At 43.6% G+C, this 72089-nt stretch overlaps 1 protein-coding gene and 1 long non-coding RNA gene across 2 annotated transcripts; one reads left to right on the top strand and one right to left on the bottom strand.

Annotated features, from left to right (window-relative positions):
- The first annotated feature begins 21676 nt into the window (after nt 1-21676).
- On the top strand, nt 21677-57057 carry rtn4r (reticulon 4 receptor). The gene is made up of 2 exons (XM_061279668.1): nt 21677-22192; nt 54975-57057. Exons 1-2 carry the CDS (start codon nt 22171-22173, stop codon nt 56354-56356), a joined length of 1404 nt encoding a protein of 467 aa, XP_061135652.1. The 5' UTR covers nt 21677-22170; the 3' UTR covers nt 56357-57057.
- LOC133154232 (uncharacterized) lies at nt 29206-34089 on the bottom strand. Its single transcript, XR_009714445.1, has 3 exons — nt 33703-34089; nt 32238-32336; nt 29206-31053 (listed from the first exon to the last, which is right to left on the bottom strand). It is a non-coding gene; the product is annotated as an uncharacterized LOC133154232 (long non-coding RNA).
- Nucleotides 57058-72089: the final 15032 nt, after the last annotated feature.

Genomic DNA, 72089 nt, shown 5'->3' with positions numbered 1-72089 from the left:
TGTTCCCAAGTCAGCACGGGGCGAGGGGGGAAGCAGACGAGAATTACGTTTCATCAAAATGATTGCTATGTACCGGTGGTATGGAGTCGGCCATGTTGATCATTGTGAAAATCACTGATGTATGAGATGATACGTTTTGCATTTAAGCAAGCTCTTTCAGTGTGATATAAATGTAAAGTACATTTCAACTCATTCAGTGCCGACCGACCCAGCTAAAATGGATCTTGAACGTCTATATCCGTCAATGGCAGTGAATGAGTTAAAAATGCATTTGTAGAAATCAAATCCCACCCAGCTTAAAAAGCGCCTTGTCTTCAGCTGAGTAAATATAAAACCGGATTTCCTCCACCGAGTGACTGAGTTGCATTCTTCGCCAGCGCTGTTTGTGTCAAAACTTGTGTCACGCACGACTCAACGCCGATGACAACAACAGGGTGGATGACTCTCCGTTGTTCATTGTCAAAAGTTGTCCAACTGACACTTTCAGTCTTCTCACTTTGCTCGGTTGCTCTGCTATCAATCTGAATCATACCATTCACTTTAAAAAGTGATTCAGACGTCAATTTATCGTGAACCAAATGACCAAACCTGGTTGAACGCTTTGCCCATTTACGAGGCGCAGGTCACAAAAGTGTGCGCTTGCTGGAGCGAGCCATCGTCTGGTTTCAAACCGCATCGCAAACGAGATCATTTTAAGCACATTAAAATTGGATAACACACAGATTGAATTGCGCAACGGTGAAATGAATGCCATTAATAGCGGTTGTATCGGATCCAATGCAAAAAAGCCATTGATGGGAGCAATGTGACTCCAGGGAGCTGGCAGGGCGCCAAGTTCCATTGAATGACATTTTTCAAGATGGCTTACAACGAGGTTAGGACCCGCACTAGAAATGACCACCGTTAGAACGATCAGTCCGTGTCGACTTAGCGAGTCGAAGACTTGTCTTTAATGAAGACAAAGCTGCGCATTGAAATCGTTGATAACTGCAGCGTGGGGAAGCTTCACTCTTGTACAATGGAACTGAAGGCAATGCTTGAGTCAAAAAAACAAAAAAACTTTTAAAATATCATAATAATATAATAACATATTGCATATATATATTATATATATATTTATATATTTATTTATATTTATATTAATAATTATAATAATAATTATAAATATATAATAAATATAATAATATAATAATTGTATGTATATATCAATAAAAACATTCATAATAAAACTAAGATTAATGAAGTATAAAGTTCTTAAAAAATACATTCATATTTTTTTCCCGTATACGTCTTAACGGTTCAATTGTGAGCCAATTCCGGTCTGGAACGTTGGCCTTGGCCCAATTCGGCGCTCTTTCACTTCTGTAACAGTGTAAAAATTGGTCGCTGCGTTGCGCTTTTGCCAACCTGCGATGATTCCGTGCTTCCTGCGGGCCATACGAGCGATGAATCGCAAATGAGCGAAGGCAGTCGGAGCTCAGTGTCGCCGTGTCACCTCGGCTAGACGCTTGCTTCCAAGGAGCTTAGATAGATGGCAGACATTGTGTGAAAGAGCTCACATGAACCTGTTGCAAGAATATCTGGAACGATATTCCTCAGTACTGCCAATGAACACGTGAGATGAATCTTGTCACATCCTCTCTTCCATTCCCGCCCGCTCTTCTTCGTGAGGCCCGTTTAAATGGTGATTTGCAACGCTTAGGCCGAGCGACGGTGCGCCAAAGACACCGACGGCCGCGTTGGCGCCCTCTAAACGGCACGGCGGCGTCTTAATTCCCTCGATTTTGCCGAGCGTATTGAATGTCTCGCCGTATTTAAGCACAACAGAAAGTGATTCGCAACGTCCACCCCCCCCGCCCCCAGGAGAGCATTAAACACTGACAACCACGGCGAATACCTGATGTACTTAGCCAAAGTAGCAAACAACCTACAGCCCTCCCCGTGTCAGCGTTTGAAAAAGCCATTTTGCTTAATCCGTGCTTCATTGAACTTGGGAGGGATATGCAAAATGAATTCAACCACTAATCGTTATTTTGAAACATTTACGTATATATACACGTTGGGTCAATATCTCCGTTTCCAACCTCCAATTCGGCAAATGCACGCCACGCCGTGTGGTCGGATGGCAAAAAGGGAGATGTTTTCTTTTTCACGCCAAGTGACGCCGTCACATTCCCCGCATGGCATGGCATTGCTGCCGTAGCTGGATAGCTGTCTTTTAATCTGGGATTTTGATGCTCTAATCTGTCTGGCATATGGTTCTCGGGATAAATCAGACAAGCTCCACTCAGTGGAGATATCAACGTGCCTTTGCCTCAGCGGTTGAAAACTAGGAGTTGCAATCCATTCATTGGTGAATGCACAGTTTGTTTTTCTTTCGATGTCATCTTGCCAGAGATCTTTTCTGTATTAATCTTATAGATGTTGTCATAGACCTCTGGAGCACAACATTAATTTGTGAGGCGCAATTCGAAAATTCCATCTCTTGTGAGATACGAGGATATTTTGCCAGAATCCCCAGTGATATAACTGAGGATGCAAAATGGAGCAGATTATTGTACAAATCTACATTTGGAGGTATGGCTTTGGAATAGCTGTCGTCTCATGCCATGCTTGACTCCATATAGCCATTCGTTTAAATATCCTCACCGCGAAGAAGTCTTAATTTCCCAAGATACTACCGAGGTAAAAAAACAAAAAAAAAAACACCACATCATCAATCACAGCAATCCAGCTGCAGCACCTCTGCTTTGACTTACTTTATTGTCTGCTCGCTTGAGACCCCCAGCCCCGCCCCCTCTTAAGAGACGACGATTATGTAACACGGTCTCTGCCGGTTTCCGCTACAATTTGTAAACGTGGCGATGGCATTTCTTAACATGCCTAAATGCCATCCTAATTATCTTGGAAAGAGACTCTAATAGTATTAATGGAGTATTCCAAGTGTCAGTGTTTTCAGATTCTTGAAAAGTCCGTGTGTGGACTGTCATTTATCAGGAAGAAACATTTTGCACCAGTGTTTATCTTTTGGTTAGTGCAGTGCTTCTCAATTATTTTCAGTTACGCCCCCCCCTAGCAAGAAGAAAACTATTCGCGCCCCCCCTCCCCACCGTGACTATCCTAACTTGTCTTGTAAGTCGTAAAATGTTGCACTGTCGCAAACGTGACAGAAGTAACAATGAGAGCGCCACTGCCCCTGCTGTAGTAAACGCGCAATTACACTTTATTCTAGTACTGCCAAAAAAAAGCCTGTTCCCCAGGGTCACACGCGCCCCCCCAGGAATAGCGCCGCGCCCCCCAAGGGGGGCGCGCCCCACTATTTGAGAAACACTGGGTTAGTGTCTCTGTCTGTCCGTCCCTCCTTCCGTCCCTACGTCCGTCCCTCCCTCCCTTCCTTCGTTCGTTCGTTCCTTCCTTCCTTCCTTCCTTCCTTCCGTTTAATTTCATTTTCATTATTTCTAATGAGTTTAATATCCGGTGTAGCTTCATGGCACTGCGCATTCCTTTTTTCTTTTTCTTTTGACGTGAAACAATATGCAAATGGAACAAGTCAGATCACGCATCAAACTTTTTATTTCCTTTTCTAATTGCGCTTTGATGAGTTAATGAATTCTATTATGTATTAAAAGAAGGGATCATCTTAATGACATTATGCATCGGACATGTGCAGCAGTGATGTCATTTCCACCATTTGATTACCGTAATTTCTCAAATAGCGGCACGGGGTGTTTATTGACTCAAGTGCCAGTGAACACTCGGCATCAGTTTATTTGTTTTAGTGGAGACGAAAATATTCCTTGGAGTAGAAGTCATTAATATAAGAAAACAAATTCTAAAAATAATACAAATGCTCTGTCAGGGATAAAAATTGACTATGTAGAAAATCCTGATGTGTGAACCAGGCCTGACTAAGCACCATCTTCTACAATTAAGCTAGCGTTTCAATTAATCGCTAAGATGGTCCCAGAGAAGACAACATACCAAACAACATCCAAATCCACTGGAGACAAAAATCCCAACATGGAGGATTATCCCTTTTAGCAAATTAGAATTTGAATGTGCTTGGAGAAAGCGAGAGAAATCTTTATGGCTGTAACAAGATCCAAACAAGCTGATAATCCTCTTTTAACGAGATGAGTGATCACGGCATTTGTCAGCGACTTGAAGCTCCACAATCAATGATGCTGATTGAGACCGCCGTGAGCTCTTTAGTAAAAAACAAAACACAAAAAAAACCCTCATTTGTCTGCCACGTGAGGCATGGGGACGGTGGGGGCCGGTGGGGGCCGGGTGATGCGTGGTCAGCTCAGTCAGGTGGAACTCAAAGGAGAAGAAATTGGCCTTCTGTCTGGTAAATGTTACCTCGCTGTTTTACACATGGGTCCTGTTGACATCTGTAATGCACCTCTGACAATTTATCCTTCCCGGGGAAAAGACAATTTAATCGGGGAAAATGCTGCTAAGTGGAAAATAATAAGAAAGACATCATTGAGTAGAATGTAAATAGATTTTTTCACTACAATCAGAGATGCTACTAAATTTTTTTAAATTATATTTTGAAATAAAAATAATATAATAATTCCTAAATGATAATTTTTCCCTATTTTCTGATGCTGGTTTTGAATGAACTCAATTTTCTATCATTTGTAATTATATTTCTAAATTACATTCATAAATTATAAATATTTACAGAGTTATCAATTATAGATATTTAGATCATTTCTATTTGAATGAACTCCATTTTCTATCATTTGTAATTATATTTCTAAATTACATTCATAAATTATAAATATTTACAGAGTTATCAACTATAGATATTTAGATCATTTCTACCGTTTTTTTCCGTGTATAGTGCGCAATATTTTACTAATTTATTGTCCTAAAATCTGGGGTGCGTATTATACATGGGTACAAAGAAAAAAAAAAAAAATTTTTTTTTTAATTTATTTATTTTTTTTTTTATTTATTTTTTTTTTTTTAAATAAAGTCATGGTACAACAAAACCAACAACAGGACTGACCGACAAAGTCGTGGAACAAAAAGACAGGGTGACATTACCAAAGACAGGAACAGAATGACAGTAACACATGCAATGATCCAACGGTGAGCGAGGGGCAGACAGGACTTAAATACAAAACACGTTACATCGATTGAGGTGACACAGGAAGAGCGGGGTGACACGAACAGAAACTATGGCAACCTAGACACATAGCAAAACTGGGGACGAGACATGACAAATCTCCCTCGAAATAAAACTCACCTTTCTTCTTGTTTGTTGTCAATCGCGCATCGCATTCAGCCATCCTGCCCAACACACTTAGTAAAATTCATAATTGACGACACATCGTTTGATGCGATGGTGCAATCCTCGATGGTGTGTTATTGTCAAATATTGTTTGTTTTTTAATCTCCATCGCGGACCGGACGTCATACGGAGGCCGCCATTACAGATGCGCAGAACGGTTGCGCAAGACACGTCAGCTATATAAAGAGCGAGAGTTCAGTTCTCCACCTATTAGTTTCAATTCACAGTTTAATTAGCAGTTTCAATCAGCAAATAACAAAATGCGTATTACAGGTAATATTTTATTTCACAACACTTTGCCTTGTTCCTTTCGTCTCTGCTGTTCATTTCAAACACGCTCCATACGACCGCAATGCTCTTGTATCAGACGCTCGCTCGATCACCTGCTAGTTTGCCGTCTGTCACAATGTACCCTACACAAATCCGAAACATTTGTTGCGGCTCCGAGTCACGACGAGGGGCAAGTTTTGGTTTCCAAGGGTGTTTTTATTCCTCTTCAACGTCTCTCCCATACAGAGCCGCCGTGTGCGCACGGAGCGCGGTGGTGCGTTTAGGGGCAGTCGGAGAAATCAACGCCAACAAAAAAAATGACATCCAGCCTAGTTAAGACCATACCAAAGACTTTAAAAATGGGACCCATTGCCTCCCTGCGTGTGTGACGATCTTTGGGACTTAAAAAAAAAAAAAAAAAAAATAAAAAATTAAAAAAAAAATTCATAAAAATTGGGTGCGTATTATACATGGGTACAAGCTTTTTTCCAGCATCAGCATGCCATTGTTAGGGGTGCGTACTATACATGGGGGCGCACTATACATGGAAAAAAACGGTAAATGATAATTTTGCTATCATTTTTTGGGCAATTAACTTCTTTTATATACCCTGCCTCCAAACCAGCCTGCACTTAAAATGATGTGAAATAAATAAAGATGTATGTACTATTGAGACAAGCCTGACAAAAATCCTTTTCTGCCTGTGGTAACATGAGTGATTGTCCTGGGAGATTTAGAGTAACTGTGAGCACAGTCTGGACGTCCCCATAAAATTGCCCGGCTTGCTCATAATTCCACAATATTCTCTCTATAGTGTTATTGTCTGATCTGGAGAATGTAGGTCACAGGAAGGCTGCTGACGTTGTTATGAAAGGTAGATTTACACTGCCCTCGGCTTGTCGCAGCTTCTGACTCACTGAGAAGACTCGGAGTTCACACTTACCCCTTGACAATAGACTCGAAAAAGCTTTTAGATAATTTAGCTGGTGCTGGTAGGTGAACACGGGCACAGCAACACACTTGTCACAGAGGTAATACATTGAATTCAGTCTCGTTCAGAAAAGCAGAAATGTTTCCTCTTTGTCATCTCAAACTGCTGGCGGGAGGTTGGAGATACTGTTTTTTTTTTAATTCAAAACAGTTCCCAATAGAGGTGTGATGAAACCGGATTTGATTTGGACGAGTGGTTTTGATTCCAAATTGTGTGAGGGCACCGATACAGATGATATAGTATCAGATATTAATAGATTGTGGTTACATGTATTGTAAACGAATAGAATATCAGTATCGAATCTTAAGCCTTGAGAAGAATGGTTGAAATGTCTCATATTTATATAGAAATGTCACTTTTTATCCAGCCCAAATGTCATTCCTTTGTTGAGAGCCGTATGCAACGTAATTTCGTTGTGTCTACAAAAGGACAATAAAGTCTGTCTAAGCCTAAGTCTAAGTCATGACGTCCGGGAACTCACTTGCGATCGAAAATGATTTCAAGTCCACGTCCCGGAACAAAAATGATATAAAAGTACTGATTGCAATGCATTCAGGCATCTCCAAACCTGCTTCCTACAACCACGAATCACTGACCACGTCCCGCATTATCTGGAGGGCTCGAATGAAATGGCCCTTTGGTGTGAAATCCAAGCTGCACCATCCAATAGCTATGGGCGCCCAAATGTCAATGGCTAATTACTGATGGCTACCTTAGCGTGGTTCCCAAGGTCCCGGCTAATTGGCTATTTAGACCCTAGGAAATGGCAGTGCCCTGAGGCCAGTCACCCCTGGAAACCCGGCAATGAGAGAGCGCTGTTACTTCCAGAGTAGGAGGCTAAGGCGGATGAATCAGTCAAGTGCGAGACAACGAAGGTAATGGCTTTGAAGATTACAACATAAGCACGGTATATCTCTCAAGGTTAGAGCACGCACCTAATGAGCCATTAAAATAGCAAACAAATGGTCAGCGGAGATCCGTGTGGTAAAAGTTGACTTCAATCAGCGTGGTGTTCGCGTCTTTAATTTGAAGGGAGATCTCAAGCCATAAGAGGATTTGCCAAGACGCTATCTCAGGCAAACAGAGTGAGGGGAGTTGACGTAGCTCGGGGCTAGAGGTTAGCATGGAAGATGTTTTCTCTTAATACGCCACCTCGTTCTAAACTAGGATAATGAAAACCTAATCACATTGCACCGTGCTGAAAAAGAAATAGGCGGCCATCAGTCACTGCTCGCGGGAGCTTATTTTGCTATATCGTGAAGACTGCCGCAGACATGATATAATATTAGATGCGATAGCAAGCCGTATGTGATGTAATCAGTCCTTGCTTAGTGGTGAGGATTATGGATTACCGGTTGTCAAGGAGAGGAACACATTCTACATTCAGCTCTGGAGAAATGAGCAAATCTTAGTTCGACCCCAAGCTGTGGTTTTCTTATTTTGCTTTAGATTAAAAAGCGTGCCGCCGATCATTATGGTTGTTGTGGTTCGTCACCCCACCTTCGGTAGATTTTCGGAAAACACTCAACGTCCATCTAGCCGTATTCTAGCTAGCATAGGGTTGCGGGATACGAAGACTAAAAGATGAGGGATACGTTCTTTGAAACCGCAACCCGTTGACCTGTCGGTAAAATACAGCTATAACATGTAAAACGTCGATGCTAATCGGTTTAGCGTCTTTATCCCTACACAAAGTATTTGAGCTGCAACATTATTGTTGTACCTCTTCAATCAATTCACTGTATTGTTGAAATGTTGTGATGGAGTTTTGTATCCGGCAATTCAGAATTTGACCCAAAATGTGATGAATGGTGGAAAGCCACAAGCTGAGAAACTGTCCACAGCCATCTAGCAAAGAGGCCACACAGAATGAGGCTATACAGTAGAACAGCAAGTGACTACATCAAATATAGGTCAGCGTTGATAAGAACTTCCTGGATTTATACTGGAGCGGATTATAAATGATCTAATAGCCTGGAACCGCATACGACAAAGAATGTTAAGGATCACAAGACCGTAGACTGCATGTACTTTTCACTCTCTTGCAAGGACGTTGTGTACGTCAGAAGCTTTCACATGTAGGGCTACTGTATGCACATGTACAAATTCCTTTGCATCCAGTCGGTTTGAACCGCTGACCCTCCCTCACCTAACGCTCCCTCGACGCTAAATTACGCACTAATGAACGGTTAAGTGGACCCTTGAATACAATTCATGCATGAGTGTGTATCAGACGCAAAGTAGCAAAAGCAAACCGGACCGAAATAGAGAGATCAGACGGACATCTAATCAAAGTATGTCTTCATGTCCAGAGACGTGACGTGATGTTCTTATAGGCGACGTTTGTACTGCCAGAAACACGGAATTAGGGTCACAATTGACAAAGTGACTTTCAATTTCAAGGTGCGCTAAGATAAAATAAATGGGCAAAGTCACGGAATTGAACTGTGTTATTAGTAGTTATGTTGGTTGAAAAGCGAGACTCGCAGAAGTCCATTACGCTTGCCAGACAAGGACTTACGAGGTTACCACAAAAGGCAGCTAGCCGTCAATAGAGTGTCAACAATGGATCATTTCATGCGACATCAATGGGATGTCAGTATGGAAATGTACATTAACTCTCCACTACGATCTGATTCTCAGCAGTCTTATTGGTTGCGCATATGGATTTGCCATCTCAGGCTACAAAGTGACACCGATGAGGCGGAGAGAGACGAGACCTCAGCACAAGTGGATCCCTGCGATTCAGTGTGTTGCGCAAGAGTGGCGACCGATCCATCTCTCTGATTAATTAACTTCTAAAGAGTTCAGCTGAGCCTTCACAGACTGTGAAAGTTGGGAGCGTAGCGTCCGTCGTGTCTTGATCTGACCTCTCCCGTCGATTGATCCGTTCTGGAGACAGTTGAAAATCAGATTGAGTTTTTCACTCTACTGGGATGTTTTATAATAAAGCTGATGTTTGACGTTCCCGGCAAGTTGACATAAGAGCAGCCGCTATTGAGCCGCCGCTGACTCCATTCGGTGAGTCAGAGCGATACGAATCGCGACCAAGCCAGTGATGGCGGGCTCACGCGTTCCCCCGTGCCATTACCTGACCGTCATTACGGCCTTTTGGAGAGTGGTGGCCAAGCCAAAGCAACGGTGATTAATGCTCATGCAACTCGAGAAGAGGCCAAGGCTCCGTGTCGCTCAACTCAGCCAGTTACTATATCTGCCTTGCGGGAAAATTAGCAACCGCGCCACCATCCATTATTATCTGACCCGCTAATGATAGCCAGGGCATATTCTCTTTTCAACTAAATGATACGACAAAAATACTAACCAACGCATACGTGGGTCGATATCACGACAAAGTGCCTTTGGTGTCTTCGTCGGAAACATTGCATCATCGTGAAATTCAAAATAGCAGCGTAATGAAACTCTTACTGGTAGCACATATATATATACCGTAAATTCCGGACTATAAGCCGCGACTTTTTTCCAAAATTTTGAACCCTGCGGCTTATAGTCAGGTGCGGCTTATATAAGGATTTTTTTCGTGATTTTTGGGATGACTTGATCACTTTTATACACTGCGGTATCTTGAAGAAAAAAACAACAACAAAAATACTACTTTGAAACACTACTATGGCTGCTGCTTATTCTGGCTGTGTTGCTTGTGACTATTATGAGCTTTAGTAGGAATGCACGCTAGGTGACCTGCGTCAAAGGGCTCTAAACCCTTCGTCACAGGCAGTGTTTAGAAAGACATGTTAAAGTATGTTATTAAAACTTTAAAAAGGCTCTTTGTGAACGGTCTTCCTTTGTAAAAAAACGCGTGTGCACGTGCGGCTTATAGTCCGGTGCGGCTTATATAAGAAAAAAACTAAAATATCCCCCAATTTTAGCTGGTGCGGTTTATAGTCCGGTGCGGCTTATAGTCCGGAATTTACGGTATATATTAGGGTATTGATATCTAAACTGCAAAGTCGATTTGTAAACGATAACTCCAATTTAATGCCTCAAGCAGAGATTTCAGTTTCTGTTTGGAAGGTGTCAAGTGCGGAGCAGATTGACACCCACCCGGTGGATTTCATCTGGCACAACTTGTTCTACTGCCGTGACACCACTGTGAGAAATGTTGCAAGCTGCTTTCTTGTCCTAAATAATATACAGAGAGGAGGAACATGCTGATCCAAGCATCTGCTTGAGAATGTTTCGGGGACTAAGGAATAGGAACTCACTCGCAGACCAAAAAAAAAAAAAAAGCGATGCTAAATTGAAACTTTCTTTCAGTCTCAACAGAACAAAAAGGCTTTTCAAAGCTCCAAGGCGCTTGTCCCTTTGACTGTTTCGTGGCTTCGCGTTCATCTTGCCATTTACAAATCCATCATCTCAATCTCCGAAATGGGGAATAATAAATAATAATTCATTCAATTTGTAGAGCGCTTTTCAAAAACCATCCATCATCTACTTTCATCACAAGCCTGGACATTACCGCACATACACCGTACGGCTATTTCCCACTTTGAACGTCAAGTGCAACACAAAGACGAGGTCCATCTGTCTTTGGATTCTTATTCATCCTGATCATAAAGCCTCACTTCCATTACTGACGTGCCTTCCCTGTGGATTGCACTTTTACGCACAGCGTCACTCATCCTCGGCTCTGGCGGTGCGCCCCGGGCACCCGACGGGGGACCTGCGAGGGCCTTCGGCTTGGCCTCCCATCTATCATAACTCGCCCGCAGCCATGATAATACACACTTCTTCTATCCAGCGATATGTTTTGAACTCCCTGCAATGATCCCATCATGGAGTCACTTTCCAAAGCTTACTGTATGTGTGTGGGGGAGGCAAACTTTGTTTTACTCGGGCTGCTGGCAAGTTATGCAACAGAGTTGTGAAAAAGATTTACTTTGAAAAGAAAGTGCTGGACAAAATCTCAGTCTGCAGTTGTAATTCCACTGTGGACCACTAGATGGCGGGCACTCTATTTAGTTGCACATGGATTACATTTGAAAGAGGGACAAGTGGAAGGAAATCCTCTTTATTCCTGCGTTTTACACCGACAGGAAGTGAAGTACGTAGGTTCATTTTGTAACGTACACCTTTGGGCATGATTATCATATTTGTTAGTTTCTCATCATTCACAATGATAATACTCCGTAGAACCAAGCAGCAATCCATATCAACGATAAAGGAATGTAAAGTCAGCCAGAGAATATTCGTCCAACATGAAAACATTGAGAAGGTGTCAGGATGCTGGCCAAATTCACCAACACATGATGATGTGGGCGAGTGCACATTTACCTTTTCAAGGCATCCTCCAAGTCGACGCTGGCAAATTACAAGGATGGGGAAAGACAGCGACTGAAGGCTGCAACCATTAATTTCCCTGGAGTGAAGCATGGATTCGGCCTGGGGAAGGCTGACCTTTTGCTGACGAGACACGAGCGACTCCAGCGGGCGCGCCGGACAAATGGCAAATTAGAACACAAGCAGTGGATATGTACTCCGATCTCCGTGCGCCGGTGACTCATCTGCGTTCAGCGAGCTCCTTAATGATCATGTTACGTTTCATTTGATTGGAATGTCTTATTTACACCTTTTATCTGGTTTGACGTGAAGCGCCGAGGTCTGAATAAACGCAAGCGTCAATTGTAAATTGAAGTGTGGGATTCTTCCTATAGCCTCACTCCAATTTCATCAAAATATTATTTTTGCGAGCTTGCGTCTTTCTGCATCAGGGCAATCGCTGAGCTTCGACTCGCATTGTTTATGGGGCTTTCAAGTCGCGGCAGACACATGCGTCTATTTGCGCTGTGGACTTGACTTTTTGCTTCTTCAGGCAGCTTGCGTCAGTTTTGTGTAACTTGCCATGATTAAGCTCATTAATATGAATTCAGATACATTTGGATGCCCAGCAGCTCATCTGCATCAAAGACCTGATTGGTAAGGTTTAAATTAGACCATTTTAAAGGTCACAATTAGATTAGCAAATTAGGGCTTGTGGGCCTAATTATATATATATATATATATATATATAATTAGGCCCACAAGCCCTAATATATATATATGTATATATATGTATATATAAAATAAATACATCCATTATATAAATTAAATAATAATACATCTATATTAAATAATAACCCACGGACTGCATTAAGAAGCCACGATACAGTACGTACATGAATTAAAAACAAACTCTCTGAAGACAAAGAACAAGTGAACTGAGGCCCCTTGTTCATGAGAAGCACAATAAGGAGTTTGCGAGGGCCAATGGTGATGTTTTCGCTAAGCTGAGGTCCTGCTGCATTATCTGCAAGTGTGACGATGAGAGCAACAATCCCATAATATACATCAGCTACCCACACGCAAGCACACAAATAAACAGCAACCCACAGCAGTGACTAATGGCTAACACCCACTTATTTGGTCTAAAGCACACAAGCGGCTACTTCACTTCGGTGGCTGAGGCCGACTAATGCCCTGCGCGAGAAAATATTGCAACTTTATGGCTGCTGGGATACAATGTTTACTTGAAGATTCCTTTTGTGCAGAATTATGGTGATTGTGCAAGGCAACAAAGCAAGTGTGTGTGTCTTCATTAATGTACAGATGGACTTCATGGAATAGTGTGTTGTCGCAAGACATATAGAATTTTGACTGGATGCAAAAAAGCTGAGGCCTCAATTTTAAATTTCAAAGTCAAAATATCTGCGAAATAGGACAGAAGCCTGTGGAATAGGATCAAATGTCATGCAAGCATTTTTGACCCTGTCACTGATCGACAATTCGTCTCACCAAAGTATGAATTCATAAAAGTACACAAATACATTTACTTTATGAAATATATCTCAGCTAGCGATTGAATTTCACCTGGGATTGGGCTGAGCTTGAATTGGTATTGACCGCTGTCTGTGGCGTGCGGTCGATTCTCCCACCCAGCCCGTTTTCAGTTTCATGTTTCCCCGCTCAGTTCATGGGTGAGTCTTTTTGTCACGAGCCATCCGTCCACAAAGCAGTGCATATAGAAATAAAATTCTGCACATTAGCTGATTATATCAAATCATTTCCTGTCTGTAAAACATTGCCGCTAGACAAGCAGTGTGATGTTAAACTTGTCATGTCAATTATGATTTTTCTTTCGGTCAAACGAGAGCTCCACCTGCCTCATTTGTAGTCAACAACATCACTTGATAAAAGTGTTTTTACGTCGCCTCGTTCTCATCCGGAGGAGCGCATCCTATCGTGACATCACAGGCGCATCACAACAAATTAGACCGACCGCTTTTCCATCTAATGATGTTTATCGCCCGATGCGTAGATGCGGGGACTTAATCGCATTTCCTTCACTCGGTGTGAGGCTAAGTGTTTATCCCCGAGAATTGATAACCCGTTTTTTTTTTTTGCTTGGTGAGGCTGTGAGTGTTTCATGAATAGTTCCGTTCTCAACAGATAACGTTCAATTACCAAAAGGAGGAGGCAGGTTGAAGCCACCCCTTGAAAACGCTCGCCTTCTTTTCGCCAATTAAGAGCTTCTGCTGAAAACTCTTCTTTCCTTATTCATTACCGAGCACGTCGGTCTTGTCAAGTAGGTCTGCTCTCACCCTCGTGCGATTGCTTTTTTCTTTTCGTTTTTTTCACACACAACAGAAGCACGAAGAGTCCTTTTCCAACTTCCCGTCCAGCCAAGATGGCTCACTGAGCCGCCCGCCGGTAATTGAACTCGACTTTCCTTCTGATCTCTCCCATCTCGTATGATACGCTCCTTACCATCTCTCTCATTCTCACCTTCCCGCTGAGGAGGGATCCTGAATAAATAAGACGGGCTCGGGAGCGGAGGGGCGTTAATTGGCTTGTTTTTATGAGAGCGGGATGTTCTCCCTGACCTTTTGCGGAGGTAGCCGCAAGCCCGAGGCCAGACGCCCGCAGGGAGACCGAGCCAAAGCTCTTACTCATGAGATTATGAAAGCAGCTGCACGAGCTGGAACAAGGTCCTTGATGCGTCGAGACAGGACTGACCACTTGGCGACATCATCGCAAAACTAATCCACTGCCGTGTTATTGATGTTAGGTCGACTTGGGTCAGAAACAGCAGTCGGGCCACCGCCAATCTGGAACTATTTGTTCACCGCGGATATAACGCATTTTAAAAGCCTAAAAATCGCTAGATTTTTTTTCTACATTTTGTTATATTATATTATATTATATTATATTATATTATATTATATTATATTATATTATATTATATTATATTATATTATATTATATTATATTATATTGTATTATATTGTATTATATTATATTATATTATATTATATTATATTATATTATATTATATTATATTATATTATATTATATTATATTATATTATATTATATTATATTATATTATATTATATTATATTATATTATATTATATTATATTATATTATATTATATTATATTATATTATATTATATTATATTATATTATATTATATTATATTATATATTCATTTAACAATTAATAAGGTAGGAATTAGTATCAATAGACACCGAGTCTCGTACTTAACTTCTAATTGCCTGCGACTAAAATCCAATCAGGACTTTTACTCCAGACAAAAGTTTAAATGATGCCCTCCTGCCATACTGCTGCTTCGGAGAGTGATCCATCTCTTTTTGAGGCTCGCAGAAGGCGGGTTTAAGGGTCACATATGTGCTGACATGACTCATGGAGTGTACCTATTTTTGACAGCAGTGCCATAAATCACTCTTGCTGAGTTCTGCCCTGCACTTTTCAACATTTTAGGGCAGCTCCTTCAAATTCTAACCCATCAAGGGGATGATTTACTATTTCATGAATTGCCATCTTATTGTCTCCGTTATTAGTCATACCGTACTCGATAGATTCTTGATTAGCAACTTGGTACGTTCAAACGTACTTGATGGCCGTCTATCTTTATTTGTGTCCTGCAATTTGTCAATCAGTCCAGACTTTAGTTTTTGCCCAAAAATGATGGATTGGTCATTTCTCCAAATTTTCAAGATGTATATTCAAGTGATAGCTGCACACACAAAATAAAACCGTATTGAACACAACGTATGAGTTGAGGCCTACTTCGGTTTACCGGGCAATATTTCCAATAAAAGCGGAAGAGTTGTGCGAACCCCACGTGCAGATTCCCAATAATCTTCTAGAAATAGCATGTTTTTCTTGGCGGGTTAATCGTCATGTAGCCACCATCGTTTACTGTCAGAGAGCAATCTTGATCTCCACGGAATGCAATCTTAATATCCTCTTTTGTTAAGCTTTGAAGGGGGGGGGGGGAATAAAAAAAATTCTTGGTGAGATGGATTTATGTATTATCACACAATCGCAATATCTCCCTGGTAGGATTCTGCAGCAGACTGCATCTCACAACATGATAGCATGTGTACATCCAAGTACTAGCCCGATGCCATTATATGATCTGGCGTAGCAGTGGTCACATTTGAAACTAAAAACAGGACTCCAGCAAATAGACGGTTACTAAATCACCCCATCCCATTACAACTCTAACGAAATGATGACGCCAGACTGTTACTAAAATTAAAGCAAATCTGATGTTCACTGAGGTTTCGCCTATAATACCAGAAAAGAACGAGACGGGGAAAAAAATAAGAACCTAAGCTTGTAATCCAATCTGAATCCGAGATTTCAGCGTGTGAACAAAGCGCAGCCTGGCAGGAAATCATAAACAACCTTAAGACTGTCTAATTCCATAGGTGGGATTGCGTTGTCGAATCGGATTTCAACCAAACTACTCGAGCTCCACTTTTGAGATTGTCAACATGACGTGCACAAATTTTTTATTTTTATTTTTAACACAAATTGTTCCGTTGTATGTGCCTAACCCAGGGAGGCAAATTAGACATAATAGCATGTCTGGAGTTGTGTGCTTTCAAACGCAACGGCCACACACTGTTAAACAAGGACTCATAAATCCTCCGTCTTCTTCATGAATAAATAATATTAAATGTAAGCCTTGCAAGAGCCAAAGAACATCAAACAAAGATATGTGTAAAAAGGAATCGTTAGATGTTCCTGAGGCTTTGTAAAACATTTCCCAAACAGTCTAATAACTGACATTAAAGTTAATATTTTTGTGACTTTTATGCGAGAGGGGAAACCTGAATCAAATGATCATTTCGATGAAAAATGGATATAGAGATATAGAGAACGATAAATAGTAGTAAACAATAGAGGATCGAGTACCAATCCCTGCGGTACACCGCAAGTGATATTGCGATACTCGGAGGTCATCTTTTTAATGACTGTCGGGTTGCATCCCAAGAGAGCAATACCATTTGTGGTTCCGGCGTGTCGATAACTATAAATATCTACGTTTCCATACCAACGCTCAGGCTAGCGCTATCCTAGCTAGCCTATGTGAGTAAACCAAAAGCAGCTTGCTCAGATAGGAGGCAAAATCTTTTTCAAGGACAATCCAGCTGCAATGGAGGCAAAGCAGGATCCGCTAACCTTTGAGTCCGTTAATAGATAGCCAGTATATTGTAGTTGTTGCGCAATACCCGAGCCACTGCCAGCCTCGTTAATTTGGTGCCGTGCGTTTTTGTAGAACTCCTGGGAAGACAAAGCTAAAAAGCGAGGCGCACTTGTGACTCCTTTGCGTTCTGAAAGATACTCCAGCCTCTGTCAGTCTCTACTTTTCATTTTTCTACCTCATGGTAAACTGTGCAAAAGTCTTGGGCCACCACCACTATTGTATGGGCAATCATAAATGAAGATAACGTCAGTGTGATGTTTTCATCATGTGCAAAAGCAAATCAAAGGAAACAGACTCATTTATGTTCCGATTGTCCATTTTGGTACAATCAACACAAAGAATGGGAAATGACTTGAAAACAAAACAAACCACATCTTGCAGCTGGCAGCCAATATAGCTTGTGATTCATGCTAATTATAGAGCCGAATAAACAGATGTAATGACATCCTTACGTAATATGTTCAGCTTGATGACTTCAATTTCCGTCATTTACTGGCTTTGCAGATTTGCAAGATCATTTTACTGCTCTTTTCACAAAGTTTGGACGGCACCATTAAAGAGAGTTGAAATCATGACGGATGATTCCCGCATCGTTTTGTCTGACGGAAAGAAAAAGAAAAAAAAAGACAGAAGGAGGGACGTCGTGCTTGACACGTGCGATGGGTGCCCGTATCGCCAGACAGACAAGAACAAATCCAATCCGCATGACACAGATGCACAAAGCCACGTTGATCCAAGCATCACCACTCTTCGTCTCCCCCCCCTCTGCGACTCTGACGTGAAGACGGAAGCGCGAGAATCAAGGTCAGGCCTGTGCACGTGACTTTGCAGGAGAATGCATTTGCTCTGGACTCTGTGACAGACTCAAGGAAATAAAGCCTTGTCAAGCCTGCTGATGTATGACCATCAAAGACACATGCCGCACTTTCATGGCTCCCCCTTAAAGCCAGCCGTGGCTGACGAGGTGTTTAATTCATGAGCCGCAGCTCCGCCGTGCACCTTATTGCTGTTTGAACCCAATCAAGACGGGAAATAAAACCATGCAGGAGCTCGAGCCAATCGGAATAATGACAGCCTAAATGAAAACAAGTCCACATTGTCTTCATTCTAATGAGTTGATGATGTAGCAGATGAAAAAACAAAAACCAATTTCATTACGGCTGGCGTGCTTCTGACCAAAGGGAGCTGTCACCCGACTGCGTTCTGACCCGGGCCGGGCCGTGAGGGATAAATGACTCGAATGAGCGGGAGGCGGGAAAGAAGTGTCAACATTCTGTCCTGTCAATCCACAAAGGCGGAACCAAGAGAGGAACGAATAGATTTTTGTGATTGCCAGCTGCGAATGAATGAATGAATGAATGAATGAATGAATGAATATTATCTTTTGCGAGCGTGAACTGAATTTTGCAGAAGATCAATAGATGTGGCTCTTCTGCCAAGAAATTCTACGAATAAATATTTGGGAATTTTTTTGGGGCGAATATGCTCTAGTTGTAATATCACAAATTACCACTAGATGGCAGCCATGACTTAGTCGAACTTGGCTTACAGTGCTTTTGATAATCCAAGTTAACGTCTTTTCCTGCCCTTTTTTTCTTATTTATTTATTTATTTTGCTTCTCGCAGACGCCTGAACTTCTCATGCTAACACCGGCTGCAATTTTCCCTCACCTTGTCTAAGGCCCCAGTTCCAGTTGAATAAAAATAGCCCGAAGCTATGACGCCACAACTACCCTTTCCAACTATACGGTGACGAGCAGTGTGGTGTTTGCACCAAACACACCTTTTAGAATTATGGCCAAAAGGTTCAACGGAAGGTTCATCAACATCACCGTCCGATGATGCAATTCCACATTGGCAAGATTGCAGCTTTTGTCATGCCGACCTCTTCTTGCATCACTACAACTTGTCACTCGGCATTGGTCGACTCTTGAACTCAAAAGTGAGAATGAGAGTGTGGTCAATCAGGGCAAACAGCATCGTCACGCTTTCCGGGTTCCCGCTTTGCCTTCGTGACCTCAATGACAATTAAAGACCTTTTCAACATGTAGAGCGGTTTGAGGATCCTCCATTAATGGTAATTAACACCGACTTACTGTACTGGCGAGCCGATGGCGGTGACCGCAATGCTCACATTAACATAGAAAGTCATTTTGTCCCCTTTCTGATCCCTTCGAGTGGAGGATGAAAAGAGTAGCAGAGCGTCAGTCCGGGGAATCGAAGCCCTTTGAGGCCCGACAGCGAGACCCATTCCATTACTGATATGAATGAAATATATTCAAGCGCCGTCGTTCGTTGGCACGACGATGAACCCGCATTTGTTGGGGTTTTGCCAAAAACAAAACAAAAGGTTAGAAGACATTTTGCCCTTAAACGGTTAAAAAAAAGATGACTTTTTACACTTTGAATATGAAATACTCCAATACACTCAATAATTATAAATAATAAAAATAAGAGAAATAATAAAAAGAAGAAGAATTGATTTTCAAAAGCTATTCAATGTCTCATTTCTTTCATTTTTATAAATCAAATTATAGCCACATGACCCATTCATTATACACTCTATATTTTTTGGATGGCCTTTGTGAGACTTTTGTCACGTACAGTTCTTTCTTTGAGAACCCATCTGCCCTTTTGTCACATTGCTTCTTTTTTCGCATGGCCTGTGGGTGAAAAGCACACCTTGAATCCTCGTGTTGTTCTGTACCGTAGCCGAAGGAAGGAACATATATGTATGACGGCATTACGCAAGCACATTAACGCCGCCCACACATATTGTCGACCAACGCTGCCGCACAACACTGCGAAAGGTGATAGCACTTCCTCCGCTCTCGGTACGACCTCGCTCCCGGCAGGTCACGTACGACGCCGGCTTTGGACTGCGCCTCCGCACGGCCATCTGGCGACACACCCCCCCCACCCCCACCAAGCGAGCCGGTTGAGCCGTGCCGAGCGGCTCTTTGACATATTTCTGACAATGGCGTTTAGCATATACTTGGCGGATTATCTTGTTGCGTATGCCGAATCCCACCTGGCTCTCGCTTCCATTCACGACAGGCGGATGTTATGCCAGATTGCATCATTCTACACACAAGAAGTGAGGGAATCAAATATTCAGCAAACACACCCAACCAGCTTTAATTAGAACTATTTTCATTTTTGCTTGCGTCATCTTATATTAAAGTATTATTACTTGACTACAGTTTTTGGCAACTTGGACCACTATGAATTGTGTTGTTTCTCAGTACTCGAGTAAATATTAAAAAAATTAAATACCTACTGAAGTAGCCTTTTGGAAGAGTATTTAAGAGTCAAATTATTAAATAAATAAATAAATAAATAAATAAATAAATAAATAAATAAATAAATAAATAAATAAATAAATAAATAAATAAATAAATAAATAAATAAATATTCTTTAGTAACACTACTCTTACTCTTTTTGCTACTCTAACCATCGATGATAAAAAAAGAATGTCAATGTTTGCATTTGACGTTATTGTTATTATTGAATTCTCTCGTAGGTTTTCAATAATATTTGTGCTTAATCAAGTAAATATATTTTTTTTCTTAAGTAACACTACTGTTATTTGAGTACTTCTTCTTCTTACTCCGATGAAACCCAACAATCACGGTTTAGTATTGGATGTAATGCAGCGAGTCACACAGACGCGCTGTCCAAGGTTCTGAAATGCGTTTCGCTTTACCAGTAGGGGGAGGTGTAGAGCTAAGAATTGGCCAGCGTGTTGCGAGCACGTCAAACTCACCAAAGCGTCAGACCGGTGCCAACTATGTATGTTTATCTCGACATTCATTACAATTGCACACGGAACGTCTGTATGTTTTTTGTTTTGTTTTGCGATATTCACAATGAGAATAATAACATTTCTATAAGCGTATCATATCGGAAGCCTCGGCACGTTTTGACAACAGCCCTCCCTCCCTCTCTTTCTTTTTTGTGTGCCTTCAAGCAGGGCGTGATCCCTGTGAGGGGGCTCCAGGTCCCAGAATTCAGGCCTGGCCGGCCGCCCGTCTCTTTGCGAGCTCCTTTGGCATGCAGGTGCGTGCCTGCCTTGTGTCCGATCCGCATCAATTCGCCTCACGTCACCTTCCTATGCAAGGCAGCCACCCACCGGCAAGCCAGACAGCCAGCCAGCCAGCCAGCCAGCCAGCCAGCCAGCCAGCCAGCCGAACCCACCCAGCCTTCCAACCTACCCACCACCCACCCGCTGCACATAAAAGATTCATCAGAGAGCATGCAGCACTGCGCAGCAAGACATGTCTGTGTGAATAAGCAATTAAGTGTCACATTGACTCTTAAAATGCTCTCTACATGAAAAATAATGTCTGCGCTTCCGTTAGGGATTACGACTCTAAAAATAACTTGAGGGCTCGAGTGAAACCAGGCAGAAAAGGCAGTTAAGAAGGCAACTTTTGTTTCTCTCTCTTAAAACGGAAATCGTTTCAGATTATCAGGCGGATATTTTCGTAGCGTGATACGGACACATAAAACATTTATTTAGGGATTCTCTCCTTTTGCCTCTCTCTCTTTTTCTCCTCCACGCAGCCCCGCCCTTCCTACGCCTCCCTTCCCCTCCTCTCCCCCTTCTACACCACCGCGCACACTAGCGCGCATCATCCATGCGCATTCATCCACTTTTCCCTCTTTCGACTTGGGAACTATACAACATGGGACAGAAGGATATGTGCATTTCAAATATGGATTCCATTTTGCTTTTGCGCCTTTACCGCTGATTCTACTTTCCGTTTTTTTTTGTGTGCGTGGACCTTGAGCTCTTCGTTGAAGCTTTTTTTCTTTCATTTTTTCTTTTTAGGCGCTCTATATTTTGGCGACGAAGGGTGTCTCGAGCGCGTCGATCTCCAAAGTGGATGTTTATCGTTGACTCTTTCCTCTAAGTCGCCCCCATGACTGAGCTCGGGTGCGTGCACGGACCGGGCTGCCCACTCGGCGGGAGCCGCGGCTAAAGTTTGCAGGGCTCGCCCTTATCACCTCCGGATTTGCCCATTCCCTCCTCACTAGGTGGATATCTGCTTGGATTTACGCAGCCTCCACAACACTATTAACACCATGAAGACCATTATTGCCGATGGTGAGTAGAGATAGACACAAGGCTGCGTGTAAAGTTTGCACATGAATCAAATATGATGGATTAATGCGCACTGATGCTGCTATTAGATTGTTCTACTATTAGATGATTAGAAGTATGCATTTTTACTAAATGGGATTGACTCCATGCTGATTTTTTTTGCATGCAGTGCGCGTGTATGCGCGCGCGCGCACGCACCTGGAAGCTGTTGCCACCCCTCCGCTCTCCTCCGGCCTACATCCCTCCCTTGCTCCCTCCCTCCTCGATCCCCTATGATGAAGTTTGCAGACAGTCCACTTGGCGGCTCAGTAGTACCGCGCACTGCACGAGCCCCCCACCCCGCCCGCCACTCGCTTGATAATTGGTGATTTTTGTGGCCTGGTCCCACTGTAGAGTGGACCAAATAGAGTGACAGAAAATTGGCTCTTGCGAGCTTTTGCCCAGGCTGGACTTTCTGAGCAATTCTAATGAACAGAGGATTGCGCTTCCCTAGTCCAGTCCCACCGGAAATGGCCAACATTCTCATTTCTTGGCAGCCAGTCGCACGGGTCATTGAAGAGAGGCGCAGGCTAGGAGGAGGACGCACCTGTGTTTCGTGTTTTGCTGTTCGCACAGAATGTAACATACTATATAGTTTTAGCAACACAACCCCTTTTTGTTCCATCAGGAGTTTTTCAAGTTTCGTTTTTTTTTTCCTTTCGCTTTGACTTGTATGCCAGCACGATACGTATATGCCAGCCAATGAACTCAACTTTGTTCACAACAAGCAACAATTTGGCAGTTAGTGAACAATTGTTGCCAAGAAAGAGGCTTCAGGCTGTTTGTTGTCACTCCCTCCCGGTTGAAGTTCACCAAAGGTTTTCCTTAAGAAAGTCTGTTAGTCAAAATGGCATAGAGGGAGGGGCTAAGCGTGTCAGAGTTGCAATGTTCTGAAGATTTAACACAAACAACGGAGCAACACATGTAGACAGACATTATTTAAAATCCTCTGCAAAAAATGCCAAACATTACTTGGGCCCGACCCAACATAATTGGCTGCCCGACTAAAAATGGCCCTCCAAACAATGGCCCAAACTAGCCAAATGGCCACTACTTGTCTTTACCTTTGTATATTCTATTTACAGCAGGTGTCTCATCATTTTTAATCACTATTTTTCCGATTGAGAGTCCCCTAAAATGTTTTCGGAGAGGGCGACTGGAACAAATTAATGCAATTTCCATTCATATCAACGGGGAAAGATGATTTGATTCACAAATATGGTCCCAGAATAAAATGTATCCCACCACTATAAAAATTTCCACACGACCCACCCTCAGTCTCACACACACACACGCACACACACGCGCACACACACACCCCTTATGCAACGTACTCCCACTCCTCCTCGCGCTGCTCATTACGTGGCTAAAAGTGCAGGATTACGGGAAGATATCCGCAGATTAAGGCAGGTCCATTTTTGCATTTCCCATGCAGATAAATCAAAGCGGCACACCTACTTGTGCATTCTCTTTGATAAGTCATATCATGTCATACATATGCATGCGCAGACCCCCTTTGTTGGCACCGACTCCCACTGATCCGCTGGCTTTTCATGGGTTTGCAGGTGAGATGTACAGTAGAACAGAGAAGGAGCAGTGGGGTCATGTGGATACTGTGGCACATCAGAACAAAGTTGTAAGTGTGAGAAGCAATGATGTCATGGCAAAAAAAGCTGTCAAGAGTTGGACTCAGGTTGGGCGCTTAGTTAAGCGTGAGCTTCTGGATGTGAGGTGGGGTCGACAGCAGCATATATATATATATATATATATATATATATATATAGTTTTTCTTTTAATAGAAAGATTATCTTGTTCACTGGTATTAAACCAGGGTCAGATTGTGGTAGGACGGAAATGGACGACCCCCCCCCTCACCTGATCAATGCCTGAGCAGCAAAGCTCTTGCTCATAGCGTTTCTTATCCACTGTCAGACAAAATCCAAACAAACAACCAAGCCCAACTGAATGGCTAAAACCATTAGGGCAGAACAGAATGCTTTTCAGTTCCAGCAGTTATAAAGCCGCGAGAAAGTCAGGCTTAATGTTTGTCTTTAATGAGTTAAGTGTTTTTTTTTTTTTTTTTTTTGTGTTGTGGCAGTGCCAAAAAAGCACCAGCCTATTTTTAGGAAATAGGCCACAGGATGCATCATCTGAGGTGGAGAGATAATTGTCGGGGACTTATCACACGCCGCAAAGAAAACGAGGACAGGCGCGGCAAAGAATAACAATGGCTGATTTGCATAGAGGCGTTAGGTGGGATCAAACACGGTGCCTTAAACTGACAATGAAAGGTGACATCTTCTGCAAGGCTGAGCGGAAATGTGAAATTGATCCACCTTTGTGTTTGGGTGGGCGTGCATATAAAGAGCAGAAAAGCAGCTTTGTGTTTGTGCATTCAAATGCGCATCTGGAGCCAGGCAGGACGATGGAATGTTCCAATGTTAGCAGATTTGCTCGGATAGCCAGCCGCTCATGGCTTTCATACATGCCGCAAATACTTTGGCAAAGTCAAACCAGGCCAAATACTTCCCGTTTGCCTTTCACGCCAATATCATGAATAAAGAAGGGTCTCGTTTTGCTCTCAATCTCCATTTGAGGTTTGAAACAAGACGACAGAACGGACAAGGCATTAGCATTAGCATATGTAAAGCGTGAATTGAAGCAATGGAGCTAAATGAGTGGAAGATGTCTGTTTGTCTGATGAGTGTAGTTAATCAATATCGCTGACTTATCAATCACACTGCCAAGTGCTGAGATTTCAAATGTCAAAGAGCAAAAAACACAGAAAGAACCAATGTCAAACCGCAACGTTGCTATGCTATACTAGCAAGTGACCTTCAATTAGCCTTAGATTCATTACACGGCTCCAAAATGCTTCAAGCTGGGTATGAAGATGTCAGTGTTTTGCGCCACGGAGGCTTGGCGCTATTAACGTCTCCGTCACAGTGATGGACCGCGGCGGGCGGAGGTGGATCTGAGCTGTTGACTGCATCCCAATGAGCGGAGCCCATCAGGGAATCCCGTTAATTGGCTGCACCCTTTGTGTAGCGTCGACATGCTACACACGTTAGCGCGGCCAAGCAGGGTGTCAAAGTCATTTTCCTTCCAGCATTACAGAATGTAAAACTGGTACATACGTATATCTTCATCTCACCTACGCTTGAGATGAAGATGAGTTTTACAAACAAACTGATGGATCTTGTCACTCATTTTGACTTCATGAATAACAATATTTAAGAATACAGTGCAGAGCTCATTTGTTTCCCTCGAGCGGATGTCTGACTAACCTGAAGAACCAGACAGAACTATTGCAGAGGAAAAGTACGAATATGCAAATGAATCTGTTGCATTGGCCGGCCTGGTTGTTTGTTGGCACATGTTGTGTTCATGGAAATAATAAATGGCGAGACTACAGTCGGCTATAAATAATTGGAATGAGATTGCCATCCCGGGCTTCCAGCTGCTTTTCAAGTAGGCTAATTGAATTTTCTTGCGGTTGTTTACTTTTCAGAGTGTAGATGTAGTCATTCATTTGAGCTCCAAATAATATTTACCATCTATTGAACAAGAGGTCCGATATTAAAATGAAACTCGACGTGTTTTTGATCGGAACACGGTATACTAGGAACCACCGAGTTCCTCATTTTGTTTACCAAACAAGTGTATGGATGCTTAAATCCCTTTTGTTTGTTTTTCTTGTTCCAAAGAAAGCAAAGCTAATCCTTCTTGAATTGTTGAACTGTTTGTCGGAACAAAGCGCAGTCTTTCTTCTGACTCTCGACTTGAGAAGGGCGCCCTCGGTGATTGAATACGATGCATCTTCATCGTGCTGGGGCGGATGCCGTCTCAAGGAGGATTTCTTAAGGTCTATTTACAAAAATCTACTGTGACACTGTATCATAATCCTTTTAAAGGTGCTTACGCATGACAGAGCGGGTCAAGCCTCTCTCTCCGCGTGAAAAATGTGAGCAGAAAATGTGCAGCGGCGACAAAGATGAGCTTCGCATTACAGTTGGAGCCCTGGCTGCCGTGAGAATACACATTTAAAAACAAATCGCCCGTTTGTTTGTTTGTCTGTCGTGTCGTTTCACGTTTCCGTCGCGTTTGGGGTCTGGCTGCAAATGCGCACGGCGCCGGCCGCCCGCCGCCTGCGCCTTGATGACACTGATGAGGCCGCCATGGAGGAGGCTGACTGATGGCCCGGTAAATTGTTAATCAGACAGAAGCAGAAGCAGCTCTTAAATTAGACCAGTGAATAGAGCCCTTGTCAAAGTAGGCCCGAGCAGATTTTAGCAAGCAGCGGTGCCACGCTGATAGATAAATGAATGGATTGAATGCTGATGAATGGAATTGCTTTGTTTTGATGGCGGTTTCCTAACCAACTCGGTCGCATATTTGCAATACTACCTGTCGCTAGGCAGAACTCAGTCACGTTCTACCGTTTGCTTCCCTTTACGTAGCGTTTTTGCGGGCTTACAAATTGAACTGAAAAAAATAAAATCAACAAATATTGAAAATTTACCTTAGGGGAAAAAAAGGAACTGCGAGTGAAACAAGTAAAAATAATTTCACGTGATGAGCAAGGTCACAAAGCTGGCGGCTATGGCTAATTAGCTTGCTCGGGTTGGATGCAGCTATCGCTAATATTTGCTAATAATGTTCTGTATCATTTTTCTGGGCTTATAAATTGAACTAAAAAAAAATCAAATCAACAAATGTTAAAAATGTACATTGGGAGGAAAAAAGGAACGGCGAGGGAAACAAGTAAAAATCATTTCACACGAGAAGCAATGTCACAAAGCTAGCGACAATTAAAATTCACTGACTATGGCTAATTAGCTTGTGCGGGTTGGACGCACATTTTTTATTAGCGGCCATCACTAAATCAAGGCATAAAAGTCTTTAGTGGGTAAAGAATCCTAAAACTTTTCGCAGCTGAGGTTTAATCGACCCTTTGGATGTTTCCAAGGGTGTTATCGAGACCGCTCGGGACATTTCCTATATGTCCATTTTCTTTCCTTCCAGGCCACTCTGTGATATTTCATCTCTCCTGTCTGGTGCGGAATGAGAAACCGACTTGTCTCGAAGCAGGAGATCATCATTCTTTGCTGAGGCGACTTACTTTATTTCTCCACCCTGTTTTTGTTTTTTTTCTTTTTCCTCCTGTGCCGTAGCTGCAACTGAGATTGTCGCAAAGTAAAATCCCTCCAAATAAAATCATTAAAAGTGAAAGTCAAAGCAGTCAGGGCGGAAAAAATGTAATTGGTTACTTGTATTCCGAGGAGAGATGAATCGTTTTAAAACAAACAGGGAGTCGGTGACAGGAAATAGGTTGTCACTTTCTGGCTCAGGAAAAATTGATCTGTTGATCTTTCAACAGGACTTCCATAAAATGTCTGTCTGCACGAGCAACTTTCTTTCATACACAAATCGATAGCGGGTTGTTGAAAATGCGTAATCGTGTCGTTGAGATGACACAACTGGGCCAGGAGTTTGGACGTGAATTAATTTTCACTTTGGGTAATCTCACCGGAGCGTTTTGATTCAAATGCAAATGGTGAACACGGCGGATCGTCTGACGGGTACATTCCTCAATTGTGACCTCGGAGATCCCCTCGCTCTCTAAATCTGTCACTCATCTTCTCGTACACACCGCGAGATGTAAGTGCCGATTCCCCCGGCCGTGGGAAATTGAATGTGGCCGCATCTTGCCTACCACGACGTCTATTTAAGATGATCTGCAATCTGCGAGACTCGAGGAAAGAAGGAGGAAGATGAAGCAGGGTACCCGTATTACACCAAGTCACATCCCCAAGGCGGGCTCTTCCGGACTGAACCAATTTTTCAATATTTGTCTCCATCTGTCCGAAATGTATTTTGTTTTTCATCCAGAAATAGAGATGACATATTTATCGCTTTGTTTCTCTCCCAAATTGGTTGTTATCTGTGGAGTTGGCTATTGTACGTTTGAATCGTTGCCATGGTTTAATTGTCAGGCACAGGCCCGACAATTTTGTCGAACGCGATGAGGAAATTATATTCGCTCCCTTGAACGCCTCTTTCATGTGGGTGAAATTCTCGAGTTGTGACGCGGTCTCTTTGCATGTTGTTTATTATTCATTTGTTTATTTACTATGCTGAACAAGATCTGATGGGATGTCATGTTTCGGGGCGAAACCCAATTCAGTTTGGGAAAGCCTGCTGTTAGGTAGAAAGTAGCAAATGCAATATTCACAACGAAATCTCATTGATGAATGTTCAGCTCAAATTGTTAAGTCAAGCGGTGCGCACCGTACGAAAGCATGATCAGATTCTTTTTTTTTTGTTTTGCTTTCATTCCTCAGCATATTTTTTGTTTTGCTTTCATTTCTCAGCATATTTTTGTATCGATCCGATATTAGTGAATACTGAGATCGATACGTTTTCATCCTTAATGCAGCGACATCATGGAGTTGCTAATTGCTAAAAAGTTTTCATGAAGTCTTTCTTCATTTTAAAATATTTGTAAATATTACCATCGGAAGTAAAGCAAAACAGATATTGGTGTACGGATCTAATTGCGCCGGTCTCGCTCCGATTTCGATACCGGCTTGCTATCGCTGTGTCATAAAGGACAACATTGAGAGTCTTTCCTCTGCCTCCATTTTAGGCTTTCCTGCATTGGATGCAGGAGTCCAAGTGGCAAATAAGAATTCCCACGGGCTTTCCTCGCCGTTCAGCGCTTGGAGAAATAATTGAGTGGACGAGGATGAAGGGAAAAGGAATGCATCGGTGTTGCACAGCAGAAAATGCTCTGGGTTTTTCTTTTTGACGTTGCCTGGTGAAAGCTCCCAAATCATTACGGCAATTATTCCGGTGAGGACGATGAGCGGAGCCGACACTCCGTCTTTGAGCTGTAAACAAATTACCATGAAGGTTCCTTTGCGGTGCCTGCGTGAGAAAACCGGTTCTTGATGGTCTCACGGCGGTATCCCGGGACCAGCGCCAGAAATTGACTTGTTGACAGACATTAGAGCTTTGACAAATCAGCGCTTTTCCCCCCCCTCATCAGAGGTGCTGAGGTTTAGCGACATGATTTTTTAATGAGTCAAACAACCGTCGGCGTGTTTCCATTTATTGCATTTTTCAACTCATTTGTCTGCTGAAAAATTTCCGCTGCTTTTCCAATAAATTCTTCAGCGGGTAAATGACAGGTTCCTCCCGGCAAGACATTTGCGTATGGAGTTTAGGGCCTGACGGCGACGAGCGTCCCGCCGTGCCTTGAAAGGCCAGCGCGTGAATACATTGGACATTATACGGCGAAAGATGGAGGCGCATCATCCACTTTGATGTGGCTCCAAAGTTTAGCTGTAAAGGAGCGTGACAAGCACACGCACGTTGCTCCGACACCCCGCTGCTTGCTGACTCGTGCGGTTGAGACGGCAGATTGAGGAGAATCTTCACAGCTCCCGTAGTTAACTTTGGGGAAAAAAAACCCCACAATCCTCTCTTCGGATTTGAAGAGACTTGCCGACGCTGCAAAACTACTTGACGACTGTATCAAAGACACAAAAGAACTAAGATTAGCCGCTTTCCCGTTGTATCGGCCCTGAGTGGTCGCTCTTCTATTACGCTTTTTGCGATGGTCGTGGCTCCCCCGCCTCGGAAGTGAATGACACCTCTCAATCATCTAAACCGACCGGTTTTGTCCAAGAGACCACCATTGTAACCAAGAGGCAACTCGGGGACCACTGCTTTGGCGGAAACTTATTTTATTTGGCACCGAAGGAAGATAGACCTATACAGGCTACATATTTGCATCTGTATTTAATTTAATTTAATTCTATTTTGACATCATTTGTATGGGTAAATGATTCACAAAATTAGCTGGAAAATAAATCGTCTAAATAATAAATCCATTTAATTTTGAAAAATGTTTTAAAAACTATTTTCCATTTCCAATATCGCGGACCACCTGCAATACCGCCACGGACCACTAGACAGCCGCGGACCACAGGTTGAGGATAATCCGGCGACCACAAGCTTTCCCAATGAATTCATCAGTAGATGTGAAATGCTGAAGTAAAATCCAGTGTTTATTTTCATGTCTGGCTGCCTTTTGTTTCCTTGCCCGTGCTCCTTTTTCTATTTCAGTCACATAAGAGTGCTGGGATGCATTTCCGCTAGAGTTGAATGAAATCCCGGTGCAACAAAAGTAAATGGCAAAAGGTCCTTGTTAGTTGATGTCAGGCACTGGGGGGAGGGAGCGGCGGTTAACCAAATATTGGCTTTCGACTTAAAAGAAAGAGAATTGTACACTTCCGACCGCTACCAAGGGCAAAAAAGCAAAAGTAACATCTTTCCCCAGCTGGCAAAACAGCAGATTTTCTTTAAGCATGTCTAAAAGTTTGACATTTTCACTCTTCTAAATCAAGTCATCCCCGTTTGAATGAAAATGTTCCATTTATCATGTTGACACAGATCTTTCAGCGGGCCTTTTAAATCTCATTCCATCTTTTGGGAATCCAGACATCCAATCCCAGTTCGGTATTTTTTCACACGCTAGGATAAAGGAGGGTTTGGAAACGACCGGCACTGAATGACAAATGACTTCCTGTCTGCGGGCCTTTCACAAAGGCTAATCAATGCCACCAATCAGCTGCCATTAAGGCATTAAACTGTCGGGAAAACTTGCCTGAGTTATGAGCCCCTCCTGCCGATAACCGCATTCCACGGCGGAGGTAGTCTTCCATTAAAAGCGAGCGGCTATGTCGGTCAAGACCGTATGCCTTCGGAAATTCAAGGAGGTCACTTGCGGTCCGGCGTTTCCCGTCAATGGATTCCATCTGCACACAAGCCCGTAATAGAAAGCTTTTATTTCAAAAGCGGAGTGCATTAGGAACCATCGGCATTAGTTGCTGAGAGCGCTGCGAGAGTGAGTGGCGGAGGAGTCATTGCGCAATCATTGTCAACATGGCTTTAATGCGTGTCGTGATCCCGCTTCTGGCCACCAGCGGAATCCCCCAGTGGCTCCGGTGGGCTTCGTCTTCCTGACCCGAAGGTCTTGAAAACTCTTATTTAGTTCACACATGGTTGGTGTGTCGGTGATTCCACAATCTGGCTTTTATTCATTTTTTTATATACTAGATGTTTTTTTTAAATTATTTATTATTTATTTCATTCATGTTTTTATTTTATACAGTTTGCATTACATATCAAATTTAAAAACGGCATCTCCTCTGACTTTTTTCTCCCCCCCATTCAATAATCTCAAAGAATCCCGTCAGGTACGGTACTTTGGGAATATTAAAAAAAAAACGATCCTTGTCGATTCTTTGTCCTCTAACCTTGGGCAACATAGATCAACGCCAAATATTTTCTCAAGCTTCACAACAATCGATCGGCCCGATTCATCTGGAATCTAACTACAGGATGGGTTGGGATGAGGAAAACACAGCTTGTAAAGAGTAAGTCATCACTGCCAGGCAGGATTGTAATTGGGATTCAAATGCTACGGACATTGCCATTCTTGTCCTATCATCTGTCATTTCCGCCTCCATTACAGAACAGCTTAGGTTGTCCATTAGAGAACTTTTGTTAGTGCGTGTCGCCAATCTATTTCCCCCCGTATCCTCATTTCTTCCGTTCCTTTTTCTTTTTGCATAATTGAGTCTCTCGAAAAGATATCGTCTGTCAATAGAGTAGCAATGTAATTATGCTCCCCACGTATCAGAGAAGCGAACGGATACACGATAGCCTCTTTATTACCGAATAGGCTCATCAAGCCCGCCGGCACTTCTTCCCTTGTTGCGCCACCTTCCGCACTAGCTAGACGTCACGCGTGCATATATTAGGCCTGTGTTATGCTATTGACTTTTCAAGTACTTAGCGGGCAAATCAGCTCAATTTACAGCTAATTAATGTCATTAAAGGGGGCACATGCTAATGCGTTTATGTGCAGATAACAGAAACACAAGAGGCAGTGGCAGCGGGGCTCATTTTAACAGCAGGGCAAGATGAGAGTAATTACCTGCGTATTAAAGCTGAAGTCTTAGGTGTTTTCCAGCTCATCAAGGAATGAGATTAAGGGACTCTTGTTCTGTTGTCCGACCCAGTGGCAATTCCCGATCTGGAGTCACATTAGGAAAAAGACGGCAAAAGAGTCTTCTTAGTTTCGTATTTTTTTAAATTTTATTTTGCTTTTAGTCCACTTTATTAGAAATCGTACCAGCTTGGTTCTTGCTAACGCTAAGCTAATTGGGGAGTTGGTCTCTCTGTTCCGGCCTTTACGAATTTGGTTTGTTTGGTCCTATGACAACGCGAGAAGTCGTTGGTGGGCGTCATTTACTGTACTGCTTGACATTTTATTTAATGCTTATTTGCATTAGCATAGCAACATTCACTTTTCTTTCTTTCTTTTTTTACAGTCAATTCACACCGCAATTCATTTGTCATTCCATTGGAAAAATCGGAGGCGGGAAGACTTTGTAAACGTCCATCAAAGAGACAAAACGACTTGATATTATGGCGACTTTGCATAATATTCTTCCCACTGTGAGGAATAGACAAAGACACGCCGCTACCAGATTGACTCCCGTCTTCACGGCGATGTCGCTCGACTTGCGCTTATCTGGATTTTCTCGTACGGATGCTCGCCGAAAAACGAGATGCAAAATGAGCCTTAACCTGGGACGATTCAAATATAATAAGGATGTAAATCACATGACTGAAGGTTACTAAACAAGTTTCATTGCCACGGGCTAAAATAATATCCACGGATAATTGCATGACACCCAGAGAGTAATCTTCCCAGTTTCCATTTCAATCCCAAAAGCGTCTATCAGTAACATCCAGCTTGGTAAAGCTTGCGTGCATTTGAGGAAATAACACACTTGAGGGAAAGTTATGCGATTGCATCAGGCAGTAAAGCCTAACGAGACGCAATGATTTCAGTGTTTACTAGGAGGAGCGGGCTTTGGGTTATTACCAGGAGTCATTCCCAGATGTCCTCGCTCTTTCATTGGCATGCCAAATAATGCTCAAAACAAGCCCTTCAAATAACTGCTTTCATGATGGTTTTTTTTTTTTTTCACTCCGGCGGCAGACTCCAGACAGTGCAGCTGTTTCTTTCTCCGTTTGGTGAAAATGAGCTTGTGCTGAGCTGACACACCATCCCAAATGTGGACATTTAAAAAAGAATGGCACCATATGCAACTTGCTCAGAATAGCGTCACTGGAGGATTGTGATCAACTCCATATGGGCCAACCATCAAAAGTCGTTTGCATCAGGAGGGAAATAGGACGAGCCGGACAAAACACTCTCTGTCACCTCGACTCCAATCTATACGACGTCAGCTTCGGCTTTCTTTGAAAGTTTCGACGCTCGCCTCGGTTTGCTCTCAAACTTAGTCGATTGCAATCGTGCCCCCTTTTCCAGAAGTAAACACACTGTGAGCAGCTTCATGTTTGAGATCCGCTGTCGAAACTTCGTTTACCGTTGCTCTTTCCCCACGCGGCACCGCTGTCACCAGTAGAGCAGATAAAAGCAGGAACAAAAATATCTCACAGGTGATGATGATGATGATGTCGGGCTGGTGACGGAACAGTCAAGAGCAGTGGCGTAGCGTGGGTTGGAAGAAACTTGGCGGCAGCCTACTAGCGGAATACTGAGCCTGCTTGCCTGCCTGCTTGCTTGCTTGCTTGTGTAACTCCTTCAAAAGAGTGGAGGTGACTCATCAGTAAAGCCGAGGGGACCCTGGGAGCCCTTGAGGTTCCCGACCAAGGGGAACAAATATTTGAGTCTTCATGGCCCTGACATCGTGCGCCACGCCACTACTTAAGCCAAAGACAGACAGATGAGAATCTCGCATACTAATGTTGCCCTCTTCAACCTCTTCTATTCTGCATGAGGGGCTCTATTTCAACTTTTCCAATTGGCCGTGCCTCCTCGGCACTATTCCACTTTGCATGTAACTTTTTTTTTTTTTGGCCCGAAGTATCCATGAATCACCAAGCCCGAGATATTGCGCCATCAATCTGTCAACGGGATTGCTATCCAACTGCCCGACAACGATGTCACGCCGGTGCAGGTAGAGGTAATTTACCGACGCTATAATGTCGGTAATAACAGAGCCGCCATATTGACTTGGCTAATTGGCTTAGAAACGCTGTTAGCGAGATGATAAATGGGGGTGTGACTGCGTAATATGTGTCATTATCCGCACAGTGGCTAGCCAAAGAGCTGTTCGAACCTGTTTGTGAGGAAGCCATGAAAACACTAAACGGCCATTCGTGCTAACGTCCCCGCAGGATGGCGGAGAAGCGCTCGGAATACTTTTTCAAGGCGCTGTATTTCCGGCTGGCCGCTTTTTTTTTTTTTTGCCTTGTGAGCGTGACTACAAAATGGGCCGCGTGGCAAAAGAAGACAGATGACAAGCATGCAATTTTTAAACACGCTGCGAGGTTTCACAGAACTTCTTTGGACGATAAAACAGCGGCGCGGCTGCAATTATTCAGGAGCTCATCTATTAGTTAGCTGCTGCCTCTTTGTTTTGCTTTGACCTTTGACAGTACATTGCGAGTCCCCATGTGTCTTATTTTCACTCAGTTCCGATATTCACTGCGAGGAAGGAGTTTGTGTCTTCATGGCCTTTTTTTTATTTTTTTTAGATTGTACAAAACGGATTTGTCGGAAACTATTGTCGAGTGCTGGAGCGTAAAAGCGTACTTTAGCATCACATCGCCGTAATCGCGTACGCGTACTTCTAACAACTAGGTGTAAATGTGACCATTGCTTTCAGCGACAAAGCGGGTAATGCGGCATGTTCCCACAGAACCGATGTCAGGTTGTCGCTTCATTTTCATCGGCATTAAATAGATTCCACTCTATTTCAAATTATACAAGGTTGTAAGGCTAAACGACGTGCGGGAAATTTGTATTTGTCGGTCCTTAATGACGTGCCGCACGCACGCTGCTGGTTTGCAATGAATGCCAAAGTCTGTAAAGGCTGCTCGTAATTTGAAAAGCGCTCACCGCTGCTCTCCAATTTCAAATCACTTTTTGTTCTAACTGTGACCCCAAAGCAAATGTAAAGTGAGCCCGTGACATGCCAGTGACACAATGGCTGTAATGATGTTTTACATTTCTGCTCAATCGAGTCTGACGGCGAAAATAATTGAGTGCTTTAAAAAGTCCCACGTTCTAAAACTGACATGCGTTACGTGGCAAAGCCAAGCGTTTAACTGCGGGGGTTTCCTGTTGGACGGAAAACATCTATGTAGCTGCGAGAGGAAGGTAAAAAAAAAATGGACACCCTGTCAAGTTATTCACACTTTGAACGCAAGGCCGCACGCTCGCACAGCACGTGGCAAATTGGCCGCAATCTGAAGGTGGCGTGCTGCTAAATGGCAACACGGAAAAGATGTTGAGAATTCGGATGACATGGGTGCTTAACGTGAACCGCGGCGCAACATCTGCTGCTCTCAAGTTGCCTCGGGGAGCGTGCTTGGCTTCATCCTGTTTGCATTCCCGCTTTATTGGCTACGCCACCAATGAGATGGGAGTCAACGACTTAACAGGTGGTGGGATGTTTTGGAAAATCTTGACTCGACAAGAAAGCAACAATTCTGCCAATGAAAAATGACAATTACAATCATTAAAGACATGTTTTAAAGCAAAGCATGCTCAGATGATGAGCACATGGAGGGAAGGAGGACCTATTGCGTAATTGGGCCTGTTTTAGCCACGCCCCCCCCCCCCCCCCCCCAAATCCCTGGTTTAACCAGATTTCAACAATTCTGTGCTATTTTGGTCATCTATAACTTCCTTTAGGTTTTTTTTAAAATGAGATTCATCACAGCTGAAAATGTTCAAATAGTTTTTGATTTGATTCGACTGCACTATTGTGTTGTGGTGGCCTCAGTCTGTTTTCATGAGACTGAAAGGCCATCTTCCGTGACGACATGAATGAAAAGACGAAAATATTGACATCGACCGGCCTCTTGACCTCAGAGCGAGGGTCTTCATTTCGGTGCCAGTGTGCGTTCATCTGGTCTGATTGATGCGGTTTCACGTTACGAGATGTCACTCTCCCCAGATGAGCAGATACTTTATCATCGACCTCTGTTCCGATGAGTGGATCTCGTCTCACCGCTGGTGAGGAACTCGGAGCTCTCGCAGCGAATAGACTCCAAATGGCGAGCTAAGATCTTCAAAGTGTCGATTTCAGTGCGAGGTCCAATCAGATAAGTTCCCCCGGCGGGCCATTAACCTCGAGGGGGAGGCGGCGAGCGACGACGCACTGTCACTTTCTGCCCGATCCGACTGGCTGAGGAGCAATTTGTTGATTTTTTTTTTCTTCTTTTTCTTTCCCGTCACCGCACAGAGACCGACCGTTTCCCTGTTGCTTTCGACAACAGCGTCTCAACTTGCAGCGTTTAGAGAGCGCCTCGGGTCTCTTAGTTCATTTCGCATTACGAGGAGATTTGTCGCTGTTGATTGCTTATCCTGGTTTGTGTGCTGTGATATTCAGTTGAGGGGGAAATACATTAAAAAGCGTAATCCGCAAAGTCCTCGCCCCCTGTCGATAAGGAGATGACTTTGCGTTTTTCCTCCTGAGCTTGCAGGCTGGATCAAAAAGGAGACCGTACACCCTGGCGTAATAGACTGCTTTGCTTCCCCAGCAAAAAGGCCAGCTACTTATCTTGTCAACGCAGGATTTTATTTTTTTTGTTCATCTGACTGACGATGTTGAAACCCAAGACCAGGACCTCATGTCAATTTCTAGGTTAGCTGAGCATCACTGGAGACAAATCCTGACTATATTTGGGACTTTTGTCCTCCCCTGACCCCTTTTTCCACGTATCATGCACTGTGCAGGGAGTCTTAGTTAAGACAACCAATTTGTTCCACTATGGGAGGCAGATATGCTGAGATCCGAGCTAATAGGATATCGGGAGCATTGTTTTGCATGCTCGATTTCACTTTCATCAAAAGACGGGCAAACTAATGCTGAAAATAACTAAATGACTGATTAGAAGTCATAGCTTGTTCCTGATGTGCCAGACGCTGACTGCTTTATTTGTATTTTGATTATGCCACGATATGCCATCGTGAAGATAAGCAGTCCATTATAATGGATGTGTTTGAAAGGTTTGTAAGGTGAAAATAGTTGTCTCTTGAGTCGGAGAGTGGTTGAAATATTGAAAAGAAATAAAACACCAGGTGCTCTCAAGCCGCCACGTATCGCAGATGTACTTTTGAGCAACTAACGCTAGCTAACGTTATATCAGAATCGGGCCACATATCTGGATAACAAAGGCATTGGTGTGAGGGGCGATTGGGGTGTGTCATTGGGCCCTGTTTTATTGGATGAACATGGACATTGTATTTACGACGTCCTAATCTAATGTAGGCACACAATCACTTAACGATGAGTCGTTATATTTGGACTAATGCCCTTTCATCTCACTGCCTGACGGACGGGCTTGCTAGTCTGTGTTGCCATAGCGTCCGCTGTGTTTACACCATTATTGACCGGGAATACATATATCCTCACATATCTGGAGGATTCATATCCTTCTTTTAGTGTTGGGCATCAAACAAATGGGGGTGCTTGACCCTTTTCTCGAGCTACTCAAAACACTATTGATAACCGTGTTAGGCAGATGATAGCCAAACGAAACGCAGTTGTGTGACTTTCACCATTGAGAAAAATCCTTTGAAAATGATAGATCATGACCATTTATTAGGGATGCACCGAAAATTCGGCCACCGAAAATTTTCGGCCGAAAATGACCCAAAAGTGCATTTTCGGTTTTTGGCCGAAAGACCTAAATCACCGAAACAACACGGCCGAAACTTGTGATGACGTGAGCAAACAGCGCAGCCAGCACGCGGGAAAACGGGATAAGTCTGCGGTGTGGACTGATTTCACTATCTCAGAGAAAGACCCACGGATAGCGATTTGCAAAACATGCAATGCTGAAAGGGGTGCATCTGCAAAAAGTTTCTCCATGTCGGGTTTAATTCATCACCTGAAATCCAAACATCCCGATCGCCATTCTGAATATGAGAAGAAGGCGACACAGAAAAGGAAACTGACACCGAGCACGCCCACTCCGTCTGTGGGGGACGTTTTTGAAAAGGCAAGAAAGTTCTCTGTGTTTTTATAAGAGAACATATTTAATTTTACAGTCAGTTATAAGCCTGTAAATTATTATTTAATGTACACATGAGTTGGGTCAAGTTAAACATTTTATTTTATTTTTGAATTTTAATTTATATTGTGCATTGTTGTCAGTGCTAAATAAATATTTTCATACTTTCGTAACTGGTTTATTGCAATGCCTTGATTTTAGTGAGGTTAGTACACATGTAGCCATAAATGCTGTGGTTCTAATAACTGACATTTCTTTCGGTGTTTCGGTTTTCGGTTTTCGGCCTTGGTTTCCTCATTTTTGGTTTTCGGTTTCGGCCAAGAATTTTTATTTCGGTGCATCCCTACCATTTATGTCATTTCTTTGTCTGAGGCTGGTATTTTACAGCGCCGCAACATTGCACATTATTTAATCATAAGTGCTGCCGGCAAATACAAAATGGAGAAGCGGATGAGTGATGTCGTTAATGGGTGAAATTGTTTTCATCTTTCAAATAATGAATCTTTCTATTATGGTAGCATGACTTTGATGTTAGGCTATCCATTCGTCCGTCCGTCCGTCCGTCCGTCCGTCCGTCCGTCCGTCCGCCCGCCCGCCCGCCCGCCCGTCCGTCCGTCCATCCATCCATCCATCCATCCATCCATCCATCCATCCCTACATCCGCCGTTTGGTTTTTAAAACGTTTCATCTGTATTTATCAAGTTTTTCAAAAGAAATCTGTTCAAAAAGATCTGATCTTAAGGCATAACAAATTCAGCTTTCATGACTTAAAAATGAGAATAATTAACCAGAAAAAAAGGAGAGCTTAATGTGATCATGTAAAGCCATATCACCTCAAAGAAATCCATTTAAAACTCAAGTACAAAGAAGTTGAATAATTATACTAATAATGACTGAAAGTAATGATCAAACCTGTGCATCAATAATTTTATGGACACAAATGAGAAAAGGGGCTATGATTAAAGGAAGGAAAGAAAAAAAAAGCTGAACCTTGAATTAGCTCTACTTCCATTTAGGAAAAGAAAATAATTAGACTGTTGGCTTTAGCTATACCTACCCTGGTTGCTTTTAAAATGCTTTAGAAATAAAGTTAGGGGAGCGGATCGTTGACGATTTTAAAACCGCCAATACCGTCCGATTAATCGGTAACAATTGAAACGACTCGATCGCTTTCATGCAAGAAAATGAGAAAATACGGCAAGGGCTTACATTCTAAGAATGTAGCCGGCAGCTCACCCAGAGCCAGCTGGGATTGTCTCCAGTTCATTCATGACCCTTATTAGAATAAATGACTCAATGGATGATGTTATGAGGTGTAAAAAGCCATTAGGGGGGCTGCGGCAGACACCAGGGGGCAACCCAAAGCCTTCCTGGCACATATTTAGCATCATTTATTTCATGTCTTTTGCTGTGTGCGCTGGTTTCCTGTTGGAATTCTCCTGTGAGCTAACACGCTCGGTTGGTGTTTGTTTAACCCCCACACCTCATCAAAAAATAACATCCAAGTGGGCGACTTCTCATTCCCATGAAGGCGTCGGTAGACATTGCGGCTCGCATCTTCAAATCTCCCCCTTCCCTTCACCGTCTGACTTAAAATACATTGGGCACATCTCGCTTCCCCCTCCTTGGCTACATTCTCCGATCCGTCATTTGGCTTTGTGCGAGCTTATTGCCCTGTCCTCCTCCATTTCAAGTTCAAGTTCAAGAGTTCAAGAGTTTTTTTATTCGCCATGTTTGAGCGTGCCAAACAAGGAATTTGACTTCGGTAGAAACACACCCTCTGTTCAACATTTAGGTGACTAACAACATTCAGGACATGTGAATAATGCAAAAACAGTGTAGACAAATTCAAGAAGGTGTGAGGAGCAGGATGTTATTGCACAGTAATGTCTCTGAGACTCTATGAGTGGTGTGAGTTCATCAGAGCAACAGCCTGGGGGAAGAAGCTGTCTCTGTGTCTGCTGGTTTTGGCGTACCGAGCTCTATAACGCCGTCCGGAGGGGAGTAGTTCAAACAGACTGCAACCCGGGTGAGAAGGGTCTGTAGAGATGTTCCTTGCCCGATTCCTGGTCCTGGACAGGTACAAGTCTTGGATAGATGGGAGGTTGATTCCAATGATCTTTTCTGCAGTTCTGATTGTCCGTTGTAGTCTGTGCTTGTCTTGTTTGGAGGCCGATCCAAACCAGACAGTGATGGAGGTGCAGAGGACAGACTGGATGATGGCAGTGTAGAAGGTCTTCAGAAGCTCTCGCGGCAGGTTGAACTTCTTGAGCTGTCTCAGGAAGTACAGCCTCTGCTGGGCCTTCTTCCGGACAGAGTCTATGTGGCCGGTCCATTTCAGGTCCCGAGAGATTGTGGTTCCCAGGAACTTGAAGGTGTCTGTGGAAAGAATAGTATTACTGCGGATAGTGAGGGGTAAAAGTGGTGAAGGGTCTCGCCTGAAATCCACTGTCATCTCCACGGTCTTGAGCGGGTTCAGCTCCAGATGGTTTTGACTGCACCAGTGGACCAGCCGCTCCACCTCCTGTCTGTACGCAGTCTCATCACCGTCCTGGATCAGTCCGATGAGAGTGGTGTCGTCTGCATACTTCAGGAGCTTCACACGAGAGTCACCTGAGGAGAAATCATTGGTGTAGAGGGAGAAGAGCAGTGGGGAGAGGACGCACCCCTGAGGGGCTCCAGTGTTGGTGGTCCGGGTGTCAGATGTGATGCCCCCCAGCCTCACACGCTGTCTCCTGTTGGTCAGGAAGCTGGTGATCCACTGACAGGTGGAGGCAGGCACCGCAAGCTGGATGAGCTTCTGTTGGAGGATGTCAGGGGCGATGGTGTTGAACGCCGAGCTGAAGTCCACGAACAGGATCCTGGCGTACGTTCCTGGGGTGTCCAGGTGGTGCAGGATGTAGTGCAGTCCCATGTTGACCGCATCATCCACTGACCTGTTTGCCCGGTAGGCAAACTGGAGGGGGTCAAGCAGGGGGCCCGTGACCTCCTTCAGGTGGTTCAGCACTAGCCTCTCGAACGATTTCATGACCACAGATGTCAGTGCGACGGGTCTATAGTCATTCAGACCTGTGATGGCGGGCTTCTTGGCTACTGGAACGATGGTGGAGCTCTTGAAGCACGAGGGCACCTCACACAGCTCCAGAGAACGGTTGAAGATCCGTGCAAAGGTGGGCGCCAGCTGCTCAGCGCAGACTTTCAAGCAGGAAGGTGACACGCCGTCTGGGCCCGGTGCCTTCCTGGTCTTTTGTCTCCGGAACATCTGGCGCACTTCCTCCTCGCGGACCTGGAGTGCGGGCGCGGCCTCTGCAAGAGAGTGAGTGGGTGACAACGATGATAGAGGTGTGGAGAGAGCAGTTGTGGGGAGAGGTGAGTATGTAGATTGTGTTGCAGGAGGTCCCGTTGTGTGGGAGGACCGATCAAACCTGCAGTAGAACTTGTTTAGCTGGTTAGCAAGTCTTGGGCTCTCTAAAGGACGGGTGGTTCGTTTCTTGTAGCCCGTGATGCTCTGCAGACCTTTCCACACCGTTGAGGGATCAGGATTGGCAGAGAGGTGTCTCTTCAGGTTCTCCCCGTAACACCTCCTGGCTTTCCTGACCTCTTGGTTCAGCGCGTTTCTGGTCTGCCTGAACAGCTCGCGGTCGCCACTCCTGTAGGCCTCCTCCTTGACTTTGCGCAGCCTCCTGGGGTTCGGTGTAAACCAAGGTTTGTCGTTGTTGTACGTGCAGAAGGTCTTAGTCTGCACACACAGATCCTCACAAAAACTGATGTATGATGTGACAGTGTCAGTGAGTTCATGCAAGTCTGAAGTTGCAGCTTCGAAAGCTCCCCAATCGGTGCAGTCAAAGCAGGCTTGGAGGTCCTGCCTTGACTCCACTGTCCACTTCCTCACAGTCCTCACCACAGGCTTAGAAGTTTTTAGTTTCTGCCTGTAGGCCGGGATCAGATGAATTAGACAGTGGTCCGATAGTCCTAAAGCTGCACGAGCCGCAGAGTGGTATGCATCCTTGATCACGGTGTAGCAGTGGTCCAGAGTCTGTGCCCCTCTGGTGGGACACGTTACGTGCTGTCTGTATCTGGGGAGTTCGTGTGCGAGGTTCGCCCTGTTGAGATCACCTAGAACAATGATTAGTGAATTTGGTAGAAGTTTCTCCATGTCTGTTACCTGGTCAGCCAGCATCTGCGTGGCTTCACTCGGACGTGCGTGTGGTGGAATGTAAACAGCCGCCATGACAATCGAGGAGAACTCCCGTGGTGAATAGAACGGCCGGCAGTTTATGAAAAGTGTTTCTAGGAGAGGGCTGCAAAACTCTTTCAACACCGTGACTTCAGTACACCAACGTTCATTAATGTAGAAACAGACACCACCTCCCTTTGATTTTCCGGAGAGCTCCGCGCTGCGATCTGCTCGCACTAGCTTGAACCCGGCTAGCTCCACGGCGTGGTGGGGGGTTCGTTCGCTAAGCCACGTTTCCACAAAGCACAGCGCGGCGGATCCGCTGAAGTCCGTGTTCCTTGAAGTGAGGAGCAGCAGTTCATCCATCTTGTTCGCCAGGGAGCGGACATTCGCCAGATGAATTGACGGTAGGGCAGAACGGAACCCTTTCTGCCTCAGCCTTACGAGTGCGCCGGCTCGCTTACCGCGCCGCCGTCGTCGCGCTAGCTTGTACGCTAGCTTGTACAGCACCGCCGCTCCGGCTAGAATCTCCGACAAACAGTCTGAATCGGAGAGAACAGGAGAGAAAGTACCAGAAGAAGTCTGTCCGATGTTTAACAGAGCTTCTCTGGTAAAAGTGATCCGGGATGGGCAGCAAAGGACACAGAAAACACACAAAATAAGACAAATAAACAGAGAGCGACTCACCGTGGCTGCCATCCGCGGCGCCATCATGATCGCATTTATTGCCCTGTCCTCCTCCATTTGCATCATTCCTCCGTGTGCGACGTCAGCTGGAGGTCGCCGATCAAATCCTAACAAGCCGACGGCGGCTCTCGTCCCGTATTTAGCCGCAGTGCTTCCATGTGGCTGCCTCCGTGTTTCCCACAATTCATTGCTGGTGCGGGAATGGTGGCCCGGGCCGCGAGTCGGCCGCTCTGCTCTGTCTGTTGTTTGCTGCCGGGGATCAACGAACAGATGGTGTGTTACGTTTCCCCCCGCAGAGGATGAGTACGGGCATCATGCGAGATGTGCTTTAGTGCGCACGACTTCCTCACCGGATCTCTGCCCGCAGATGAATACCGAGTGCTTTTCGATACCTCTGCAGTTTTAGGAGATATATAGTATATATATGTATACTGTTTACATTCTGCCTGATTGAAAATCATTTGTTATTCTACTGAATTCAGTTGGTGGTATTGGGGTTTTTATAAACGGTTTTATAGATTGTTATGAATTGTGCCAGTTGTGGAAATAGATCATGTCATGTCGCCGCATTTTAGGCCAACCTTTAAAGAAAAGGTCACTTTTTACTGCGCCTCTTATTTTTAGACCAAGGTTTTTTTGGCCCATGTTGTAATAAATACGTCTTGGTTGTATCCTGGTTGTTTGGATTTTATTCATGGTTCCATGTCAGAATTGCCTTTGGTGTTATGAGCAGCAAAGTAGTCATTTGACTACATTTGGGAAAGCTTTCTATAGCATCGTGGGTACTTTTAGCAAACGGCGGAATGTTCAATGAATGTCGGCTGAACGAGATTGCTGCAGAAGTCAAACGCAGAAATCAACAAGAGACAGCGAGGTGAGCCTTTGTAAACGGCAACACTTTTGAATTTTTCAACACAATGGTACTTGTGTACCTACGCAAAGTCAATAGAGTGAGGTTTCCAAAAACTGACGAACGTATCGAGTCGGTTTTCCTCTGAAATGTGTTTACACCAGCTGGAGTCACTTGACATCTCTCAGCAACAATATAGACTTATCTTTTCCAAGAAATCATCACTTCGATTTCTATTTTATAGCACAAAAAGCTGACATTTGACTAAGGGTGTGTAGACTTTCTATAAGCACGGTCCGTTTTTTTCGAGTCGCTGCATTGCACGGAGGAACGATGATGAAAGCGCAATTGCTTTTGCTAATGACAACAAAAGCCTCAGGATTAGTCATGGGAGATTGAGTCAGGTCCTTGGCCCCGCACTCCTAATTGAGCTCTTCCCATGACCCGGTCCAAAGTGCTGTTCAACTTAAATGCCATGTCATGTTTATGAGCGATTTCTCTTTGGAATGCAATAAGTTCCCAAAATATTCTCGTTTTGGACTGTCCGCTCGGAGTGACTGTCCACGGAAGCGTAATCTTGTTTTCCAGAGCAAATGAAAGCGGATTCATTTTCATGTTTGTTATAAGTTGCAGAAAGCATCCATGGTGAAGAGCGGCACTTTTGCTATTTCCAGGCGCCCCGTAGAAAGACGCTGCTACCTGGGAAGCTGTTTCTTCTATAATCTTGCCTTCGAGCTATTTTCATCCTCTGGACCTTTTGATTAAAAAGGCAACTTCTTCCCACTCCATCTTCCTCTTCTCTCATGCATAATTCAAAATGACAGCATGAAAACGGACTAAAAGACAAGTGCACGCGTTACTATGTGCTAGAGAATTAGCGAGACGCTAGTGAACAGCTGTGGTAAGAATTTGGCAGCTGCGCTCTGAAAAAATAACAAAAATAAATGTGACGGGCTCGGCGGAATGATTGAAGTCCCTGCTGTCAGGTGATACGGCAACACTCGTGCCTCTCTAAGCAGAACCGACACTCGGGTGGGTTTGATATAGGAAAGGTTACGCACCAATTAAAAATCAAATGCCTATTTCAAGTGTTGCCAATATAATGCAGGTGGCCGGCCTACCATCGATTTTCAGAAGAGCTAGCCTTAACGAGTACTTCGTCACATGTATATATATTTGAAAGCAAAACAAAAAGTATGAGAGTAAAATACAAAAATACTTCATTATAAGCGACAAAATCATTGGACTCAAGGAGAAGCCAATGGGGAACGAGTCAACAGACTGAAAAAAAGCATGCGACGAAATGCATCGTGGCGAGACAACGAGGCACTCCTAGATAAGACACGAGTGGCCGGACGGAGCTGATTGGTTGGCTCAAAGGGACGAGACAGCTGATTGGTTGTCCCATGAAAAAGGGCTTACAGGATTAGCATAATGCTAACGATCCCAATTAAGTTTCTGACCGACTGGCAACTTGATTACTATTAGGTGTTTCGAACGCGCAACAGCTGCCTTCACATCTCTTTGTCGCAGCAAATGCGGTGGTGGAACCTATTTGTAATATTCCACCCATTAGCGGTGACATTGGCAATACTATTCATATTAGGAGCCGACGGCTGCTTCGAAGATGGCGCTTGAGGGAGAAAAGAACAGCTGAAGGATGCGGTTTAAAAATACCAAATTGCTTTCCTTCGGGGCAGGAATGACTCATTACCCGGACAGCAAAGCAGGAGGTGCTGTCACGCGGGTCATCCCGCAATAGAGGCACACTCCAATTGCGCCATTGTGCATTACACTCCAAACGCTATATGCTTGTCTTGAAGATGAAACAAACACAGAAGAAATTTGGGCAAAAAAAAAGTGCTCGCTCCACACGTCTTTTTAAATAATGGATTAGGCAAGACGCCTGGAATGTGAAGTCGCTATCTTTGCGAGACATTTTTGACAACTTGGTCTTAGTGGGAGCGGCTTGATTCAACGTGACTGCGCCCATTGCGCAACGCCAGCGAGGTCCATTAAGACATGCTTGGATACATTTGGCCGGCCGGTACAGATTGGATCTCAAGCGATAACGCTCCTGCCAACAACATCCACTCATAAATGAAACAAAATAATACCATATATTTTCCCACACAATCGTTTTTCTCCAAAATCAACAGTACTACGTATGTATTCCAAAACGAATTGGAGGAAAGTATGACTTAGCTGCTGTGCTGTGCTGTGCTGGTTTGTTTCTGTTCACGTGAAATGCTAGGTCCGAAAAATACCATAACCCCAGGGACACCCTCCAACGTCTCGTACAAAAGGGTGGTCGCTCTTTTCATTTCCTGTAAGTGCATCAAACAGCTTTTCCAAGACATTTATCCATTTACTGAAAGATTAAATCCAGCAAAGTCGCTATTTTATTTGATTTCGTTTTTTGACGCGATTGCTATAGGTTGTCGGGGATCCCCAGAGGAGCAATAAAAAAAAGCAGATAACCCGGCCATACTTTGCTCGGATGCTGCAGCGGCAAGGTGACTCGCCACCATGGGGATCTTTACTCTGGTCTTATCTGATGCCTTCCATGCCGTGAATCGTGAAATGGCAAGCTGACAACGCCACCTCCGATCTCCAGAGTCACGTTTTGGAGAGATGAGAGGCCAAGCAAAGGAGCTACGTGAGAACTCATCCCTCAGCCGGGAATGAAAGCGCACCAACGATTGGGCCTGGGTGTGACCTTTGCGGGAACAAAGGTGACTGATTTGTGGAGACCTTTGATGTAAAGCGTTGCCCGCCCTTATCAGGCCAGCAGAGAGGAAGACGGCGAGACCTGTGATTCTTTAGCTAGGTGGAAACGTTCCAAAGCTCCCTGTGCCTTTGTCCCCTCTTCTAAGAGATCCTCTGCAGACCAAAAAAAAATCTATTTTCCTGCAGCAGAGGGTGCGGCGGCATTGAGGCGACTGGTAAATAATGCACAGGGTTTTTTTTTTTTCCTCCTTTCATTCTTGCAGAGGAGGGAGCACTCATTGTTAGGCAATTCCTTAAATGGGCTTATTAAATCAACAAGGCCATAGCTGTATTTATTCCCATTTTGCAAGGTGAGAGAAAGCATGAATATGTTAAAAAACCAGTCACTTCAGCTGCAACATTTTCCTTGCTCAATAGCCCACGAAAGGTCAATTAACCCTCCAAAAGGGTATTTATTCCCTGACTTATTATTCTATATTCTTATAAAATGTTGTGCAACGTCAAATGTTACTGACAAGGATGTCGTTTTGTCATTCACTATTGTTGATTCTTGCTGAATTTGTCTTTCATCCATGCGTCATCCATGTCGCCATTCTGGACGGATGGCTGCGTCCATCACCCCACCGTTCATCCACCCATTTGTCCAACAGATTCATAACAAATCTAATCTCATTTAGACAGTATCATATCAAATATTTATTGATGAGGACGTCCATGTATTGGACATCAATTCAATGTTCTGTTAATATTTGAATCCCAAATATTGCTTCATGCATATATCATCTAACCATCCAGCCAATGGCAGGGAAGAAAACCAACATGAAGGAAAGTAAACAAGGGCAATCAAAATAGTCAACTCAACAACGTCCAAAAGCAAGATCCAAAGTTACAAAACAAACAACAACATTCGGAACATAACAGACAGCAAACACACGCAATGAATGGACTGAGCGAAAATAGGAAACCTAAATATCGATGAGACAGACAACTAGACAGACTTGGACGAGAGAGACGCAGCTGGCTGAGGGAGCCAATTGCTAATCGAGATCCAGCACGATGACGTTAGGAGACAAAAAGGAAAACAAACTGAAATCTGATGAAAAATGCGGATATTTGTGTCCAACACCTAGCCTGAAAATATCAAAATGCAAATTTTCGACTCTGCACTGCTGGCAACATGAAATGACGAGGCAGGCTCCACGTATTACTTTTTGACTGATTTAACATTCCATTTTGCTTTCATGTGCGTCCCGCTATAAATCTCATCCATGTCTGCAATGTTGAGTTCGTCTGAAGTAACTGCACGAGGCTCATTATTCTGCATAGTCAGCGGGCGAGTCCAACAGAGTGGAATATTGCCCAACTGGAGTGGAGGTTGAATATATCAGAATAGTAAAATGTGACGATCATAGTTTGTCTTGTCATCTCCACCTCTCTTCTGCAACGGTTAAATTCACACGGAAAGACGAATACCCAAATGTCAAAATCCTATTTTCATGTACTTGCAAAGAACCACTGGACAATGGTGTCAGTGAGAATTTGGGGAACAGGTCTTGATATTTCAGAAAGGCCGGTTGGTACCAAGGCCGCCTCACCCGCCCGGCAAATAATTTTCGTAGCATCCCGTCCGGCGTGGCGCCGTGATTATCTTTCGGCGCGAGATAAGCCCCAATGACGTCGACGATTACATTCGGCAACAACGTCATATGCTAATCCGTGTCCAACTGAAAGCTCATTCTGGCAGTTTTAGCGAAGGTCAAAAATAATTTTTCAAGAGGTGTTTCCTTAGTGACAAATAAAGAAATGTATTCACAGGTCACGTGTGTTTTTTTTATGTTGATGCGGCGTCAAACTCGAAGCGACTTGATCGGGCCGGGGACTATAAAAAGCAGAAAAGGAGAGAAATAAATGGCCGGGAGATACCTCATAAAAGTCTCGGGCTGTAAAATACGGTTTTGGCAACTGCGAGCGAGGAACAAAAGGTCACCGGATGAAGTGTTTAAATTTGATAGAGGTTATCTTTTCAAGTAAAATAAACATCGGGGGAGCTCGTTTATCAGGATGAAAGCAAGACGATGCCAAGCGCCATGCTAAATAGTCTTGGCGTGAAAAAAATAAGACAGGTTTGGGAAACAACACACATCTCACACTGCTGCAAAATTGAAACAGAGAGACGTTTCTCACACTTTGCCTCCAGCTAAACGGGGTTATCACAACAAAACGGTCCGATTGGATTCAAACATCAACAGTCCGAGGAGGCTCTTTGGCTTGTGATAAATTCAGTGTCGTGGATTTGGACTTTTGTGATGTCGTTAAGAAGGCACCCAAGTACAGGGAGGCAAGGCAAGAATGATGTCATCAAAACAAGAAAAGGCCCATTATACAAAGTAACAACAACAACAAGACACGAGAAACAAAGCACTGAGCAGCTGGAAAGTAACGAGTAGACAAGACACGAACAAAGGACACAATAAACACGGAGGATCCCGGTTCAAGGCTATGGAAGTGCAAAACTGCCAACGTAAATAAACATTTCTGCAAATACGTTTGAACCGAAAGCCATTTGCCCCATAAGGCCACGGTTGGCTTGCACAACCGCAAGGTTGACGAGATGTTCTTACGGAAAGTTATTTCAATCGCAGCCAGGTTGCATTCGGCGCCACACCACTGCTCGCTCTTGCTTCTTCCTTTCAGTCCAAAGCCAAACACAAAAGGAGCCAGTGCCAAACATAGGGATTTGTACCGCTGACCCGGCCAAAAACATGTTGCGACATCTACCCATTTCTTCTCCACCCACCCGAGTCCGTCGAGACTGCAGCTTTTGCCTTCAGCAAAGACACGCTACAATGAAATTCCAAAACGTTTCAACACTGATTGAAGTGTGCCTGTCGGTCAGACCACCGTAGGAAACCGACTCGTTTTACGTTTTTTTTAATTTGTGGAGGTGCTAGCATAACCTGTAGCTATAATGTGCCACATTCGTAATTGTTTGCCTGGTTAAATAAAGATTAAAAATCTCCGCCTGTGGTTAGTGCTCCAGCCTGATAACAACATTAGCTAACTTGCTAGGTCAACATATCACTCAGGGGCTTGATGATAATTTGATGCTCTTTTCTGAAAAAGGAAAAACTCTTCACTTCCACGTTCCCACTCCATTTTTCACCAGTCAGGGGGGGGGGGGGGGTGGTTTCGATCCGACAGCCCTTCTGATTGCGAGCTCATTCTCTTGCTGTCAGGACATGGCCATCCATCCCCGTTGCCTTCGACTTAACGCATCCATTTAAACCATGCGACAAGATCTGCCCGCTCGTGTAGTTATTGATTTTCATCTTTTCCGAGTGCGTGGATGTGGCCCGTCTGTTGACACACCAACACTTGGTATTTGGCTAGTCCAGCAAACTAGCGCTTGCCTCAGCCATCTGCTTGGGCCAGTTCTGTGTCACGTGTGTCAAACAGGACCTCATCTGTGCCCCCCCCCCCCCTCATCTCCAATCCGGCCATCTAATTGAGTCCTCATTTGCATTCCAAGAGTGCCCCCCCCCCAAGCCCGCAAATGTGCCCATTCGGTGTCCCAAATAACCAGTTTGATCTGAGGCAAGTTATATCAATGGGTATTTGTGTCTGGGATCTATCTCCAAATATATTTTCCACTTTAACTGGAAGAAAAATACTTGATGTGACTTTACCTCCAAGTAGTGATGAAGAACCATGTGAAATAACGTACGTGTCTTCCATGATCACAACCTCCTCTATGAGAATTCGACCTTCCGAACAATCTTTCCGGAATAGTCAATTTCTTGCCTTTATATTACATTTTCCCAGTTATATAGAAGAGTTCAAAGGAAACTTCCTTCCAATATACTTCCAGTTCCTTCCCCGCGTAATCCTCACTCAAATGTCAAAAACCGTGAATTTCAAAGATTAGTTTTACTTCTCAGCTTTGACAAAATCACTCTTGCTTCTGCAGAGCTGAAACTTGAGAATTAATGGATCTGTCAAAAACATTCAAGCATCGCAAAGATTTTTTTTCGCGCATTAATTCAACTCAATATTGTTTTATATTTCATTTGTATATATTGTTGGGGCCGGCTCGACCGTTGAAAACACTAAGAGTGTTGTGGACTTTAAGGGGCAGCAAAAATCAGGTGAAAATTCACCTTCAATATAATTATATTCAAATGAATAATTACTATTCACTCTTTACGTTCATTTATTGAATAGTTAAAATTGTGTGAAAAAAATGTAAATCATATATATATATATATATATTCCCCACATTTGTCAAGAAGTGATAATGACGTCTCGAAGGTTCAAAGATGACGGACTTCCCTAATTAGCTATCAAACCTTTCTACAAGGTTTTAATTGCATAGAGCAAGAGCAACATATACCATTTGCTGAGGCATATTCACAGCATGCGGCGTTTGTTTACAATCAGCGCCAGAAGGTGGCGAGCCCTTGTTGATATGCCGGAGCGAGAAAACAAATGTGCACCGATACAGCGTTTAATGTGCAGCAATAAGCCATGACAACAAAGGTTGTGCGGTCCTTGTAACATTTTTGTCTAATCAAGGTATGAATGAAAATGGTAAGATGGCTAAAATGACCCCTACGTGACCCGTTTAGTCGTCAGTAATAGTCGAATGAGAAACAAGGGCTTACCTTGCCTTTATCTGAAATAGTTTCTCGAATATATGCAGATGATGGAAGCAATCCCGACAGAGGCGTAAAGGAATCGCAAGTATATGAAATACAAAGCTGCCAATGTACGATTCGGGGAAAAGGGTCAGGAGGTCCCGGTGGAGAAGAATGTGTTTCATCTTTGACAGATATGTGGCTTCCACTCGGGCGCTGGGCTGATGAGACTGTCATGTTAGCCACCCTCGCCCAATCCCTGGCGTGTCTATGATGGACTGGCAGCTCTCTATACTATCTCGGCGTGACCTTTGTCTACTTTGGGGCTCGGTAGAAAATGCTTGTTGTGTTGTTTTACACGGGGACAGATGAGAGTTTGTCTGCATGTGATCACAAGGAGACAAGTGGGATTTTTGAATGAAAGTCATCCTGAGAAGTTTCAAAATACTATTTTGGGATCACAGTTTCAAACAAGTGTGGAAATTTGGCTCCAAATAAACGGGTTTCTCAAGCTGTCACATTTGAAAAAGGCTCCCTGAAATGGTATCCTCATCATCCTGATGCTACCCACTCCTCTTATGCTGCAGGGCTGGTGTCAGTGTGAGTTGCTTCTACGCATACAGTGACAACACGCCTGCAGCAAATATTGCGTGGAATTTATGCAGCGCTCCACAGCAAAGATGTAATTCACCTATATAATCCGGCTTCAGAACTTTTCCACGAGGCAGATTTACGTTAGTCTGGGCTGAGAAAACAATCTATTACACAAAGTGATGAATTGTACAAATTGTTCCAAAAAGACCCAATTTGTGTCGTACTTCAAATAGCTCCCCATCCAACGGCCAGCGTGGGATCAATTTCTGCTCACTGTGTGATCTGAGAGTGATCTGGCTTTCACCCAAGTCAGCTGGCATAAGCGCCAACCCTTGCGGTGACCCTGAACGGGATAAGCGCTCCACCCTTTGATCAGATGAATAGCGGCACATCATGGCCGTACAGTTTAGAAAATCCCCTGTCAATCCAAATGGAGGATGACTGAAGTATGGTCATACCCCGCAAATCTGTCCTTAACTGCCAGGGTCCTTTTGTAGATAGCGTTAAGGGCGCCAAGCTATGTACTTTAAGAGGAAGGACCGGCCTCTAGTGTCAGTCAAGAGGAAACAAAAGAGGCTCGTCTGCTCACGTTGAGTGATGATGGTCGTCGTACGAAGCGATAGCTCTCTGAAGATATGCCACCGGCGGGGTCTCGAGACGGGGAGCTCGTGCTCCAAAGCATGTTTTGACACGGCAGATAGGCTGAGATTAAGTGTTGAAAACAAAACTGGCACAAGACGATAAGGAATACATTTTTACAACCTTGCCGTTGTATTTTTAGACTGAGCATCAACAGCGGCGGTAAAAACAAACCGACAGATATCAAGAAAGAAAAAAAACCCAGTGCCCTTAGTTCCTTCGTGTACATCGAAATCAAAGGTAAAGAATTGAGTTTTGTTGTCCAAACACAAGCCTGATAAAATCGTGTCTGTTCTGAGAGAATGCTAGAGTTTGGTTTGGCGCCGCATGGCTCGCTTTGGAATATCGAGCCCTGATCTGGCTTGTTTATTGGACCATCAGCGTTTTTAGTGCAGGGGTGTCAAGCTCATTTTTGTCATAGTCAGTTATAGTTTCCTTCGCTCTCTAGCAATATCTCTCTTTTTTTTTTTTAAAGCGAAGACAAATTACAATTTTAGTATTGACACATGGATTGGACAAACTGATGTATCTGGCCTCAGGCCTCGACTTTGACACCTACTGTTTAGTGGAACCAGGATACCGGACCAGGTCACCTCGAGTGGCTTACTATGATGGATTTTATTTTGGGTTTACAAACTTATGAGTACATGGGCGGTTTTGCTTTCTTGTTTTGATAATGACATACCGTAATATTGGTATACAGAATATTTTGATAGCCTGAGACATTGAAGTGACTGTGCTGGCATAATTGTGATGGAGTTGACGACATTGTGTGCCTAACGCTGTCATTTAAACAGATGCTGACAAAGACACGGCATACTACGCCCAGAGCAGAGGAAAGCTGACGTTGACATGCGACGCGTGGGTGGAGATAGCCTGTTAATGAATAGACAGCAGAGAGGCATTACGGTAGAGGAGCCTGCTGTGCGGTGAAATATTGCTATTGTTAGGCACCGCTGGGAGAAAAAGTGCTGCGATGCAGAAAGAATGTAAAGTCTTGACAGCTTTACGGTGGCAGGCTGACGGCCGAGCCAGGCGATTGGAGGGAAATTGCGCAGGAGGCCCTCTGTCGGGCCACACCGGGGCTCGCTTTAACAAGTTCACAAATGAGCTGCGCCCGCCGCTATACGTACGTTGCAGGGAAATGAGAAGAGATGGACGGAAGGCTGAGTAAGACTTTTTTGTCTCGGCAGCTGTCATGACTGCAAGCAAGCCTGGCGTTCAAACGCATGAATGGCAGCGGATCTGGTAGAACATGTCAGCTCCAGCCACACATGGACAATCCAAATAGAAAATCCAGTCAAAAAACAAACAGGTGGTTTTACATTCCACCCATACTGTGCATTTCTATGCAGCAATGGCGCCCGAGCATAATGAATTCCTACAAATGCAAATGCCTTGAGGGCAAGTTATGCTCGAAGGCAATGTAAGACATCTCTTGGCCACCGAGGGTTGGAGCTACGATTTGATTCGGAAACTACGGAAGCCTGGAGCTGCCAATGTGCCGTAAACATTTTAGACCGGGCGATTTCGCTTCGACGTACTGTCGAGTCGTTCAACCGTATTTGCTCAGACAGAGTCATTGTGCAAAACAAAGCAGTTTTATCTTTATCCTACTAAATATTTGACCTCATTTTAAGTATCCAATGTTTATTTTAGCATTTAGCTCATTTTTTACCACTATCTTGAAAAACGTTCCAACGACTGCAGTACGTTTGAGCGACATAGCCCAGTCCGAAAAATCTTACTCCACATCGGTGGTTCCACACTTGTAAAGGCAAACGCTGAGCATTGTTTTCATTTGGACCCCGAGCATCGATATGAAAGCTTATCTCCCTGGGAAAGACGGTTATTTCTGTCTAGCATATTAGAATAGCCATCTTTCACATCATAAACAGGCCACGGTTGTAAATGAATCCACTTTGACGCTTTGTTTGTGTTACTTATAGGTTAGCAGGCAGCTGGGAGAGAACGAGTCCCTTGATTCTAATGTCATGAAGATTACAACGAGCGATTTATACTTTGTTGACATGGTCAAAGTCAAGTCAAAGTCAGCTTTATTGTCAATCCCTTCATATGTCAAGACACACAAAGAAACCGACATTCCGTTTCCTCTATCCCGCGGTGACGAGACATAGCACACGATAGACATACAAGTAGACGACACAAAATAAAAACAAGAAGGCACAAACAATAAATAATAAATAATAAATGGGATGGAGCAATGTTCGTTCAAATGTCTTTCTGCAATGAAAAAGCATTTTTTGCTAATAGGCTTGCTGTGTTTTGTCTTTCCAGGGGGGCGGCTACTGGTTGTGTTCATGTGGCTGAACTTTGCACGTCAAAGTGCCAGCTGCCCAGCCAAGTGCGTCTGCTACAGTGAACCCCGGCCCACCGTCGCATGCCAGCAACAAGGACTCTTTTCCATCCCTACTGAGATTCCGGTGCGGAGCCAGCGAATCTTCCTCCAGAGCAACAAGCTGACGGTTGTGAGATCCACAAGCTTCAGCTCTTGTCAAAATCTTACCGTCCTGTGGCTCTACTCGAACAACATCAGCCACATCGAGGCCGGCGCCTTCTTCGGCTTGGAGAAACTGGAGGAACTGGACATCGGGGACAACGGGAACCTTCGCACAATCAGCCCGACGGCCTTCCGAGGCTTAACCAAGCTGCACACGCTTCACCTGCACAGGTGCGGCTTATCCGAGCTGCCCGTGGGTGTATTCCGAGGAATGTTCTCCCTACAGTACCTTTACTTGCAGGACAATAACATTTTAACCCTGCATGACGACACTTTTCTGGACCTCGCCAACCTTACCTATCTCTACCTGCACAATAACAAGATCAAAGTCGTGACTGACAACATGTTCCGTGGTTTGATCAATCTCGACCGCCTGCTGCTACACCAGAACCGTGTCATCTTTGTCCAAGCCAGGGCTTTCAGTGATCTGGCCAAGCTGAAATCCCTCTTTTTGTTTTTCAACAACCTCACCGTCTTGACGGGGGAAACCATGGAGCCACTTAGCACCCTCCAGTACTTGCGCTTAAACGGTAACCAGTGGATTTGTGACTGTCGGGCCAGGACCTTGTGGGAGTGGTTCAAACGTTTCAAGGGTTCCAGCTCGGAGTTGGAGTGTGACGTTCCGGAATTCCTGGCAGGGAAGGATCTGAAGCGGCTGAAGAGCGAAGACTTGGAGGGATGCGTGGAAACGCCTCAAATCCAGACCAATCTCTTCAGCTCCAAGGCCCAATCCGGGAAGTTCCCCTCCACCGAAAACCCCCAAGGGGACACGATTCCTCGGTGCTGCCTCAGCGATACCGACAAATCCTCCATCCTGTCCGGCAAGAGTCAGCGAATTACCAACAACCCCTTGAAGGAAAAGGAGAACATGTCCAAGACCAAATTCAAGGATCCGGAAAGAACCAAAAACGACACCCAGAACAAGCAGAACGACGGACCTCTCGGAACCTTATCCAACACCCTGGACCAGTCCCTGGAAAATATGAACCCTAACCTTATAGACAGTCTGGAATCTTCTACAGCCTCAAGTAAAAAGAAAAAGAAGTGCTCCAAAAAGCCCAGATCAGACAGCCACTGCATCAAAGGCCGGGGTGCTACCTTGCAAGTGCTGCACATTCTCCTCCTTCCCACCGTCTGGATCTCACTAGCCATGTCTTAGAACTCCAGTTATGATTCCAAATGCAGGACTGGAGATTGTGGAAGCTCATGACAATGATAAGAGATGATGCAGGGCGTATCGAAAACAGACAGTGACTGAAAAGCGAGTTGATAAGCTCACCTGGCGAGGGCGAGGCAAGAAACGAGGGTGAAGCTAGAGTACGTTTAACAAAATGGATGCCTTTACAGAACATTACAGATATGATGTATATAATGAATCGGTGCCCAAAATTGTTTGTTCTCTATGTACTGAACTGTGTGTGTCTAAGCTACATTTTGGAGATTTCCTCCCCCCCCCCCCCCCCCGTTTCCCACTTTAAAGCTTCGGCCGCTTAGCGAGTGCACTATGAGACGGAAAAAAAAGAACAAAAACAAAAAAACGTACAAGCGATCTGACACAGTAAGCACACGATGAATGTTGGGTCCATTTAACGACAACTAAGGAAAGCCCCCCAACCCCCCCGCCTCCCGTTATTTATTGAAAGTGATGCATCAGTTGGGTAATGTTGTTTGTTATGTTCAAAAATGTTGTTTTCTCTTCCCCCATTTTTTGGTTTTATTTTCGAGAGAGAAAGGATATATGGGTAGCATTTGCCAAAGGAATGCTGCCAATTTATTTCTTGCAATGGAACCATAGATATGCATTTTATTTTACTTGTGGACAAGTATGAAAATAATATGAATAAAAATTCTTATTTCGTAGATCGTTTTGACAGCGTGGTCTTTTTTGAGGATTATTCCGTGCCGCCATTTGACCATTTCCTTAAATACTGTCTTGGAGTCTAATCATCAATCAGTAAGAATATTTAATACCATTAAAAAACTAAAAAATACAAATAATCAATTAATAAGAATATTTAATATCATTAAAAAATGTTTTGACACAAATTACGGTCACATCTGATAAACAACTTTCCCACACTAAAACTTGTGCTCCTTCATCTCATCTGTACATATTGATGACATAATAATGATTCATATCAACGACAGGTGCTCTGGCTGTCTCGAGCAAATCAATGATTCGTGCTATAATTTTAAACAGGGTCGACGTCTTTTCCATGCAGCATGTTTCGAAGCAGTCAGTGGCTGCTGCCTGAGGCAGCGTCATAAAATTTAGCATCTCATTAGAAATAGTTCTTCACTACCGCATCCCTTATCCTCTGGGTTAAATTGTTCAGCTGTTTATATGTGATATTTTTCTAATGCAATAGCCATTATGACCCTGAATTTAGAAGAAGTCACCCCGCAGGCATCATCATAAAATACAATCGAGTACTCTTTCTATCTATCCCTTGCGTACTGCAGATCAGACACATACCAAAATAATATAACAAAAAACTTTTCTCAAACGTGGCCTCGCTCCAATGCAAGTACTAAAATGAATGCTGCATTTCAGGTGGTGTGGACATTGCAAGTAAATCCGACTCAAAATGAAAAACAAACGGAAATTAATCATACAGCCAAGAAAAAATACATCTGCATGACCTGCAGGCATGATACAAATGCATACCTGAATAGAAAAACACTGAAACTGAAGCCGGGTAATTCCTCCTGTTAGCAATTGCACTGAATTATTGATAGCAACTAATAATTAAAGGACACACAAATAGAAACTGCTTACGCAATGCACATTCCTTTACCGTCATTACGAGAAACGGATTCTTCCCAGTTAATAGACAGCACCGGCCGGGTCTGTCGCCCTACTTAATAAAGCTCTTAAAAACCTCGCCTCTAATGGATAAATAAGTACGCGGCACTGTCTGGCGTTTGACAAATAAAATACGCTGGCCAGTGGCCAACATTTCGAAAAGACAAAGCTGTAGCTATTCTGGTGTCATAGTTTCAAAAGTCCACCGATTGGACGGGCCGGCTCCTTGTTCCATCGCCCTTGATTAATACGAATCCTGATGTAAACCTGAGCGGACATGATCCATTCAAGTAGGAAAATCAACAAGGATTGTAACTATACTTTAGTGACGGACACTGATGAGATTGTAAGCAGTTACCGCCCAAGTGGATCTGAGTAATTAGGTGTCACTATCATGAGTTTAAAAGAAAAAAATCACTGCTTGTTAATACAGTAGAGCTGACCGTGTTCTATCCCGACATGACCTATGCTGTACGGCCTGACATTTTACATAAAATGCAATTATTAAATCTGTCAGGATTGCAGAGCGCATCACTTTTTCTGGCTTGACCCACTTGCATAAATCACACTAATATAGCATACCGCCTTGAAGAAAATATTTCGACAAAACATATGCGCAATCATGAGGTCTGTGAAATTGAAAGGTTCTCACAGACACTTGGACTGAAAAAGTAGGAATAAGATTTGGAACGTTTGGCAAGGAACTGGATTCGTCCGTCACGTCGGCAGCACATTGTGTTCGTGTTACTTTTCCTTCACATTCAAACTTTTGTATTTGTATGGGTTTCTTTTCGGTGCCTTTGTTGCGCATTTCTGGGGAAATAAAGTTTTTGCAGCAAGAAGTGAGTTTAAATCAAAGCTGTACTTTTTGTAAACAATGTCTCATATCGGAGCTAACGCAACAAACAGACTAATATTCCATCAATCTGAAATAAGAAGAAAACAATTCATTCCATTAGAATGTTCGGATTCGAGTCGTACGTTGCCGTCATATTTGGGCAGATCAGGTTCAAAGTTCACAAGAAAGTTCACAAGGTGAACATTTCCAGTTCATGCCAATGTGTGAAAGATGTTTTACGGATAAGAAGAGCTAAGCACAAAACGCCTTTTTCGACATGTCGCTAAAATGAACGACCTTCAACGCCTAATACAAATTCTTGCAGACATTCCGTGTCTTCTCCGGAACACGTCAACCTTTAATCATAAGGCATTTTCTCCGGAAGCTTCAGTGAATGTGACTCAAATATTTCAGCTCAAACCTTAAGGCAAAGGCTTATGAGAAAGTTTCACGATAGACGAAAGTGCCAGACTTGTACGTTTGCCTTTCTTTCTGCCTACTTCAGCATCCCTCTGTATTACTCACCTACTCCAGGATGCTTACCCTGAAATTTTTCAATTTGAAAAGATTTCAAAATTAGAAGTCAAAAGCTAAAACTGAACCCCACAACCAGTTTCCCCGACTGACTATGAAGAAAAACGAATATGAATAATCAATGATTTCTTATTGTTTTAAAGGGCTTGGAGAATATCTCTGGAATGTTCGGTCGGAACTGTCAGAGTCGCATTAAGCAATATAGGGCGGGGCTGCCTGGGCACGTAGCGCAAATCCCAAAGCCGAGTATTTGAACAGAATGTTCTTGGAGAAGCAGCTGTGCAGCGCAACCCAGTCGGCCACAACTGCGGTAAGACGTCGTTTTTTGTCATTTCCCCAAACTCTTTCAATTACCCTTGTAGAAATGGAAAAACAAAGCCTCCTACCGCATATTTCTTCTTTTCCCTCCCAGAGCTCTTGGAAGTGGAACAGCGACCCAAATGGAAAGCTGAGCCAATTCAAAGTGGTTCTGTGCGGTGCAGAAACATCATTTGACACGCTGTGATTGTGACCATTGCGCTTCATGGCAGAAGTGAGGCGAGGTGAGCGAGCGGTGTGATGCAGAAGGGATAATCTGGTCAACCATTTATGAGGACAGAGCCCCTCATTATTTTTCCAATCCTGTAGGATTTGTGGATACAGAAGGGCAATTTGTTCCCAATCCCGATTCATCCAAATTAATGCTGTACATATGTTGGCAGCCAGGCCTACTACGCTGAAGGACGGAGTGGCGATGAAAAAGGCAACCAGAAGCCGCGGCGCTTTTGCGGCAGCTTAGGCTGATAGCCAATCGGATTTGGTCTTGTCCACCTCGTGAAAGCATCGTGCAAATGACTTCATCTAATGGTCCAATTGGATTTGATTAGTACAAACAACAAAGCTAGCCATATACAAATGCTCTCTGTGGCGTTCGCGAGCCCAGAGCTCTAATAAAACGGGGCTCCACCGCATGGACGTGTTCAGTCACGCAATGATCATCGCTAATGTTTGATTATACTCAAAAGACCAACAAGGCGTTCAGAGTCTGGTAATCGTCTCCAAAGCCAATGTCTACTATCAGAGAGCATGACTCACAAACATCAGGACTATTGGATGAGAAAAAATAAAAATGCTAGTCTGAGTGGATAATCCTCTGACGCAACATTTGAAGGATGAATCTATTATTACGAACATTTATTTTACGAGATCATTTGCGAATGTTTTGATTAGCGTTATGCCCCGCTTGTGTAAAATAGTCATCAAATATTGACCGGCTCGTTATGGAGGAAACTCGTCTTAAGACACTACTTCTTGAAGTAAATTCACGATTCAGGCCTTAATTCCCAAATAATTTTCGTTCTTGCTCAAAATGATAGGTAGATTTTTACTTTCTGGTTTGTCACATCCGACCAAGACATTTGACCAATTGCATACTTTGCGAGAACTCTTTTCTGCAGAGATTGCAAGAGCTCTCAGATCCAACAGATCACATTCCCCCAGGATGATGGAAAATGAGGACCAAGTCCTGTTATTATGTCCAAGGGTCCCAATAGCTTTCATCATGTAGAGTAGGTGAAACCAATAAAATGCCTCTTGAAAGCCAAACAAAGATGCACTTTCTTTTTGTCGAACCGGGACAAATGGGTTTTATGGAAAGGTGAATTAGCAAGACCTTTGTGGGAATTCTTGCCATATCCTGTTGATGCTATGCCTCCTGAGTGCCTCCATGCTGTCAAAATATTTCCCATCCGCAATTCTGCCATCGTTTTCACCGAAGCAATTATCCTAGTGCCTACGCTCTGTGGGTCTATCAGTCTGTGGTCCATTAAATGTCACGCCGTGGCTTCTCATCTTCCCCGTCAGAATGTGTGACGATTCCGCCCACCTGCTTCATCATCGGTCCCGCTCAGTCTGCTTGGGTATCCAAACTCGGCCGACCCAAAGGCACCTGTGATTCCAGATGTTGATTCCAAGACTGTCCAATGACGCTACTTTGGAGGGCTTCCATATCTCTCTCAAATCGAGTTCTAAACGTTCCATCTCACTAACCATAATCCCAAACTCTAAAACCAACTCCCCAACCCTAAAAACAAGTCCTAATCCTAAAGTGGGATCTTTTTCATTCCGTGCAGCCACCACGCAAAATAAGTTGGACTAAACTGCAGAGAGCAGTTGGCATGGAGGAACATGTTGCATTCACGTACTCTCCACAGAACGGCAAAATGGTCTTCAAAAGCACAACGTGCTCTTAACGATCTGTGCTTGTTCTTCCGGGTCTTAGGGGGGAGGATGTCCAATTCTTTACACTTCCATGGCTCCAATTTTTGCTCTCTAATGGAGGAGGAGAATATGTTCCAGTACTAAGTAGAAATATGGAGCTTCTGTTCGCCCCGTAACATTTCATGGCTTTCGAGTCACATTAAAGTAAAAAATATTAATAGATGGAGGCTCTTGATTTAGAAAGCGGTATGCTATGAATAAATTACAAAATCAATTTTCCTCAGGTTTACAGCATGTCATAATGATGTGAACGAAAGGGAGTAGAAGAGGTCGGTTTTATTTTCGCTGGACGAAAACAACGACCCGATTTTAATCACCAATCTGGACACGGTTAAAAGGATTCCCAAAGTATCACGCTGAGCCCAAGTTAGTCATTGAGAAATTTGTGGAACTCATTGAAATGGATGTTCCATTTGCGCCAGTGACCCGTGCCGAGTCTTACGTAACGTCCGAGTAGCCGGCGGTGGGGGGTTAAAAGAGGACAATTGCCATCTATCGGCGATTATAGCGGGATCCGGGGAAACTGTCAGCATTTTATAATCCCCTCCTATGTTCCCTTTATCTGAGTCACAAGCTTCTCGGTGTGAGATTACAAACATCTGGCAGGTCATCTACTCTCAAGCTGTTCTGGTAAACTAGGTAGCACGGGGAGGGACAATTTCCTGATGGAATATTCCACGCAATACAAGCCCGGACGCATGGCTCGCACACTGCAATGCGATCCACCACTTAATGGCCCGCTAGCGTGCAGATGTGATTAAAAACATAATCTGAGAGGTTTGTCCGGGCCGCTACACCGTGCGTGTATCGCTTCTCAGCCACTCGCTCGACAATTATTCCCCAATGTCTAGCGATGGGCGCTGCAGCTTGACGGCCTTTTTGAACCCATCCACTGCCATTGACGACTATAGACGTCAAAGATCTATTTGAACTGGGCTGGCAGGGATGTTTGTTAGTACGTCATTGCAGGGTTGATATGAATATACGAAGCACCGCCAAAGTATTTATCATTTGAATGAGAGACAATAACGGTCATTAGATATTCAGATGTCAAGTGCAGCTTTGGGCAATTAATCTCACGTGAGTGTGAAATCTGACTATTTTAATTGAATTTCCCATCTAGAGCCAATTAAAAGGCACAGCTGCTTCACTGAGCACATAAGAAGCGTTTTAGATTTTCGCACTACGAATTACACATTTTTAAATAATCGCACCTGGCAAGACACCGTGCGGATTTTCGCGTTTGCTCGCACTGACTGCAGTGCAGATGCAGGCAGAACTTCCCGAGAAGGCAAAGGGAAGGAAGGGGTGGGATTAAGCAGTGAATCACCCATCCTGGCATCTATTGTACACTCATTTCTTCCCAGTAATCTTGGCCAAATCTAACAGCTGGCCGGGCACGGAAGGACGCCGCTTGTTTTGATGTTAGCACCGAGCCGAGGCGGTTTATTGGTCAGGGATTTAGTGTATCTGAATTCATTGCGGACAGCCGCTGATCCAGGAGGTTCAAGGGCTGGGGGGGGAAACCAAGATTGATGGTTGAGGACACATGCTTGTATTAGACCCATTTGACACCGAGCCGTTCTGTGCGGGCAGCAAACGGACCGTAAAGTAGACTGATCATGAAACATGAACATGCTGCAGGTCACTGGGTTTCCGGCCGGCGAATTCTCGATCAAGATCTTTCAGGACGACGCTCCAGGCCATCATTTCCCATTGAATCAATTGTAATGGCAGCAATATCAAGCCATTCTCTTAACTGACTTCTCAATTATCGTTGTTCGTCATTAACACCGTTCTTGTTTTTTTCGTATTTTTGGCCCAATGTTGAAATAATGTATGTACCAATGAATGTACCGTTTTTTTCCGTGTATAGTGCGCCCCCATGTATAGTACGCACCCCTAAAAATGGCATGCTGATGCTGGAAAAAAGCTTGTACCCATGTATAATACGCACCCAATTTTTATGAATTTTTAAAAAAAACATTTTTAATTTTTTTTTTTTTTTTTTAAGTCCCAATGATCGTCACACATGCAGGGAGGCAATGGGTCCCATTTTTATAGTCTTTGGTATGGTCTTAACTAGGCTGGATGTAATTTTTTTTTGTTGGCGTTGATTTCTCCGACTGCCCGTAAATGCACCACCGCGCTCCGTGCGCACACGGGAAAGAGGCGGCTCTGTATGGGAGAGACGTTGAAGAGGAATAAAAACACCCTTGGAAACCAAAACTTGCCCCTCGTCGTGACTCGGAGCCGCAACAAATGTTTCAGATTTGTGTAGGGTACATTGTGACAGCAAACAAGCAGGTGATCGATCAAGTGTCTGATACGAGAGCATTGCGGTCGTATGGAGCGTGTTTGAAGTGAACAGCAGAGACGAAAGGAACAAGGCAAAGTGTTGTGAAATAAAATATGACCTGTAATATGCATTTTGTTATTTGCTGATTGAAACTGCTAATTAAACTGTGAATTGAAACTAATAGGAAGAAAACAACTCTCGCTCTTTATATAGCTGACGTGTCTTGCGCATCCGTTCTGCGCATCGGATCCATAGTGCGCATGCGCAGTCATACTGCCTCCGTATGACGTCCGGTCCGCGATGGAGATTAAAAAACAAACAATATTTGACAATAACACACCATCAAGGATTTCACCAAAGCATCAAACGATGTGTCGTCAATTATGAATTTTACTGACTAAGTGTGTTGGGCAGGATGGCTGAATGCGATGCGCGATTGACAACAAACAAGAAGAAAGGTGAGTTTTATTTCGGGGGAGATTTGTCATGTCTCGTCCCCAGTTTTGCTATGTGTCTAGGTTGCCATAGTTTCTGTTCGCGTCGCCCCTCTCTTCCTGTGTCACCTCAATCGATGTAACGTGTTTTGTATTTAAGTCCTGTCTGCCCCTCGCTCACCGTTGGATCATTGCATGTGTTACTGTCATTCTGTTGTACCCATGTATAATACGCACCCCAGATTTTAGGACAATAAATTAGTTAAATTTTGCGCACTATACACGGAAAAAAACGGTAATCTAGCAAATCCTTCTTGTGTATTTCACATAAGAACCTACTTGTTAAATTACATTGATATGAATTACATCACGTCAATAAAATGTCATCTCTGTGAGTCATTTAATTAGCAAGGATGCGGAAACGCTCCGACGAGCGCAGACTCCCTTTAAGTGGTGATTAGTGCACTCGTCTGTGTATTTGGAGCAAATAGTGCTAATACGTTGGGTCCAATGTCATTAATGGTGCACTTGATCCATATCAATGACCTAGCAATTGGGCCTATGAACAAGAGGCTTGCATTTCAGGTCTTATTTACACACACGGAAAATGTACAAAGTCACGAGCACCTCCAAATGCACCCTGAAGATTGTGACCAATACGACCAAATATATACTAAAAAAAAAAAAAAAAAACTTCATGGAGACGCACCCATTGCATCACCTAGGGGGAATGGTAAGAATGGTAAAATGTTCATTACAACATTACCTGCATCGTTAATGTAGGCCACCCTGGGGGAGTTGGTGGTGTTAGAAGCGCTAGCATGAAATGAATATGAGTTCACTTCACAAATCCCCACTCAAGCCTTTATTCTCTGATTAAAGCCCGTCCGTCCCTAACAAGCTGGAGTGCGATTCTAGAACATGCTCATTCGTAATTGGTTGTCAAATGAAAATGCGTAGTGTTCAACGAAACAGCATCGGTAGCAATACTCAGTTAGCATTAGCACTGGAAAGACGTTGATTAGGGGCATGACTCTTCCAAAATAGCGTTACTTATAAAGGATACTTAAAGGATAGTAATACAGCAATATAAGAATGGCTTGGATGTCATGACTGACAGATTGAACAACTCTAACCCTACCCAGTCACGTTTTAAGGTAATAGTGGCGGCCATTTTGTCAACAGTTTCTTTCCACGCCTTGACACACATTTTATTTGTGCTTAAATATTAGAAAGCACAGTTGAGAAAAAGTGATCCGTTTCATTTCTTTCCTGATTCCTTTCCAGATGAATGTTTTCACTTCTTCATACTAAATGGTAAATTCACAAACCTGCATAGAAACAACAATAACGCCGCGCACGCTCAGAAAATCAAAGTGGCTGTTTTTGTCGACGACAGCTTAATAAGTTACGTCAGACCCAACGTGAATTTCCCAATGACTGCTGCGAGCTATGTTGGAGGGTTTTTGCGGAAGAATTTAGCTGCGAAGGAAGGTCGCCGGAGAGGCATTCGCCGCCTTGGAATAGAACGCATTAAAGAAGGATGAGCCTGCACTCAGAGATGAAACTTAACGTTGTCCTCACTGCTGGCCTGAAAACTCGTAGATAATGAATTGAATTATTGTTAGTCTCATGCTTTTTTAAAACTATTATTGCACAGGTGTCAAAGTCAAGGCCCGGGGGCCAGATCATCACGCCACATCATTTTAGGTGGCCCAAATTGTGCATCGAATTCATATGTCAATTCCAAAATTTTAAATTGTTTTCTCTTTTAGAAAATAGAGATATTGTTTAGCAACTTCTATTACCATTCATTTTTTTTAAAATCATTTTTATTTTGAAATATTTGATTAGAATTCAATATTTCATTTTTTAACGATTTGAACAGTTTTAATTAGTCTCTGTTTTGAAAACTAGTTATCGATTTGTTGCGTAGACTATACCATATACACAATATGAGACGTTCATCCATTTATTTGGGTTGACAATGTGAATGGCCCTTTGATGCAACCTATGATGCGGCCCGCGACAAAAATAAGTTTGATACCCCGGTATTATTGTTTTGACTGACTGTCTTTGTCATCGCAGTGGTGAGTCATCATTCAGGCCAGAAGAGACTCCCTCAAGATGGAGTCGAAGCTCTGCTCTCCACCTTGAGTGTCAATGAGTGGAAAGAGCGCGCCCGCCTGTCAGGCTCATTACTGGAGCCTCCGCCGTTTGGGCCGCGGCCGGCCGCTGCCGGGCACCCGCTTGGCCTCTCGCTCGCCTCTCGCAATTCATTACACCTCGCGCCAACGTGCGGGGGAAGCCGTCAGGAGCGAGCACCCTCATTACCCACTAAATCCTTTGACAAGGGCTTTAAAGGCTTGAGAGATAGCACTATTGATTTGGGGCGGGTGTGTTGAAGACCTGTCGATACTCACTGCTTTTATTGGAGAGGGACTGAATAAAGTCCATCTGCATCGTATCAATAGTTTTACTTCAAAAAATCGAAGCATTGATATATTTCCTTCAATAGTGTCGCAAGTCTATTATTAAACACGAGAAAGGAAAACTACAGGAAATGGAAAACCTTTCCAAATCAGGTCTTAATTATTCACAGTAAGCTCGTGCAACTTTTAATGAGATGAATTATCACCACCTTCATTTATTGGGCTTTTATTTTTTCTGACATTTTCACTGGCAATGTAAAAACACAGAGGCTAAATATAGACACGTGTCCAGGTCAACCATGACGACCAAACAGCACGCGGAAGCCGTTTAGTGAATGTTTGATTTTGGAATTAATTCTGTTTCTTTTTTGTCAAGCCATAACAGATGCCAATTACACACACATTTACAAATATGTCGCATTAATAAACATTCCCAAGGGCTCCGCGTATTTGGAGAGCGTACACTGAAATGGTTGACCTTTTATTTTGTTTGTTTATTTGCATGCAATTAAAATCAATATGATAATGACTATTCTAATAAATGATTCTTTCCACTGAGAAGCAAAGCACTTGTTGCCATCATGGATAGAAAATAACATCCGACTTTATGAGCATAATTAAAAAATTGAGAGAGACAAAAGAAATTGGCCTAATTGGGAAACAAAACACAACAACATTTAAAGGATGGAAATGAAATAAGTCAAATGTCCATAGTTGTGAATGAACGAAACAGTAAAAGATGACTTCTTAAACAATGATACAATACTGTAAAACACATTATGCTCTTTTTTCCTATAATTTCATCGTACTCACATCCACACATTTAATAAACAATTTTTACGCTTGTGGGAGGGAGTGCACCTTGAGCTATGTCTTTATATCACTGCAAATGCATTTGCTTTTCAAAGTGTGTCTCCCGAGGGAGGGAGGGAGGGAGGGAGGGAGGGAGGGAGGGAGGGAGGGAGGGAGGGAGGGAGGGAGGGAGGGAGGGAGGGAGGGAGGGAGGGAGGGAGGGAGGGAGGGAGGGAGGGAAAGGGAAAGGGAGGACAGCCTTTTGTGGGCTTGTGATTCATCATCCACCAATATCTTCCTTCGAAACAAAGCAGCAAATCCTTTTAGAATGGAAATCTTTTTTTTTTTTTTTTGTCCCCACACTTAATTCAGCATTTTATGTGATGTTCTTAAAGCACGTAAAGTGCTTGATTCAATTGTCAACAAAATTCTGTGTAGTTGTTTTAAAAAAAAAAAAAAAGAAAAAAAATCTGGACACTCCATTAGGTAGACCTCCACAATTGTACGATATTCAATTGATTGGGGTGATTGAAATATTTCCCTTTTTTTGTTGTTTGGACTGAGATAGTAGAATTATGTCCGTCTATTTGTTACTTCAACATTTTTCAAAGTGTAGCAGCTTGAATAAAAATAGTCAAATGCTTTTAAACATGTTAAGAGAGAGGCAGAATGGATTGATTTTTAGTCACCACGGTGACAAAGTAGATTAAAGACGAAGGCAGATATTGGAAGCATTTTGAAATGCTAATATGAACGGTAACACAGTCGATGATAAAAAGGCAACGTTTCAAAATTCTGTGACCTGAAATTTCACAAAGGCCTATGAGCTTTTGTTGTGGATGTTTTTTATTATTTTTTAACAAGGACAGTTTGGCCTTTAAAAGTTAAATAAGGTCATAAGAGATTCAAGCTAGAACAGATTTTTTGAATGCATTTATTTATGGTAGTAAGAGGTCACAGCTGGCAGTTCTGCCATCTTAACACAATCACAATACTCTTGTAAATATTTTTCCCAACTTTTGTTAACAGTCGACCTTGAGGGAAAGCTGCACTTGACTTGCGCGTACTATTTGAGTTATTATTATTTCTTTTTTTAAGGAAGACATTTACTGAGCACTGTTTGGTGCACGCCAGATAACCAACACACAACAACGCAACCCGCGGTAAAACCTAGCCAAGCATTTAGCATCAGACGACACAAAATTGCTAAAGACATTATTGACCGAGCACATTAAAAAAAAAAAAAAAGTCAAACAGGCGAAAAATTTCTTCCAGTCTTTGACATCCCCGCCACCACTTGACATCTGTCCAGCATGTCAAGCACTATTTTGATTAGGAGACGATCAAATCTATAGCGAAAATGGCTCATATGTCACAGATCATTAGCTGACACTGCCCAAGGGCATCAACGTGTCATCACATCTGTCGCTCTGGATGTTCCTGTCGTCACCTCTCGGGTCGCAAAAGATCCCCCTCGCTCATCTGAGGGCGGAAACGCAATTAGCGCGGCGATGCATGAGAGGTCAGCTAGCGCGTGCGTGCGGGTAAACAACCCACATCCATTGTTAGCGTTCCACATGAGAGATGCGTGTCACCAGCAATTCCTCACACGTTTAATCTCTTCAAACATTCATCGAGAATAGCCAGAAGGAAGAAATGATTTAAATTCACCAATGTTGGCAGGGTAATACATTTTCACTCTCAAACGAATAAAGAGTGACATTTCCGCTTGTTGTTTGGCTCATTCTCATAAATGGTGGCGAGTGACCGGTGAGCCTTCAGCGTTGATTTTTTTTTCGAGCTGAACCAGCAGCAGCAGCAGCAGCAGCAGCAGCAGCCACAAGTTGCAGCACTGATGTAGCGTCAAATTGTAATCACTAATCATGCCTTTGGGATGGATGGGGAAAGTGTCCCAGATTCCAAAGGGCCTCTGGCTGACGGATCGATGTGACATTATATTAGCACGAGCTGGAGCCGCAGTCACGTCCAATACGCTACATGGAGGGCTCAACCGCACGTCTAGAAATAATTGGTAGTTTAAACAAGAAAGTCATGAGCGCACGAAAGAATACTTGATTCGAATTAGGAAAATGGGAGAACAAGTTGTTTAGGCTGTTGAAATTGAGATGCATTAGAACTTGGCCTAATTTTTCCTGCTTTGACCTGATGTGGGCTTTCCTACTATTTATCTACTCCGGAGCGTAACAAGTGAATGAATTAGTAAGCTTACACATTTGTGTCTGTGAGATGAGTGAGAAGCGGAAAGTCATTCAAGGATGCTCTGATTTGTCAAGGAGATAAATATAAGCTGTATCACTGTCATTGTCTTTTTTTTGTTCTGTCAAAATGTTGACAAAAGAACATGCCTGGCTGCTGTTAGAAAATATGAAATGAAAATGCACATTAAAGTAGACAAATCAGTGTTTTTGAAGTGGGGAAGTTTCATCTAGGACTTTTTAAAAACAATTTATGTGTTTACAAAAACATTTGGGTCAACATTTCGCTTTTTATTTTTACATAAAAAAAAAACAATGCTGGATTATATTAAAATGCAGCATGAGAACGCAAGAAAAAAAAAATGTCAGTCAGTAAAACTCTATTGGATTAAAGCACACAGAAGCAAATTTGGGTCATAAAAATACCCGAATGAACGTCGACAGCTCGGAGGTATGACATTGATGCTGCTATTTCAACTTTGTTTGGGTGAGGTATTTACCGCTTCTCAGCAGGCTCGTTCATGGAATTAAGCCAGCATTATCTACCAATACACGGCAGGATGCAGGAGCTTAGCAAAAACCGGAGGGGGTCAAGAGCACACTCCCTAGGGGAGGCTCTTGCTCATTATTTGAATGCAGCTTCATGCGCTCTCATCTCAAGTTCAATGAAAGTAACCCAGTGAAAGAGACAAACCGGGAAATCATCATAAGACAATTGCATGGATTTCTCACTTCAACACGAGAACCATTTGTCAAAGATTATAGCTTTTTATACATCCAATCTAAATGAGTCATGCATAATATAGATATGTACGTATATCTCTCTATATATATCTATATTATACATCCAGCTTCCGTCTTCCAAATGTGACCTCTTCAGAGAAGTCTCTGGTTGATGCTAACGTTGTCGAACCCCACTCACCCGCAAGACAGCAGCTGAGGTTTAGTCTATCAAGTCGCTAATTAGACCCTCTTGACCAATAATAATCTGCTCGCGGAACAATCTCTAACACCAGAGACGCTCGTGTCCAGATAGAAATGGGCTACTGTAGATCTGCTGTCACTTCAGCTCTCGGCACTTCATTTTAGAATTGCGTACGCGTCTCAGCATGGGGTCTGTCCATTTATAACAGAATGCAGCGGTCTCCCTATCTACTCTCGTCTATGCGGATTTTCTGTTAACGCACTCACTCCCAATGCCGGCTATAGACGTCAATTTGTAAATGGGCTGGCGGTGAGTTTAATGATAGTGTAACCCAAATTGTCCAGATTTAAAAAGTGCTTTATGGAGTCTGCAAAGGTGAGCAGAATTCTTACATCACCTGCACCTCCACTTAGACCAAATGCACCAATACGCTGAACTGGACTCGGACCATCCCAAACAAGATTCCACCCAGGCAGTCACGATGTCAGTAGCTTGTCTTTGTTAACTATCTTGTTGCGTTTTTAGGTTCCCGCCTTTTGTGCGCAGCAAAACCTAGGTCGAGCACTAAAGCACACGGGCGGAGCCGAGGCGCAGGCAAGCCGGCGTACAAACGTCCTTCCCGGCCAACATCCATAACGGCCCGCAGTGAGTGCACTCAGATTGAGACTATACATCAACACACACGGGGCGGATCGATGAAAGTGACATGCACATCTACGGCTATGGCAAGGTGGGAGAGATGGCGACACCTTTTAAATTGTGATTCATTAAGCCATTAATGATGCATTTTACAACGTGTCAACTTGGTGGTGATTGACGGGTTTTCATTCGAGCGGAATATACGGACGGCGGCGTTATTTCCCGGATCCTGCGCTCAGTCAAATGTCTTTCTCACAGCAGGGGGAGATTAGAAGAAAGAACAGGGCCATTAGAACTAACTGCTAGTGGACATTTTTTTTCCCTTCCCCATTCTCGTCACAGCAAACTATATTAAAATGAAATGACGCGATACACGGGCAGAATCCTCAATCGCCATCGCCAAACCGAAAGTTGTGTTCGATCCTGTGACCATGTCCTTGATGAAGATACCGAATCGGCTGTTGCTCCCGATACTGCGTCATCAAGTGAACGAGGAGACAGTACCTTGAGCCTTGAGAACCTTGAAAAGGAAAATGTAATACAGTTGGCGAATTTAAGGGGAGAGTTTTCGGAAAGTCTTTGCGACGCCATAAAGGCGATGAATCATTTCCGATCGCCCCGGTCCAGGATAAAAAGGCCGATGGACCGTCTGAAGCATGCGGTTGACATTTGATCCCGAGCGCTGATAGGGCACAACCTCACGAGAAGAGCCAGCCTC

Source organism: Syngnathus typhle, linkage group LG5 (genome assembly GCF_033458585.1).
Source record: "Syngnathus typhle isolate RoL2023-S1 ecotype Sweden linkage group LG5, RoL_Styp_1.0, whole genome shotgun sequence".
NCBI classification, from domain to species: Eukaryota; Metazoa; Chordata; class Actinopteri; order Syngnathiformes; family Syngnathidae; genus Syngnathus; species Syngnathus typhle.
Note: the sequence above shows the minus strand (reverse complement) of the source record. Positions and strands in the feature narration are given on the sequence as shown.

Bases quoted from the DNA above. Each gene is read 5' to 3' on its own strand.
- rtn4r (XM_061279668.1), top strand. From the start codon at position 22,171: ATGAAGACCATTATTGCCGATG. The intron at 22,193-54,974 runs GTGAGTAGAGAT...TTGTCTTTCCAG, and splicing joins GAAGACCATTATTGCCGATG to GGGGGCGGCTACTGGTTGTG.